Below are 72,089 nucleotides of genomic sequence, written 5' to 3' on the forward strand. Positions count from 1 at the left end.
AGACTGGTGGCTAAGACCCATAGGATATACCAAATCAGCAACAAAAGTAAACCTCTGTTTCACCACACTGGCTAACAAGAAGTCATAAAAGCAGTTTCCTTGGGCATCCCAGTCCTTGTATTACCACCGAAAACACTGGATTTAAAGGTGAGTGGTTCTTTATAACCAGTCTCATGAAATAAAAGGTTCTTCTTATCCCAAAGGTCCAGCCACACACCCAGGTCAATATATAACTTAGATCTGACCCAAAAAACCACTGATGCCAATCCTTTAGTATCTAAATATTTATTCATAAAAAGAAAGAGAGGTGAGAGTTAAAACTGGTTTAAGGAATCAGATACATATAGTAATTGCAAAGTTCTTGGTTTAGGCTTGTAGCAGTGATGGAATAAACTGCTGGCTTAAGTCAAGTCTTTGTCTGCTTCCAAATCATTGGAAGGTCCTCAGTCCATTGGTTAGGATCCTCCCATTAGTATAGTCCAGAGGCTGGAGCAGGATAGAGGCAAAATGGAGGTGTTTCCAGGGCCTTTTATATCTTCTGCCATGTGGAGGGAATCCCGTTGTTCTTACTGTGGAAAAGGACAGTAATATGATGGTGGTTGGAATCACATGGACAAGTCACATATCCATGCATTTCACCTAGTCACAGCAGGAAATTCCATTAAATGTAGATAGGGTCTCCCATGGTCCATTGTCAGTCAAATGTTCTTTTGAGGGGGCACTCAGTTTGAATAGTCCCTCCAAGATGTGCTAGCTATCTACCTTGTGGGCATTACTCCAGGAGCAAGTATTTGAAATCCAGGTATACAGCCAATACTCATAACTTCAAATGCAAAAATGGTACATGCATGCAAATAGCAGAATTATATTCAGCGAGTCATAACCTTTTCACAGACATCTCCCCTGACAACCTTTGCACAAGATTTGTTGCAAATATGTAACAGTGGTTGCAACAATGATCAAGATGGTTATATTTTAATCAGATAACGTCACAACTACATTGGGAAAAATATATTATAGTGGACTCTTCAATGTGGCAGAGAAATGGCACAATTCAATGGCTGGAAGTTATGCTAGACAAATTCAGACTGGAAATAAGTTATACACTTTGAACAGTGAGAATAATTAACCCTTGGAACAATTTATCAAGGATCATGGTGGATTGTCCAACACAGACAATTTTTAAATTGAGATTAGATTTTTTTTCTAAAAGATATTCTCTGGGAATTATTTTGGGGAAATTCTATGGACTGTTTTAAGGAGGAGGTCAGACTAGATTATCACAATGGTCCCTTCTGGCCTTGGAAATCTATGAAAGGTATAGGCTGACATACCCTTACTCACACTGGCCCTAATTAGGCTCTAATTTAAGGCACGCTTAAAAACATTAGCTAATGACTTTTAACTAGCAATTTTTCATAAAATAGTGTACACAGGGTTTAACACCTTTAAAAACATGTTAGCTGGTCAAAGTCAACCCCAAACAGGGGGGTCTAGGAAGGTCCATCAGTCAACATAGCAAAGATGAAGGAGTTAGCGGGTGGCTCACATCAAAGGCAGAGAGACAGCATGGCAGGTGGGAGATGGTGAGGATAAGGATGGGGTGGTGGAAGCACATGTTGGATTGTATTCATTTTGTCTTTGATGAAATTGTCAAGGTACTGGGAGCTCCTGGAGCATAGAAACCAGAGCGGTAGGTTTGTCATCATTGTAGAAAATACAGTGTGTTCCCCACTTCACCTGACCAATGAGGAGGGGAGGCAGGATCATGGCTATGTCTTCATACCACCCTTCCAGGCCACCTTTCACAAAGCTAGCACCCATAAGGTGCTTCTGATGCTTTCCTTAATGGTACTCTGGATAGCCTCTGTGTAAGGTCTCCAAGAAGGAAACCCACATGCATCCTTCCTTCTTTGAATTAGGGTCTGGCTAGAATCTGGCCTTGCATGACTTGTTTTGCCTCACAGAACAATATATCAAATTTGCTAACGAAGCTGACATCCTTTGTCAACTGCTTTCAGATCTATTGATGAAAAGTGCTATATAAGAGCTAGGTATCACCAGTATTACCTTTTTCACACTATTTTCCCCCTTTCTTATGGCTTCCTGAATGTTCCAGGCCTATTTTATTTGTGGCACACTTCTGTCCTAACACAGGGTTCAGATTCTCTCTCTCTCTCTCTCAATTCATCAGTTTGGTATCTGAGCACTTATTTATATAACACATTGTTGCATCTGTAACTTCTGTCTGTACCACAAAGCTTCTATATGTTTATTTTTTTTGGAAAAAGAATTGTCAATTGTCTGGGATCTGCCCAATAGTTTCAGTGTATTTGTAGTGGGAACAATCATTCCTACCTCACTCTCTTATGTTTTGTTAAAGTGAGCTAAGATTCTGACAGCAACCTTTTTCAGTTATATCCATTCCATAAGCCACAAACAAATCTATCTCACAAAAAGAGTCCTATAAAGTATCTATTAAATCACAGTATTCTGTGAACTTCCGTATCTCTGCTATGTAAGTGCTGCTGCTCTCTCCTTTCTAGGAAATCTAGGAGATGCTTATGAAATCTGAGTCTGCCATTTCCAAAGGCTTCAAACCTAAGTGGTTTTACAAAGTGTCTTCAAATTTAAATGTCTTATCAGTAGGTTTCTCTGGTTCTATTATTTCTTGGAGTAATTGTCTATTTCCGCCCACTATTAAGCTAAGCAGGGTGAGCACTTTCTTCTATTCAGGTGCTTCATTAGCAATAAACTGTAGATCTAGTCCTTCAATTTAGGTAATGCAAGTTTTTCAGCATGCATTGAAATGTTCTGTGCATTCTGTAAGAGACTTCTCTCACTGTAGTGACTTATTTACTTTGTAGGGTTTTTCTTCCTTCCTTTTATTTCACCAAATGCTAGCTATTTTTATCTGTGTAGCTAGTAAAGATTCATTGTCCTCATCACTAGAACAAATCAAAAACTTTTGAATGTTTCTTTTTCAAAGAAACTGTTGGAAAAAATGAATGTTAACAGAATAAAAATGAAAAAAAAATCTAAAACTCTCCCCCACAATTTTAATCAACTCCATTAATCTGTTTTTAGTGAAATACGCTGGAGAGTCATCAAAGATTTCTCCAACCTTCTCATTTAATATTGCATCATAGATATGCTAGTAAGACAATCTAGCATATCTATTAATTCATTAACTTTTGAAGTGGTATACATAGAGTTGGTAGAAAAATTATGGGAGAGAATGTGAAAGGTCAACCAGCAATTGCAGAGAATGAGCAAAAGAGACCACTGCAAAACCAAGACAGATTCAGTATTTTAATACCTATGTAGCTCCACTGGACAACTATTAAAGAACTGTGATGCATAACGAAAAGTTAACTGGAGAAAGTGCAGTTAGCGCACCTGGGGAGTGGGCCAGGCCCAGCTGTGGGAAGAAGCCCAGATGAGAAGGAGATTGCAAGAAGAGATGGAAAGAACCCCACGGTCCCTCTCTAGTTGCTGGAGAGTAGAGGAAAGGCCTGGAGAGAGGCAAAAGTAGAGTAAGCACAGAAATAGGCTGTGGAAAGGTGCCTGAAGGAAGGCCAAGGCAGGAAGAAGTCCAGGGATGCAGAGAGGAACCCAGAAAATAAAGGGGGCCTGTGTTGCCCTACAAGCCATTGAGAAAGGTGTTTTAGAAACTCCCTGACACAAAAGAGAGAAGGACTTTGAGTTTGGAACCAGGTCTCCAGGGAGAAAACCCTGCAAGGCATCTCTCTACACAAGAGAAGGAAAAATCTGCAAAGCCCACAAAGAAGTGAAGAGTCTGTAGAGGCTGGGTAGGGATGAAGAGTTATGTTCGAATTTAGTTTATTGGACTCTTTGTTTACCTCAGAAGTGACCTGGCTGGAGGGTGAGTCACAAAACAAGGCAGATCACTGAAGGACTGGAGCTTCTGTTGGCAGGAGGCACAAGAAGAGTTGAACTTGCTACACCAGTGACTCTCCTCTTCTATGAACATTCTGCCCAGTTTCTATCTCAACTCATAAAAGAGTTAGAAACACTAACTTTTAGACCAGTCAAACCTCAACCTAGTTGTTGGATGCTATTGTGTAGAGATGTATGCAGTGTTGTTGGAGCCCTGTCAGTTTCAGGATATTAGAGAGACAAGTGGCTGAGGTAATATCTTTTACTGGACCAATTTCTGTTGGTGAGAGAGATGAGCTTTCAAACTCTTCTTCAGGACTGGGAAACTTACCCAGAGTGTCACAGCTAAATACAAAATGAAACAGATTGTTTAGCATTAAGTCATTAACACATATTCAAGAGACCATTCAAAGTGACATGGTATGAATCAGTGGTTCTCAAACTAGGGCCGCCGCTTGTTCAGGGAAAGCCCCTTGCGGTCCGGGCTGGTTTATTTACCTGCTGCGTCTGCAGGTTCAGCTGATTGTGGCTCCCACTGGCCGCAGTTCGCTGCTCCGGGCCAATGGGGATTGCAGGAAGGGTGGCCAGCACATCCCTCGGCCTGTGCCGCTTCCCTCCAGCCCCCATTGGCCTGGAGCGGTGAACCGTGAGACGTGGCCAATGAGAGCCTATATCGGCCAAACCTGGGGACGTGGCAGGTAAATAAACTGGCCCGGCCCACCAGGGGCTTTCCCTGAACAAGCAGCGGCCCTAGTTTGAGAACCACATCAGTCACCAGTGATTTCAGACAGCTAAATGGAAACAGATTTTTTTTTTAACAATGTTGGACCTTGTCCTCTGGGGGTTCAGGTTCTGATCTAATTTACATTGTGTAAATCTAAAAGATCTCAATTGAAGTCAGTGGCATTCTTTCAGATTTACATCAGCATAACTGAATTCAGAATCTGGCATTGAGCCTAAGCAAAAGTATGGAACGGGGACAGTCTTTTTTTTTTTTTTTTTTCTGTGTTTGCTTCTAGGTCCTACAATAGTACAAATAATATATAATGATTACAAAAAAAGTTTATTATATAGAGCAAGATTAATCATATCTATTATTTTGTCAATTTATTACCTGATCCAACACCCAATAAAGCTAGGAGGAAAAGTCCTATTAATTTCTATGGCAGCTGAATCAAGCCCTGGTCCTCGACTTTACTCAAGCAAAGTTTCCAATGAAGTAAATAGGAGTTTTGCCAGAGAACTGACTGCAAGACTGAAACATTATTTACACAGAATGTCTTTAGCAGAACTGTATATACTTGTCACTTGCACCAAACTGTTTTTAAGACCTGTACAAACTGACACAATGTCAATACTTTTCCAATGTAGATTAGAAAGACAGACCAACAGCCAGGACTACATACGAGAATGCAGTACTGACTACAAAAATACAGGTGTTTCTATCAGCAAATCATTACCAAATGGTGGTATGTTCCTGTTTAGTTACAAATGCCTTGAGAATGGCAATGCTTAAAATTCTCAGAGGCTGCATTTGCTGCATTCTGAAGCATGAAATGTTTGTATCTTGGGAATATGATTTGTTTGGGTTTAATTCTCTATTTAGCCTTTTTAAAATAGGAAATGGTTCCCTTTAGTTCAATCTTAATTAGTACTGTTTGTTAGAAAGGGAATATTTATGGGTATTTGAGCATGATGATTGTATTCCATCTTTTGGCATCATATAATGGCTACATGCTTTTTTAGAAAGCTGTTAACATGCGTATTTTAGAAGATATTATAGCCTCCTACAGATCCTATCTCAACAAAATCTAGCTTAGTGACAGACTGAAAGGAAAACCAATAGCTGACACAAGATTGGATTAAGAAAGAAAAGCTCCTAGGGTTGGAAGTCCTCAGAATGAGGACTGTTCTAATAAAAATGGGAAGAACCATTTGCAAGATCTGTGCAAATCTACTAACAAAGACAAAAAGAAAAAACACTTATGCCATTCTTTTTCTTCTATTGCTATCTGAAAGTGTATTTAGCATGAAATAAAGCAAAAAAACTTTAAGCTAATTTTCTTTAAAAGCATCTTAAGATGTCTTATTTTCTGCTGAAAGAGAAGAGAACCTTGAGGTGACTTTTCCTAAATGCAATGAGTTTCTGAGGTCTAGAACATGCTATAAAAGGCTAATTCCTTTCTCAGTTCAGTTTTGTTCCCTCATTTTCCAGAAGATAAAGCAGTGTATAACGATTGTTCCTTTCTGGGTCAGGAAAAGTTAAATTTGTCTTTACACAAACTGGCTGATGATAGCAATACATGATGTGCAACAATCCGGCTCATTAATTTCTTAGGAACAATCTTTTTCATCCATAATCTTATTTATCAGTCTGTAACTACTGTATTTTAGAGTGCTGATTACTGTAATGTCTAGGTCCTGATTTATATTTATCTTAAAAGGGAGAGGAATACAACAATCAACAATGGACACTGTTTGCACCTCTGAAGGTGGTCAGATTAAAAATGCCCTGTCTCAACTCCCAGTGTACTCCCTCTGGACTTTTTTAGTTTCCAACACATGTGCTGACTTTGTCATTTCCCTGGTGTTCTCAAGGGAAATGTCCCACCCCATCCCGCCTCTTCCTGCCCCTGCCCCACCTCTTCCTGACCTGTTATGCCCCCTCCCCACAGCACATCCTGCCCTCGCTCTGCCCCCTCCTCCAGCGCTTCCTGCATACTGCTGAACAGCTGATTGTGGGAGGGTGGGGGAGGAGCTGATCGGTGGGGCCACCAGTGGGAGCTGAGCACCCGGTATTTACCCATAGAGTTGGCACCTATAGTTTCCAAGCCCTGGATAAGCAGATGGTGAAGCATAAGCTGAGCTAATTTGGTCCACAGTTATCAAGGGCTTTATCTCTTAAGTTGCAACCCTCTGGGGTATGGACCATATATTGTTATATCTGCATAGAATGCCTTGCTCAGTGAGGCCCAAATCCCTGACTGGGGTCTCTAAGAGCTTCCCCAATACAAAAAACATTACGACTGTCGTTGTTCCTTCCCCACTCTGAACTCTAGGGTACAGATGTGGGGACGTGCATGAAAGATCCCCTAAGCTTATTCTTAACAGCTTAGGTTAAAAACTTCCCCAAGGTACAAACTTTGCCTTGTCCTTGAACAGCATGCTGCCACCACCAAGCAATTTAAACAAAGAACAGGGAAAGAGACCACTTGGAGATGTCTTCCCCAAAAATATCCCCCCAAGCCCTACACCCCCTTTCCTGGGGAAGGCTTGATATAATATCCTCACCAATTGGTACAGGTGAACATAGACCCAAACCCTTGGATCTTAAGAACAATAAAAATCAATCAGGTTCTTAAAAGAAAAATTTTATTTAAAGAAAAGGTAAAAGAATCACCTCTGTAAAATCAGGATGGTAAATACTTTACAGGGTAATCAGATTCAAAACATAGAAAATCCCTTTATACAAAACCTCAAGTTACAAAAAGACACAAAAACAGGAATACACATTCCGTCCAGCACAGCGAATTTTACAAGCCATTAAACAAAAGAAAATCTAACGCATTTTCTAGCTAGATTACTTACTAACTTTACAGAAGTTAGAAGGCTTGCATCCTTGATCTGTTCCTAGCAAAGGTATCACATAGACAGACAAACCCCGCCACCCAGATTTGAAAGAATCTTGTTCCCTCATTGGTCATTTTGGGTCAGGTGCCAGCGAGGTTACCTTAGCTTCTTAACCCTTTACAGGTGAAAGGATTTTGCCTCTGGCCAGGAGGGATTGTATAGCACTGTATACAGAAAGATGGTTCCCTTCCCTTTATATTTATGACAACCACTAATATTGTAAGAGGGGGCCCTTTTAAGGTTTCAAAGAGGGGAGTGGGAGAATGATACTTCTAACTGCATTTTGGCTGGGCTGAAGGAGATCAGCAGGAGTTTTAGGGAGGGCAGAGAGGAGGAGATTGCAGCACGTGAAGTGGGAAATGACCAGAGCAGGCATGTGTGAGAAACTGGGAGTTATCCTATCTGTATTATTTTTATGAAAAATAAGGGTGACTTGGCTTCCCCATTTAGTTTTATATTGCTGTCGGCCTGAATGCACAGAATTGAATCAGAGGACTCTGCAAGGGGGTCATTAAAGAAGTGAGCAAGAAAGGACTACATATCTGCAAAGGAGTTAAAATAACAACAGCTGGCTGCTCTACCCTAAGACGTTTTACCCTTATAGAGGCTAGCCTGAAGAAAAGAGAGATTGTTTGTATGTTTTTGGTGAGCTGCCAGAGGCAGCATAGGGTGTATACGTGATAAAGCTGACAGGTTGGGAAGACTCAGAGACAGCATGCTGCAAGCAGTGCAGGATGTTTCTCTGAACTCAGAGATGGGGAACAAGCCAGGCCTGCTATAGCTAGAGAGGTTAAGCTTAGGTAATGAAATGTGTGTGGGGGACTCTTTTGTTCTATATCTTGGCCCAGTCTGCTTTGTATATTTGGGTGAAAAAAATGTTTCATAGAATCATAGGGTTAAAAGGGAATGCAAGAGTCATCTAATATAACTCCCTGCCCAGATGCAGGATTTGTTGTGTCTAAACCATCCAGCACAGATCATGTTGAAGTTATTTTTGAGTCACTTTAATCAGTTACTGTTGCAGGTTCCTGAAAGGAAACTCCTGCAGTGTCCAAACCCCAGTTGGACCTGCTGAAATAATCATGATTGTTACCCAGGGAGCTGTAACCCAGCTGCTGATCTAAGAGTGAGCATTCCTCCCCAGGAGAGAAGGCCTGAAACCTGACACCTGTAATGGTTAGGTCCTTGAGGCTCTGAGAAGGGACAGAGGTGCAGTTAGCCTGGGAACAGTGATACATGGACAAATGTTTTAGCTATCAGGGCAAAAATAAAAGGTTGCATTTTTTTTAAATTTTGTCAAGACAGGGACAAGGACAAGGACTTGGTGTTCACCTGAGTGTGTGAGCAGAAGAAAAGAACAAATACATATACTTCTGAAATATTGTAAATACATATCTTTTTAAACTCTCCTTTTGTCTGGTATTAGGGCATGGGCTCTGGGTCCTCTGTCTTGTGACTATTTCTCACCCTAATGAAGTATTGGCTATAGACCTACCCTGGGCCACATAAAGTAACTGGGCTAGCTAGAAAGAGATCACTTTCTCCATTATTGCACAACATAGTGCTCACTGATGTTGCACTTGAAGAACCTCTGCAAGTGAATGCAGCTTGCACCCCCACATCTGTGGCAAGAGTTGCACTTGAGCAATGAGTCACTCCAGGGAAGAGAGAGATGGCAGCAGCACATTTTGTTCTGTGCCAGGGGAGGGAAGCTTTAAATGCTAATTGGGGCTTTATCTGCTAAGATCCCTACACATGTAGGCTTCCCAAGACTTGTCACTAGCTAATGATGCAAAATAAAAGGTGCCTAGTTTAGAGTTAAAATAATCCTCTTTAAACAGGACTACATTAATATGATCTAGATACCTTTTAGTTCATCCCCATGGCATTTACATAGGGAGTTAAATCACAGCATTCTAGAGCGATGCTGCAGGTCACACCTCAATAATCTGAACTGCAGGGCTGTGTAAACCCTGTAAAATGCCTTTTTGTGCATTAGCTATACTTTGGAAGAATACTAAGCTAAATCACCTGAAGACACTTAGGGCTTGTCTACACTACTGCTTAAGTCAATGTAACTTACATAGCTTACAAAATCACCCCCTCTGAGCAACATAGGTTACATTGACTTAAACCGTTATCTATACCATTCTACGATGGCAGGAGACACTCTCCTGCCAACATAGCTTCCACCTCTTGTTGAGATGGAGTAATTACATCCGTGGGAGAGAGCTCTTCAGTCAACATAGCGCATCTTCCAGATGCTGCAGTAGTGAGGACAAGCCCTTAATGTGCACTAAGAGGGTCCACTCAGGAAGTTAGTATGGAGTAGCTAGTGTGCTTTAAAACTCACACCTACATTAGTACACATGTAGAGAAGCCCTTATTTCTCATAACAGTATTTATTTGCTTAGGAAATTGTTGCTAAATATGGCTCACTTGTACACCGCTATCACAACATGGGGTAGAAAAAAAGACAAGAGAAACAATTATCTCAAAACAGGCAGAGAAACATAGAGGACTTAGTGTGGTGGAACCTGTCCCTTCTTCTTTAGTGCAAAGTCTCACAATGTCTGCATGCCTTGCTGAGTCATATGATGTATCCCTGACTCTTTCAATGGGTTCATTGTACAGCTGATGTCCCTTGATGGGTCACCAAGCAGGCCAGACAGTGCTGATGCCAATCTGTCAGAGGATGTCACCCAGATGCACAACAGAAGTTTGAAATACAGATATATCCTATATCTATAACTCATAATACAAGGTGATACAAACATATAAACAAATTATAAAACTTTTGCAGATACTTCACACAGCATATCTGGTAGAACTCACTCCCATTTTACAATATTGGTATTCATAATATCCCCAGATTCCATACAGTGTCACACCACCACAGTACAGTAAATGTGAACATGAGTGGCGAGTGGAGCCCCCCTTTGGGGACACTAGCCCCCAGCTCTGCCCCTTTCACCGGTGCCCCCCTGCCCCCGTGGCCAGACCCCCGAGACCGCCCCCCCCAGCCAGAGCCCTGAGACTCCCTGCCCTCCCTCGGCTGGAGGAACCCCAAGATCCCACTTCCCCTGCAGCCAGAGGAGCCCTGGGCCAGCTGGAGCCGCACAGCAGAAAAGCTCTTGTTTCTTCTCATCTGGGAGAAGAACCTGAGCATTTGATATTCTGGGGTCCAGGGAGATTACTGATGAACCCAGGAAGCTGAATAGCCAGTACTGCCTCCTCAGCCACCCCAGAACCTGCATGGAGCATAATAATAAACACAAACTTCCCCCATCAAACCCAAGACCAGCATCTGGCTTAGCCTATCCTGACATATTATACCCGCCACCCTTGAGTGTGAAGTATAAATGTAAGGAAGGGACTGGAACTGTAGAATACTTTCACCTTTCACACCTCACTGCAGTATTATCAATCTCAAGAGATCAAAAATCACGAGTTCAACCACCAAAAAATCATGACTTGGCCCCCCAAATAAGCCTAGCCAATTATGCTTTTTAGTCTATCTTTTGGCTTTTTGACTTCCCTCTACTTCTCTGCCTGTGTGTGTGTGTGTGTGCGCGCGTGTGTGTGTTAGAGAAAGAGAGAATTTGAGGTTAAAAACTCAACCTTTAAATGCATGCAAAAATACACACCTCTCCCTGGCTCCTCAGATAGTCAATCAATTTACCCTCTCCTTATCCCTAATATAGAAAATGAATGGCAGTTCCACTATTACTGTCTTGACTCTTTTCTCCTAGTTTTATAGTTTCTTTCCTTTGATAAAAAAAGGGTTGGATGATAAGTAGTTTGAGGAACAGTGACCTAATTAATACATCATGATTCACAATCACACATGTAACATATTACTTTTTAGGGTTGGGGAATTACATATATAATATTAAAGAACTTCATATTAACTTCTGCTTTGTGACATTAGTTGAATAGGGTACAAAGGAACTGGCTTAAATGGCAGAACCTCAGAACACAGCATTAGAGCTAGAAGCAGAGGCAGCAGCAAAACGAAAGGGGGGCAGAGGTAATGGTGAGCAGCAGCAAAGGTGGCACAAATGGCAAGCAGAGACAAAGATAACAGTGACAGCAGTGATGGCAACAGAAGGGGCGGCATTGATTGACCCACTCCCCCCAGGGTGCAAATTGGACCCACTTGAACACACTATAAATGATGACTTCAGACAGCAAACTGAGTGGAGTGTAGCAAAGGGAAAGGGGTGTGGTGTGTTAAAGCAACATTTGTCTGTCATACTTTCATGCTTCAAGATGGGAAAGTGAGACAAAGGACACTGGCCTGCATACTATGGGACTTATGTTATGGCTTCCAGGCTTCTGAATCTTTGTTGCAGATTTACCAAATTAATGCGGAGCTCCCTTTCCTTTTAATAAAGAATGTTCTTTTGTTATACACAGATTCAATGCATGCAAATGGGGAAGTATTGTCTCTTACAGATGTCCAGGGGGTCGCTTTTCGTTCACTCAGAAATCTGGGTGGGGGCTCAAACCAGCTCTATTTTGTAACATTAAGAGGAATGTCTAGATATTGAGCTCAACCTTTGTTACTGCAAACATCATCTGACAGAGGGGTTTTATATATAAAGATAAGATAACAAATATAGGAGTTGTCATACTACAGCAGATCAATGGCCCATTTAGTCTTATACCTTATCTCTGACATTGGTCAATGTTGGATGCTTCAGAAGAAGGCATAAAAACTCATAATCTACCTAGCTGTGTAATATAACACCATGGAAGGAAATTGCTTGTGGATCACAGCTGGTGATCAGCTTAGGCCCTAAAGCATGAAGATTGATAGGCCTTGTAATTTTATCCTAGACGGTATAACTGCAGATGTTATTTGTTATTTGTAACCACAGTTATTTATACTTTCAGCAGCAAGGCTAGAGAATTTGAGTGAGAATCTTAAACACTTTGTCCTATACACTCTACTTAGAGCTATTATTAAAATCTTGTCCATATTTTAATCACTTCTTTGTTTTACAAATTATAAATCAAAATGGGGGCAGGGGGTAGCATAGCAACAGCATTTGTCTGAGTGAGGTATTCAACATATTTTCTGACAGATTATTTTGCCAGGGTATTGACCTGCTATACCACAAGGCATGCAAAATAATTTCTGTGCCTATCTAGCTCTTTCCTCTTCCATCAGCTTTTCAGTTTCTTAAATATTGCACTGCAAATTTAAGATCATACATTGATATGATAGGGAACAATAAATAGCAATAGCCTGAATTTTTTGCATTAGGAATACGGGTAACAAAATGATATCCCCATCTTTCTTCTGCGCGATTGTTGCAAATGCTAAAATATGCCCAGTTACTAAGGATATGTCTACATTGGAAACACTGCAGCAACACAGCTGTGCTGCTGTACTGTATACACTTAATACAGTGACAGAAGGGATTCTTCCATCGCTACAGTACATTCACTTCTCCAAGAGGCAGCAGCTAGGTCAACGGAATAATTCTTCCATTGACTTAGTGGTGTCTAAATCAAGGTTTAGGTCAAATTATTTACAATCACACAGGCTGTGACATTTTTCACAACTGTGAAGGATGTAATTAAACTGACCTAACTTTGCAGTTTACATCCAAGGTTCCTGTTGGGGTACAGCCCAGCTCAGTCACTTGCATCCCATTGTTCTTTTGCCAATTCTTGGGAGCTCCCACTACAGGGGGAGCCAGTTGCCACACTAGGAGGGTCTCTGGGCCTTTTCACTCACTCGCTAGCATACCTCCCCCTTTTGGGGGTAAGGGAAGAGGGGACCTTGACTCTTAGCCACCACTACCACCAAGTACATTGGTGGGCAGCCCCCCTAGGCTAGTGCTCCAGCATTTACACCATGGGGTTAAATATGACAATCCCATCTAGTAAGGAGATATCCACAAGATGCTCACTGTTACTTTTTTGGATTTGCAGTCTAAATCAGCAAATTCCTGCACTAGGTACCTGGCACAAGGAGGTGCAAACATCAGGTTGGTTGCCTCCACCCCACCCTTCATGAGCTATCTAGAAGTTAAGCAAGCCTGATACCAAGATAATCCAGGAACAAATCGACACCTATATCAGAGAGGTGTACTCTGTCCTCCTGATAAAATCAGCCCAGAGTGTAGCTGAACAACAGAGCCACCTCAGGACTACAGACCTGCCAATACTTGCCATTTGGCCTTTCTCCAGGTCCTATCCACCTTTTTTGTGGGTTTATTGCAGTCTGTGAAAGGCTGCAGGCTAGTATCTCCAACCATACCATCTCCCCACTGGGAAAAATGTCCATCAGCAGTCCAATATCCCACTTGGCCTTTCATATCCGTTGGACCTGGTGTCATGTTTCTTGGTTGTTCACCCAGAGGTGGATAACAATGATGTCTAGAGTGTTCCATGGGGCACTAGCCCATGCAAAACAGGCATGAGCTAGTCCCAGCACATGCCCTGTCTGCTGTGCCAAGAAAAAAGTTACATCCAGCCAGAGGCCAACTGCAAACACCTTCTTGAATTACATGCTCTTGTAAGCCTACTGTACAAAGAACAGAAGTACTTGTGGCACCTTAGAGACTAACAACTTTATTACAGCATAAGCTTTCATGGGCTACAGCCCATTTCATCGGATGCATAGAATGGTACACAAAGTTGTGCCAACAAATCCATATCCCCAGCCATAGGCTTGCTCCAATACATTCTATATGATAGACATGGACAAGGAAGCACACATGGTTAAAACCTGTGGTGCTTATGGCCCACCACCTGCATCTGCCTCTCTTCAAACAGCCACACGTAGGACTTATAGGCCTTGCATCACCCAAGCCCTAAAGCCTAGACTTCTGATTTTCCCCCCACACTCCGCCCCCGAGCCCAACTGTGTAGCTACTGTTATGGTCCGTATACAGAACAAATGGGAGCCATACTTTCATGGTGGAAAGCCCAAGAATGGTAGCCTCATCGTATACACTCCCACAAACTAGCATTTGATTTGCAGGAACAGGGGATCCTCCCAGGGAGGCCCGCAGTGCCCATACAGGACACAAGTCTCTCTCACCAGAGCAGCAACAATTTCACCCACCTCAATTTGTTCATTTTTTGATCTGTGGTCCTTCACCTGTAGAGAGTCACCTTTCAATTGCATGTCCTGTTGTTCGAAAGCCTGCCCTGAAAAGTCTTCCTTGGCTAAAGGAAATAACTCACTGACCCAGAAGGCCCCCCAAAAGCCAATGGAAATGATGCCTTGAAGAGTACAGTCTCACACCCGAATGTTAGACATGAGGAAGAACCTCAACTAATTGTCTAGGGGCCTGCAAGGTCACTGTATTCCTGACGTTGCTCCATGTTCCAGCAGCCTAGGTCCAATCCTCTGACATCTGGCAGATCATGGATCCCTGATAGAGACCAGATGACCCCCATATCTGCAATAAAAGGCCACCCCAGATAACTTGTTAGCTATAGCAAGACCGTGAATCACCAAATTTGGAGTTCTAGTATAGGTCAGACCCTACGTAGACCTTCAGCCTCCCTGAAACTTCTCAAACATTGTTGTGTGAGTGCTCCACTGGCCGTAGATACTCTTTTTAAGCAACCAAGATGTCATAGCACTGCCAGCATCTGTTCTGGCACTTCCTTGGCTTCTGGTGCTAATGCTCTGAATCTGTTGACCTTCAACTGAGAGAACATCAACTATATTAAGCCCATACACATGTTGGCAGTAAAATAAATATTGCATGCACATTTCTATTTGGAAGTGTTAATTGTTAAACATCTCTAGATAAAAGAGAGTGCTCTGAGAGCCTTATTTGCATTAAGAATTCTATGCAGGTGGAATCACTCCTTCCCCTCCTTGTGAAGAGCTGCTGTGCCCTGTGCTAGGAAGGGACATCTCTCTTCCACATGGCAGGGGGAGAGACATGAGTTAGAATAAGCCCTGATGTCCTGCTCTTAACTCAACTCTTGATGGAATTATTTAAGTGCATTCCAGTTCCTGTCAGGGTGGGCAGAGGAGACAGAAAAACCTCTGTTCATAGCACAATGTGCACTTATCACAGAGTGTGGACCATGTGGGGCAAGTAGGATTCCATCTCAGAGGTATCTCTGCTCATCTCAGCACCTGATCTGCTCTCTGCATGCCCGCTTTAGGGCACACAAGGAGAGATATGGAAGAAATTCCAAAGATGAGCCATTTCTTCTTTTCAGGAATCTGGTAATGAATGTTCAGTTCATCCAATGAGAGACTGGTGCATTTACACTGTAGCCAGTCTGTGGGTCCATGAAAGACCCAGCTGACTGTAAAAATTCTTCACTGGCATTGGCTGGTGTGCTTGAGCAGGACTGATATGAAGGACAGAGGTGTACCCACTGAAAGACATTTGAAGGATAGTCTGATAATCCAGACAATGGCTAGAGAGAGGGGTTAAACTCCCACCTACACCAATGCCTTTCCGCCCCAGTCAGGACATGGATCTCAGGGGAGCTGCCTTCGGATTCTCCCATTTAACAGACCAGACTGCAACCCTGCAAAGCTGAAGACTGCATTAAGTTTGGGGACATGGTTCAGTCTCATGAGGTCTGAGAGACAGAGGTACATCAGGGGTTGCCACATTTATCCATATCCCCAGCATTGCAGAGATTCTAAGCGAGGGTTCATTCGCGGGGAATATTTCTGTTGAGACATTACATAGCCAAAATAAACTAGCAGCCAGATCAGTTCTGCACAGTCTCACGTACAAACCCCTTCCTGCATCTCCTACCACTGTTTGCCCAACTTATGGTGTGACAGACCCAGATCAGTGGGGTACAGGAGGCTGGTCGAAGGCAAATATACTGGCCACTGGATAAACAGTTTTCTGTTCCCTGAGTGACCAGAGCAGGGGCTGCCCTAAAGCAATCAGGAACTTGCTAGAACCATTAAGACAGACAAGCTAATCATAGAATATCAGGGTTGGAAGGGACCTCAGGAGGTCACCTAGTCCAACCCCCTGCTCAAAGCAGGACCAATCCCCAATTTTTGCCCCAGATCCCTAAATGGCCCCTTCAAGGACTGAACTCACAACCCTGGGTTTAGCAGGCCAATGCTCAAACCACTGAGCTATCCCTCCCAACAAGACACCTGGAACCAATTACGAACTTTTTAGAATCAATTATGGCAGGCAGGCTAATCTGGATACCTGGTTTAAAAAGGACTTCCCAGTGGTTAGTAGGGGAGTGCACAAGGAGAAGGGAGTGAGAAGGTGTGCTGCTGGAGGACTGAAGAGTTCAAGTGTGATCAGGCTTCAGGAGGAAGATCCTGCAGTAAGGATAAAGAAGGTGCTCGGGGAAGGCCATGGGGAAGTAGCCCAGGGAGTTGTAGCTGTCATGCAGCTGATACAGGGAACATTGTAGACAGCTGCTATCCACAGGGCCTGTTGGATAACTTATTCCTTCACTCTCCCACTTCCCTGGTCCTTCTCACATCAACAGAGAGCAACAATACCCAAAGTCTGAAGGTACAAACAATTCAATGTTTATTGGGGTGAACTTCCAGCAAGTTAAATCTAAGTTCCTTTTTCCTTATTTTCAAATCCCATCTTACTTCCTGTTTGCCCCTCATTTATATAGTAATATTCTTAGCTATACCTTAACCAATCATTCTACTAAAATTTACCTAACCAATCCTAACATACTGTAACATGATTAGCTAACCAATTATATCCCACTGCCTTAATTAGTTTACACCCTCCAAAATTAATTATACAGCAGACAGAAACAATCACAGAACCAGACAGAGACCATGCAAATAAACAACAGCAGAGGGGGAACTATGATGACAAAAAAATACAGAAGTGAGGATTTCACAACTACATCTATAAAGACATGAGTGTTTCCCATCTGTGTCTATTGATAAGTGAGTTCTTACCAGACAGAAAACTATCAAACTAAATTTCCTTTTACATCTTCTAGGCTCTTCCCTTTCTCTGGAGGTGATAGATCAGATCACCTTCCTAACAGCCCCAGATTGCCTTGTTTGGAATGTGAGGATGTGACCGTTTGCTTCCGAGTTTATGGCTGCCCCTCCTACTCAGCCAAAGGCATTGGCCTAAGGACAGGGCCTCAGACTGTCACAGTGAGAGAAGGCCCTTACACAGATTCTTTCTTTTATACCTGTATAACTAGCTAAATGATAAACATATACCTACATTCTTAAAGTATGGTCCTTTATAGGCAGGCCTGAATATCTATATCCTAACAAGGCCCTGGGCTGGAACCTGGTATAGAGGGTGGGCCTGGGTTCCCCTCATCTCCCCAACTCCTGATTGGACACAGGAGGAGTTGACCTGGTCTGTGAAAAACACCAGAAGGGAAGGACTAAATTTGAAAGGGATCTGATCTGTCCCCGACCCACTAGGTGGGACACAGAGACTGCGGGGATTGATCTCTGTTTCCTCCATGCTGGCCAGTGATGAGGTTAGCAGAGTGGACAGCAGGTTTGAGCCACTAAGAAAAGTGGCCAAACTGAAGGCTGCCATGAATCTCTGAGGCAAGCAAATCCGCCAATAAGCGTAGGACCCACCAAGGCAGAAGGGGAACTTTGTCACAATGGATAGCACAGGTTTTTACTGTTGTTGCCCTGGATTTGAGGGGTGTGTGTAACTCAGAATATCATTAAGCTAACTGCAATCATATTATTTGCACTCAGCCACTATTTATTTATTAATTAAATAGAACACCACATAGTTAAGGGTTATTTTGAAGACAGGTTTTCAGAAGCAAGATCAAAACTAGCTACAGTTTCTGCTAATCAGAATGGGAGGAGGGGAAAGACAAGTCAACAACTGAGACTGAAAGAAGATAAGTGGATGGAAGACCTTGAAACTGAGCACCTCTGTTATTAGACATTTATTGAAAGTTAGGAAAAATGATGATTTTGTAGGGGTCATTATGACCTATGTGTTTTGCAGAAGTTAGTTATAAAAGATTAGATAATATAGAGTAATTTGGAGCAGTCCTCTAAATCCATTTGAAAGACATTTTTCCTGACACCTTTTCTCCCTGGCAGTAGAAACTGGCCACTGCGAACTGGCTCTTAATTACTCGATATAATTCCTGATGTTTGGTAAATATTTGGGATGTTCTAAAACTATTCCTTATGTTTGTGTGTGCCTAAATCTAAAACTGCAGTGTTAGACAAGAACACTCTTATTTGCATTTAATCCTTGATCAAACAGAATTGCTGTTTTCCTATTGATTTATTCCTGACACTGCCTGGAGTGAAATAGTTAAGTTAACCCTGTTGGGGGTTCTAAAAAACCCAGTTAACACAAGCACCTTTCTCTAATTTTCTATTCACTCCCCCATTGTTTTGGCTTCCCTTGGGAGGTGCAGGGCTCAGCAAGGTGTGGAAGTACTAATTTGCCTTCCATTTTCAGTATTGTAATATGCAATATAAGCTACCTCCCCCATCTTGTACTGTAAATTAAAAGGCTGAATTCTATAGGTGCTGACTTTGATTTTCCCCAGGGGGAGCTTCAACCCCAAGGCCCCACTCTGCCCCATCTCCTGAGGCCCCACCCTCCCTCCACCTCTTCCTGCCCCTGCTCCACCCTCTCCCTGAGGACCCTGCTCGCCACTGGCTGCTCTCCACTCTCCCCCAAGTCCCATCCCCCAGCTGCCAAACAGCTGATTGGTGCCCCCCCCCCCGGATCAGCTGATAGGGCAGGGCCCTGCAGAATACTTGATTGGTGGGGCCCCACTGAACAGCTGTGGCTGGTTGATGCTGAGTACCCACTATTTTTTTTCCATGGGTGCTCAAGCCCCAGAGCACCCATGGAGTCTGCACCTATGGTGCATTCTCATGGACAAAGACTCCAAGGAGAGGAGCAGAGATAAAGAGGAGACATGTCCATTACTGTTTTGGGTGTGGGTGGTCTAAAAAGTTTTTATAATCTCTACCCTATAAAAGTGTGGTAGGGACAGTGAGATTTATGGGCACTGACAGCTAAATTCACCAGAAGTCAGTGGAAAGTTATGAACACAGAATACTTAGCAATGGAACTAGGACTCTTTGGGATGGGACAGAAATGATACAGTCTCTGCAGTCTAAGGTTGTAACTATATTAAATGAATTTGCCCTAAGGCAACTATATAAACATGCAAACCCCTAACCCCCGGCACACTGAGCCCCACAGAGGAGGGGAGACATCCCTTACCTAGGCCCATGACTGGCCCCTGAGCATCTCTGCATGTGGCACAACAAAGGAGAATAACTTTCTGGTAAAGATAGTCAGTCATAGTCACATTGGCTTGCACAGCTGCTGGCCTACCTGCAGCAGGAGAAAGAGCCCAGGGAGGCTTCCCAGCTGCAGCCCCATCTGTGTGGGCAGAGGATAGGGTTTCCAATACTCCAGGATGGTCCTGCAGTCTCCAGGAATTAAAGGCTAATCTTTATTTAAAGATTATGTCCTATCATGAAACCTTCAGGAATATGTCCAACCAAAATTGACAAAATTAGCAGAGGAGGATGGTGGGTTGACTGCTGGAAACCAGCAAACAGGAAATGGCTCTGAGCACATGGCTCTTATCATGGCTCCAAACCTTGTGCTGAATCCTATGAGACCTTATGGCTACAAATTACAGGCCAAATCTTGCAAGACCTAAGCGTACTGTGACAGTCTATTCCTCAGGGGAGCACCATGTAAACCCCATATTCTTCATTTATATATAATTATGATATTTCATATGTGAGGTATAAGGGGAAAGGTTATGATCTGCTTAAAGCTATGGTTCTATCTAAATATGTCTGGTTTCAGAGTAACAGCCGTGTTAGTCTGTATTCGCAAAAAGAAAAGGAGTACTTGTGGCACCTTAGAGACTAACCAATTTATTTGAGCATGAGCTTTCATGAACTACAGCTCACTTGCATCCGATGAAGTGAGCTGTAGCTCACGAAAGCTCATGCTCAAATAAATTGGTTAGTCTCTAAGGTGCCACAAGTACTCCTTTTCTTTTTGCTAAATATGTATATCATTAGTGCATATGAAGTTATGAGATCGTTGTATAGTTTTCATTAAAATATGCTGTTAGTTGGGGAATCACCCAAATATTAGATCCCCAGAAACAAGAACAAGGGTGGATGTTGAACAATAATTAACAGCCATTGTCCAGCAAGGGAGTTACATTTCCATGGCTCACTTGCACAAGGCCACACCAGGGGAATTGCTCAGCCTTGCCTAGTGACTCAGCAATGCCCACCAGACATTCTCCAAGCACATGGAATAAGGGTATATAACACAGGGGCTCCATCTTGGCCTTTTCTCCTCCCCCGACCTACACTGCAAGCAACAAGAACACTCAGAAGACTGACGACTCCAACAGAGGACACTGGCTCAGGTTTCAAGGGTGAAACCTGTGTATTATGAACTGTAATATCCAGTGGGGTGAGAAAACTGCTTGATCTAAATACTGCCTAGAGTCTTACGGTTTTAAGATTTAGATTGTGTGTTTGTTTGATAACTACTCTGACTTTTTGCCTATCACTTATAATCACTTAAAATCTATCTTTCGTAATCAAGAGGGCTTATTCCTTCACCCACTTACTTCCCTGGTCCTTCTCACATGAACAGAGAGCAACAATACCCAAAGTCCAAAGGTGCAAACAATTCGATGTTTATTGGGGTGAACTTCCAGCAAGCATGATTCCAGTTTCCTTCCTTAGTATCCTCCTTCCCAGCTCTGACACCACAGAGCCTTACACCTGTGACCCTGTTCCCATTCCTACCCTTAGCCAAACATGATTCCAACTTCCTTACCCCCATTCCCTGTTCCCATCTCCCCCTTTAGAAAAACATGATTCCAATTTTCTTACCCCCATTCCCTGTTCCCATCTCACACACCCACATGCCCACCCCCACCCACACCCAGTCACTTCCTCATTGACTACAGATTATATAGTAAAGCTTGAGTTCTGCTTAGCTATACCTTAACCAATCATTTTCCTGAAATTTCACTAACCAATCCTAACATATTGTAACATGATTATGTAACCAATTATATCCCACCACCTTAATTAGTTTACACCCAGCAAAATTAATTATACAGCAGACAGGAACAATCACAGAACCAGACAGAGATTATACAGACAAACAATAGCAAAGTGGGAACTATAATGACAAGACAATACAGAAGTGAGGATTTCACATCCCAGCTATTGATAAGTGAGTTCTTGCCAGACAGGATGCTATCAAACTAAGTTTCCCTTTACATTTTCTAGGCACTTCCCTTTCTCTGGAGGTGATAGGAACTATCAGGACAGGATTGTATTCCTAACAGCCGAATAGCACCTTATTTCAGTGTGACTAGTTTGGAATGTGAGGATGTGGTTGTTTGCTTCCCAGCTTATGGCTGCCTCTGCTGCTTAGCCAAAGGCCTTAGCCTAAGAACAGGGCCTCAATCTGTCACAGTAAGAGAAGGCCCTTACACCGGCAGACAGTGATTTCTTTCTTTTATACCTCTAGAACTAGCCAAGCGATAAGAATACACCTAAATTCTTAAAGTACAGGCCTTTGCAGACAGGCCTGAATATCTATATCCTAACATTCTTTACCGGTGAATTTACCTGTAGTGCTTATAAAATGTGCTCAAGTCAAAAAACACTGGTTCATATCCACTTTCCATTGATGAAGTGGTGAAGCAATTAATAAACTCACATTGCCCAGGAAAGGGTCTTGAGCAGTGTAATATGGTATATTCCTAGGGTGCAAGACTGGGAGCTGGGGGGATTGGGCTGGTGCCTTTCTCTGCATGATTCATGAGTGGCTCTGGGAGCATTCATGCAATCTAGCTGGGTATTGCCCCCCTCATACTGTTATGCTGAGTGGTAACAGCACCTGGAGGGGTTTGCTGCTTGTCATCAGTAAGGCATTGTGAGAGACAACCCAGAACAGTGAGTAAAGGGGGCACACCAGTCCCACAGTCCCAGGTTGCACCTCAGGAATCCTGTCACACCTACCCAGAAGTCCTGTGGGGGCTGGAAATCTCATGGGACCCAGTCCATCCTGTACTTTTGCCATCTCTCATTGTGGGAGCCACCAAAACATACCTCTCGTTAGGCTCAGGGCCCTCTTACATCTGGTTTTCTTCAGTTTTCAATCACAACCCTAAGTTGTTTAGCAAAATGTATTTGTTTATGTTTTTCCAGAGTCAATATTTCATATTGATATGTAACCCTTCTGCAAGGTGGAGTCAGCAGCAACAAGGGCTGGGTGCAGTATCTAGGGGTTCTTTTTCAACAATACAACACAAAACTGGTTCAAGTGACCTGGGACAATTACACACCACCTGCTGGGTGCCTCTAAGAGACAATACCTCCTCTCTCACAAGCACAGAGTCTGAGTGTAACAAAAACTTTTAATAAAAGGAGTGAATTAATTTAGCATTAATTTGGGAAAACACTGCAACTAGGATTCATAAACACAAACCATGAGCAAAAGACCCACCTGCAAGTAATTTGGGCAGTGTCCTTTTTCTCTCAGGATCTTAAGTCCAGCAACCCAAAAGTCCCTTTAACGTGCCTGTCCCTTCTCTGTACCCAACTCACAGTTGCTGTCCTCAGCCAGTGCAGCCCCAGAGTTCAGAGGTTCATCTTCAGAGTTCACCTCTCACCCTGTGTGGAAGGCTGGACGGCGGGGTAAGGAGGCACCTTAGATGCTGCACTACTCAGGTAGTTGATCGTTGCTCCAACGGCCGATTGCCACGACTCTGCGGAGCTCTGCTCTGGCCCTCTCCACGAGCTTCTCTGCTGGCCATACCTCTCCACCAGCCATCCTGCTGGCCACACCTCTCCTCCAGCATCTCTGCTAGCTGCTTGCCATGCCTCTCCACCAGCCACCCTGGTAGCCACTTGCCAAGATGTCTTCAGCCCCTCCCCCACACACTTAACACAGCTGTCAGTGATTTCAGCTGTTTGTGGGGCAGCCTTTTGCAATAGAAACACTGTCCCAAAGTAGGTCTAATACTTAGACCTAGGCATCAGTGATTTCAGCTCTGCAGCAGGTAACAAGACTCTCAATTTGGTCAAATGAGCTCATTTATTATACCATGAAGAGAGGAAGGGTTAAACAGTGTCTAGGACCTACAACACCAGGTACAAGTCCCTGTCTCCACCCTCTCTACACACATTGAGCTTTGGAACCCATGTCCCCTGCCTAACAAGTGTGGTTCAGTTGAGGGTGAGTCCCTCCACTGGGGTATGCCAGGTACAGTTGTGCTGCCCTCGGTTCACACAACAAGGATAAAAACACTTTATTACTCTTGCCCCAATAACAAGGAGACTGGGGATCCAACACCAGCCACAAGTGATCATTTGGGAAAACAATCCCATCATGCTGAGCACCTAGGCAGGGTGGGTGTATCCATGAAAACAAGATCAGCTTCTGAGGTCTTTTTCCACAGCTCATCCAGACTCTATTTACATCATTTGCGACTATCTGCTCATTTTATTAGTTTCACCTGGATTCTGGAGTAGTGTCAGTGATTGTTTCATATCAGTTCTCTGAAAATAAGGTCAGAGCAGAGCTGGCAAGGAATTTTTCCATGAAACATTTTTTTTCTTCATCAAATGCTGATTTGTCAAAAACAAAGCTATTGACAGGAATGGGCCCGTTTTGACAATTTTTCTATTTTGAATTGTAAAGAGTTTCAAAATTGTCAGCTTCCCATTTCAACATTTTCTCAATGATGAGTTCAATTTTTTGGTTCAGAACAACTTTTTTTTTCCAAAATTTAGGTTAATTTATGTTTTTTGGGTAAATAAAAATGGTCAAAACTAAAAAGAAACACTTTGATATTATCCAAATGAACGGTTTGATTTTATATGTATATAGAAGGATGGGGAAGTTATTTTCTGAGCAGCTCTAGTCAGGAGTCTGGTGGTCAAAATTGCATGTCAATTACCCACATTTTTGGACAAGAGCTGACCAGTCAATACCAGTATGGAAAGGAAATGTATACAAAACTCCACTTTGAGTCCTTACCCATTTGATTGCACATATTCAGTGAATACCCTGATTTTATATGCTGTTCCTGGTTATCTACAGAGAGCAAAAGGGACATTAGATCATGATGAAATGTGTTTTCACAGAATACTAACCACTTTGAGTACTACTGACCTTGAAAGAAATCAACTGAAAGTTCATCGTTTTCTCATATAAAGGGCAAAGCTGTTGCTAAGATTATCTATTTATGGCAGGACACCATTTGTATACTCCCTGCAGCCATGCAGGAACCTATTCATTATTTTTTAATCATAAACTTAATGGATAAAGTAAATAAGAGTAAGAGGGAAGCTCAGGAATTCTAGGTGATGTTGACATGATATGGTGAAGTGCCGTAGCATCATCTTTCAGGAGGAGATATGGCAGGAGAAACAGAACAGGGATAAAGAATAAATGTATCTGAAAGGATTCCATGCCTTCAAGCAGGCCCATAGCCAGCCAAAGAAAAGCATTAGGCTGAAATCCTGGCCCCACTGAAGTCAATGGCAAAACTCCTATTGACTTCCATGGGACCTGGTTTATACCTTGTGTGCACACGTCTGTATCTACATAGAGTGTGGAGTTGTTTAGGGGAACATATCTTGTGCTCATAACCATCTTTTCCATTATGGAGAGTCAGGATGGTAGAAGAAACTGGCAAAGCCATTCTGTTTTTCTTGATAATTACATATATTTGAATGTACTTTAACCTGAGATTAAAAATCATGTTTTAATTAAATGAAATAACTTAAATATAGAGTAGACCCCAGTGTGAATCATATCCATGTTCCCTCGACTCATGGATGCCTCACAATTTCCATGTGCTTTTTGTAGTTGTTGACTCTGCTGCTTTGGGTACCCAGTTGCCATTTAGAAGGTTATGGCAGGGATTTATTTCCTGAAACTTATGAGAACACAAATTCAGAAATCTCTTTTGCTGAGATTTACTTGTCCTAGTAGATAGCCTGCAGTGCTTTGTTGTTTTTTTTTTCATAAATTTACTTTTAAAGACCCTGCAATCTTTCTACTCTATCAAAATAATTATTTCAATTTTGCTTTCAATCTCACAATCCAACTCTCACATTCTTTGCTATCAAATGTTTCATTTAGTGTAGAGTTTGCATTTATTACTACTGTTCCTTTAAAACAAAAAAGGCAGGCTGTCATTTCCTCAAGCGGAAGGATAAGATTACTGATCAGTACATAGCCCGTAAAATATCCCACCAGTTTCTGATTTGTCCCCTGGCCCAGCATTTCTTCTTTAACAATCTGGATAATTGTGTATGTGCAAGGAGACTGGCTCATAGGTGGTCAGGCCTAGTGGTCAGAGTCCAAATTCCAAAGCCTAAGATCAAGACAAAGTCAGAGCCAGGGGTCAGAGCTGAAGGTCAAAACCAAAGTCAGAGTCTGAATGCCAGAGCCACAGATCAAGACAGAGTGGGAGCCAGGAATCAGAGTCTAGTGTCAGAGCTGAGTAATCTGGAGCCAGAGATGGGGTTGCCAATTTTGCATTGGACATATTCCTGGAGGGTTGGACATATTTCTGGAGTTTCATCACATGATATAATCTTTAATTAAAGATTAATCTTAATTTCTGGAGAATCCAGGACAATCCTGGCGGGTTGGAAACCCTAGATCAGATTAGACAAGAGCAGAGATGGTTCCAAGGCAGGAGCAGGGCTGGAATGAGGCAGAAGCAGGGATAGAATGAGGCTGGACACAGGGCAGGAACAGGACTTGGAGTGATGCAGGCATAAGGATGCTGATAACACAGAGACATGTGCATTGAACAACCACTGATACTCTGCAGTTGCTAGGCTTAATAGCAAGCCACCTGTCAGCCTTATCCAATCAGTTGATTCTTCTGTGTCCCAGCTGTATTCCTTGGCTGTCTGATGACTGGGCAGGCACAACTGCAGGCCCTCATTCCAACAATATGAGAAGAAACTGGCATATACCCATAACTTTCCATTATTTCAAATAGGTGGAAGCGAGGAATGTAGGATAATAAGTGCCTTCCATAGGTTGGAAGGTATAGCACTTACACTCTTAAATGAGGACTGAATTATCTTGGCACTGTTTGGCAAATGTCTACTATGAGAGTGAAATTATATGTCAAAGAGCTTTTGCTACCTCTGGTTACGTTTATAAGAAAACCAAAGACTAAGACTGACTATGAACATTTAAAAACTAGGTTTCAGAGTAACAGCCGTGTTAGTTTGTATTCGCAAAAAGAAAAGGAGTACTTGTGGCACCTTAGAGACTAACCAATTTATTTGAGCATAAGCTTTCGTAAGCTACAGCTCACTTCATCGGATGCATACTGTGGAAAGTGTAGAATATCTTTTTATACACACAAAGCATGAAAAAATACCTCCCCCACCCCACTCTCCTGCTGGTAATAGCTTATCTAAAGTGATCACTCTCCTTACAATGTGTATGATAATCAAGGTGGGCCTTTTCCAGCACAAATCCAGGGTTTAACAAGAACATCTGAGGAGGCGGAGGGAGGGTGTTAGGAAAAAACAAGGGGAAATATGTCACCTTGCATAATGACTTAGCCACTCCCAGTCTCTATTCAAGCCTAAGTTAATTGTATCCAATTTGCAAATGAATTCCAATTTCTCTCCAGCAAGAAACTGTTGAATTGGAATTCATTAGAAAAGAGACTGCCACCCATTCCCTTTTCTTTGGGCTGTTTAAAGAAAGTGCAAGTAGGAGACTCAAGAAATCTTACTCATTCTGTGCCTGAGGCTCAGACGGCTTCTCTACCAATTTTGCCCATTGGAATGTGTATTGCGCATATTGCAGAACAGTATACTTAATCATATTATGGAAACAAATGAATTAATAAACAATGTAAAACAAAAGTCTGACTTGGCATTAGAAATGTTCACAGCCTACCATCATCCAGACATTTCACAGCTAGACATTAAAACCAAAACCTCTTACTCAGTGTGAGTGGCAATTAGTGGAGCAATATATTTGTTTTTTATTTATTACTAAATGACTTGTGCAATGTAAACTTTCTTTTAAAAAGACAAAAAGAAAGCAAAAAAAAGTACTATACAGTGTTATGCAGGGTTTCAGAATCAAAAGCAGTAGTAACTTTACTTTTTCTCTCCAGGCGGTATCAGGAATAAATCAATGGGTACACAGCTTCTCCATCTGATATATGATTGATACAAATCAGGGTGTTTTTACCTAAAACTACTTTTTATTACTCTCAAGTGCACACACACACACATCTATATTATTGGAATAGGGTCAGAGCATTTCAAGACATAATTAGCATAGTCTGAAATATTTTCAAATAAGTGACAGCAGATCGTCGATGGTCAATTGCCTTCCCACTAGGGAGTTTGGGGTGTCAGCTCCTTGCCCAAAGAAAAGCTTTTTCGGACTGCTCCAAAGTGTATCCTTTTGCCTAATCTTTTATAGCTACCTTAAACAAAGCACATAACTCATAGTGACTCCTAGTGGGTCACCAATACTCCTAATATCAGCACACTACTCGTTATCTCTTATTATTCTAGTATATCTACTCATTATCTCTTATTATTCTAGTATTTCTAGTCATAACAACAATAAAACTTGTATATCAGGGCATTTAACCAAGGTTGATTTGTCCAAACATTCCTTCCATTCCCATGGAACATTAAATCCCTGTCTAATCCTCCCATTCTGATTAGCAAACTGCAAACAGGCAGTTGCATGGCCTTGCCTCTGAGGGCCTAAGATTATTCCTAGCTATGTGGTATTTGGTTTTTAGTCAGCCGTGGACAGTATTGCAGTACTGTCAAGTCCTGAGGTTACATGCTGGAAAGGTAAATTCGGAGGTTACACAAGCACACGCTGCTTTGAAGAATGTTTGTGTTTTCAAACTGTGAGGTCTTTGGAGGTGAGACTGTCATTTATTATGTGTTTGTACATTGCCCAGTACTATGGGGACCAAAATGGTTGAATAATAATAAAAGACACATGGAAATAAAGTGGAGTCCATCTCCTTGAATGACATATTGCATTTCTTCCAAAACTAGCTCTAAACCTGAACAGAAAAGATTTTGGCTCTGCAAACACTTATACACTTGCTTAACTTTGATTTTAATGGAACTATTCATACAGGTAATGGAAGTAGTTACATGCATAAAACTGACCCTGTGCAGAAGTACCCTGCAAGGGCCTGCACAGGTTGTGACTTCTGTCTGACAAGTAAGCTCCATCACTTGGTAATCCTACCCTATATGTAAGTATGTAGGGAGGAAGTGAAAAAGGTGTGTAGTTGGAGAAGTCTTGGATTTGCCCTCTAGTCACTAGCAAGAGTAGTAGTTTGGCAAACAGGAGTAGGGGGCAATAAGCTGGTTCATGAAAAGAGATTAAATTACTTATTCCACCCACAAAGCAAGGTAGAAGCAGAGGAGGAATTGTGACTCTAAATCACAAATAATTTCCTGGTCTGCTCTGCAGAGAAGAGCTATGCACTGCTCCTTACTCAGGGTAGATCATAAAGTCAAGCCTATGGGGGAATAGCTCTGACTTTTTCATTCATTAATATGTTTCATTCATTATAGTGTTCCAGCACTATAACTAAATAGACTTCAATGGAGTTATTCCTGAGTTAAACGAATGAAGTGATAATGAGAGCAGAACCAGGCCCAATAGCTCCAGAGCTGAAGTAACAACCCCAATTATAAATTAGTTCATATATGTTTTCTAACACTTTTAGGTCTCTGATGTACCTCTGTAGTCTCATTATAGTGACCAGTGTGACCTTTCCAGTTTTAAAAATTCAAATTATTGCTGCTCTGCTATGGCAGTTTTTCTGCATTTAAAAACAAAAACTTCTTTGCCAGAAGTTGTACTGCTACTGTGCACACATGCACACACACACACATAAAGAAACATATTTAGATTGTTTCTTAAGAGTGTTTGCATACATGCTTCTTTATTTTCAGTTTAAAATTTATTGCACCATGCAAGTGGTGTGCAAAACTCCTTCAAGAAGCATTAGCAGACATCAAATGTTTTAATGAGCAATTGGAAAACCTTTACAGGTTATTTACCAGGAAAATAGAAAAGAAATGTTGTTTAATTAGTGCATCAAGCCTTCCTAAATTGGTTGAATGAATACTATGAGAACATTTTCTCTTCAAAGTTAAAAAACTTCATTTGGTCACAAAATAACTTACAGGCTTGATCATTTAAAGGAGAAAGGCTTTTGGTGAGCTGATGATGTAACAACAATAAACAAAGGATTTAATCACTAAACAGAGTTCTGAGATTTTGTTCTTGGGCCAGTTGCCCTGTTGATTGGCTTTATTATTATGGAGTCTAAAGTGTCACTGAAAAAGCTCAAATACTCTTCAGATATGTTTTATGGCACACAGAATCTCAGAAATCTCCCAAAATATTACACAGAATCATGCTGCCCATCTATATCTGTATTATAACAGGAGCTGTAATGAGGGCCAGTGTTTAAGGTTACATAATAGCTTCCATTCTAATCCATTATTCTCAGTTACAAATAATCTGAAACTTTGACCATCTGTGCTAAAATTTTCTAAACTTGGTCTCTGACAAAAATATGTTCTTTTCTGTTTTAGACAATAATAATCCATGTTGTGAGTCTGAGGAGATTTAAAAAAAACCTCTTTGTTCACTATAAAAAAATCTTGTGGCTGTTTGTGACTAGCTCTAGTGTAAAATGTTTGTGACTAGCTCTAGTGCAGTCAGTATAGTGAAATTTGGCAGTGTAAGGGAGTTCATTAGGGAGATGTGTATTTGAATGTTCTGGTGGAAACTGATTTTGATTTGACTTAATTATGAATATGGGATTCCGAAAATGAGCAGTATTTTTTAAATGATAGCTGTGGATGTTACAAGTTTAAGCAAACATTGACAGCACTACTTTCTGCATGGCTAGCTTACCTACATTTGGAAAATTGTGCAAGGTGTGCAGTGAATGAGAAAAGGGCTTATCTGGATTTTAGTGAAACGAAGTGTTAAATTGTAGTCTCTCGGATATCCCTTGCATTTGGGAGTATTTACTAAATTATACCAAATTGTCCAACAACCTGTTTTATTGTTATGCCCAACATGAAACTGAATTACATGCATTCAAATAAATCAATATGGGTCATATACAGCACCTCTGGAAGAGTGCATTCTGCAGTCTCCTAAATTAATGTGTTGTTGCACCAGTTGACCTAAATGGTCAGTCAGATTTCAAGGTCCTGGGAATGTTCCTGTTGGAAGTAGAAATTGATGGAATCTGATATTTTTCTATGATTCATTTTTGTTTATTTGCAAAGAATGTACAAAGTCTATGCCTCTGCATACAGACAGAACCAAGAATAAAAGGAAAAGTTTCTAAGCTGGTAGCTGCAAGTCTCTGGAGAAGACGGATCCAAAAGTTTGCTCTTTAGCTTTTTCCAGAGTCAAACTGTCCTCAGAGGCTTTCTTGCTTTTTTCCCCTTTGCCCTTCTCTGTTCTTGTCCATGTCCTCAGTTTTTGTGTGTTCTCTCACACATCCACATTCACCTATCCAAAATAATACCCAACCCCAAAGCTCCTTGATGGGTTCACACACACACGTTTTTTCTTAAGTGATGTTCATGTTTACAGTTATGTTAATCAAAGAGTGAGTTCACGCATACCAACTTCAATGGGATTTTAATCCAACCTATAACAATGTTTCACCCAGCTCATAATAGTATTTTAGTTTTAACTTGCTCCCTTCCTTCCAGGGACATGCTCTCACACAATTCAGCTGCAGTCACTCACTGAATTCCATTTTGATGTACTGTGCAGTCTTATTAGGTTTCACATGCACCAGCTGAAATGCAACCTTTTTGGCAACCACAATTGCCTGCAAATACTTTGCCTTCCTCCTTATTCGCTGCACATTTTTTGGAATATAAATGTCAAAATTATCATTCAGTAAAAAGATATGTACCACTGATATGGCAGCATTGCCACTGCAGTGAGATTTGTATTCAGAAAATAAAGGGTAGTTCTTCAGGTGTTATGTAGATTACCTATCTAAAGTCATCATTCCTCAGCACCTTTATTGAGATGTCATGGACAGATCAACTTATAAGTAGGCACACTTGCTTAAATTAACATGAATGTATATGACTGAGACACCAACTTACATTTGTACACTGAAGTCCATAGGTGCTGACTTTTGGTTTTGCCAGAGGGTGCCCTATTCTGGCTCCACCCCCTCCCCTGAGGTACTGCCCCTCTTTCTCCTAAGCCCCACCCCCATTCCACCTCTTTCTGCCCGCACTTCACCGCCTCCCCCTAGGTCCCTTCCCCTGAGCTGAGAAGCTGCCTGCTCGCCCACCTCTCCCCTGCCCCAGCCCCAGTCCCAGCCCCATGCTGCCAGCCAATCTTGGAGAGCTATACTTTGTCTTGTTTGTATCTTCATGAGGGCCAAAATACAAAGTGTGATCCTACAACATGTTATTAATGGACATTTGTATTTTTTATTGGTATATAATTTAATTACTTAGTATGGTATGAAATATTCTGAACAGTACTAAATAAATACTAAAAAGCAGTGTTTTAAAGAAGCTCAAAGATCATGCACTGTGACAGTTTGGGGAACATGTCTGTGTCCAAATATGAATTCCTCTGTTTTATAGCATTTACTTGTAACCTTCAGCGTGGATTTAACTTCCATTTTTGTCGCAGAAAACAGGCTATGTCTGGAAACTGAGTCATGGCCATCAACAAGTCATCAAAATTGATTAGCTCTACCCTTAAGTTAGAGGCAGATATCTTTACTTCTAACAACATCATTGCCAGCAATCCCATACAGGGTTGCAGAATGGAAATCCCAGCAGAAGGACAGGACCAGGGCCAATCAGACAGGGGCAGGGGAGACGAGGTCCATTTGGCCTGGGCCTCAAGCTCAAAGGGAGCCTCAAATTTAGACAGTTGTTAATTTTTTGGCATTTGATAAATTTTGCAACTTGTTTTTAAGCGCAACACTATCGGACCAAAATGTGACACACTTTCTCAGCTTAGAGCTGAAAATTTAAGCAAATAAGAGATGTGATTTGGTAAAGGAGATTTAGTCTTTTTTTTTTTGTTAACCGATATAGATTTTGTCATATTAAAAAATTAAAAAAAAGTTCATAAATATTAATAAAAATATATCAGTTCTGATGGCACAAGATTAGACCGTGATGAACATGTCCTCTCAGATCAGCTGATTATATAAACAAACCACTACTAGTGGCTGGTGCTGGTGCATGTTGAAAAGTACAGAATTGTTACATTTTAGTGTTTTTATAGTTTTATATCCAGTGGACTAAGGAATTATTTATGTGTGAGAATTCCTCATTATTATCTTCATATGGTAGCTAAAAGAGGTGACTGGTTAGTTGGTTGGTTGGGCCCTAACTTGGTAGCTTGTGTGACAGGTTCAGTCACAGAGACCTGTTGGGACTGTCACCTGATGTGCTGAAAGTATCTCTGAGCCCGTTTTCCCTGTCAGCGTGGGACTCCAGAACACTTGTTGAGCCAGACACGCTAGTCTGCTGCAACACAGACCCATGTCTGGTCCATACCCCCCAAAACTGCAGACTTTAACCAAAAACTGATCAGCAAGTCACCTATTTCCAGCACCCAGACACCCAATTCTCAATGGGATCCAAACCCCAAATAAATCTGTTTTACTCTGTATAAAGCTTATACAGGGTAAACTAATAAATTGTCTGCCCTCTATAACACTGTTAGAGAGATATGCACAGCTGTTTGCTCCCCCAGGTATTACACTAACTCTCGGTTAATAAAATCGAATAAAAGGAATAAATAAAAGGAAACTATTTTTAAAATGTTTTAGAGAGGGGTATTTTTTTTAATTACATGGAGCTTAAAGAAGCATCTTTCTCATAGTCACTACACTTCTTTAATGCCAATTGCAGTAACAACTGTATTCAAATTCTTGGCTGTACTGTAATGTTCATTTGTATTATGAAGGCATTTTATAATATTCAACTGAATGCAAATAGCTATAATGATTTTGTTGTTTGTTGCTTTACATACATTTTAATGTGCTTTTTAAACTTTATTCCATACTTGCTTACTAATATGTGGTATATCTATAAACAGAAAGTCCACTCTTAAGTTTAGGGTAAAGTGTAAATGTAAGGAAAATACATTTTATAATCTAATAATGTTATGCTTCAAGAAGAATTTATACAGCAAATGCATAATCTGGAAAATTAATTTTGCCCAAAGGCTCTTTTAAAGCAGTTACAATTTCCTTCTATTTTATTGCTTGAACAGCTGGAAATGAGTTGGTTATTAGAAGAGCATGACCCCACTGGCTATTCTTTGTGCCATTCTTTCATTTTGCTGAATTAGGATCTCTTAACTAATAATCAATTAGACATTAGGTAATATAAAGGCATAGCTATAGTACGCACAAGTGCTGAGTAAGGGAAGAAATGTTGCTGATAATTAGTACACAACTCTTTCTCAAGAAATATAAAGTCAAAACATTCACTCAAAACATTAAGTTACATACTTTATCAGATTTTAAAGGGATAAAATGGGATTTATTATTTGAAAAGTAAAATTCAACTCCAGATTAATAGCACATTAAAAATGTGTGTGTAATTAGAATGATAGGTTGCTTTTGTTGTTTTTTGATGTTTGTTTGTTTTGTTTCCGCAAAATGAGAAAATGCATAAAACAGTGGACACTGGAGCTGTCTGGAAACTGGAATTTCTATTTCATGGAAAATTCCACAATTTTACAAATTGTTTTCATTCAGAATAACATCAAATTTTAAATATTCCTGCAAAACAAATTTTCAATTTTGTTTTGTTTAGGGTCAATCAGGATGTTTCATTTGGGGGGAAAAACTGAGCCATTTTGTTTTGCTGTACCTTTTTTTAATAATATGAAATAAACATTTTGAAAGTAATTTTGAAACAAAAAATCAAAATGCGCTATTTAAAACTGTCAAACAGAATTGTTAACATTAACAGAATGCTTCCTTTTGATTTTTCATTTCAAAATGAAATTTTGTTGAAATCAACACTTTCCTGCAGAAAGTTTGGATTTCAGTAAAACGGCATTGTCCAATGGAAAAACATTTTGTTAGAAAAATATTGACTGTCTGTAGCAGAGAAAAAGGGCTTGGCTACACTTACATTTTATAGTGCTCTAACTTGCTGGCTCAGGGGCGTGAAAAATCACCCTTCTGAGCGCAGCAAGTGAGAGCGGTTTAAACGCTAGTGTGGACAGACTCCCAGCATTGGGAGGCTCCCATGACAGTGCTTTGAAGTTTCCAGTATAGCCATGCCCTAAGAAAGTAAAGAATCCATCTGTAACCTTTCCACCTTGTGTTGTTGGAGGCAAGAAAGGAATGATTCACTATCTAGGGGTTCCTCTTTACATTGTAAAACAAAATATCTTGAGCCCACCCAAAAGATGGGAAATTTAAATACCTCTCATGGGAACCTTTAACAGGCAACATTTTCCCTTCATGGATACTGAGTTTACATATAACTCATGGATATTGAGTTAACATATAACATAAGAAAAGTGTTATTAAGGGAAAAGGAGACACGGCACCAATTTGGGAAAACACTGCAGCAATAACACAACAGCCTTAAAAAAATAAGTAAAACACCCACCCACACAGTATCTTTTGGCAGTATCCTGCACCTCATTTTCCCCACCTGCTGGGGTGAGCATCCAATCAATAAGTGTGTCTTTAACATGAAAGCCCCTTTTCTCTGCTGCACCTCACTCACAGGTTGTTGCGACAGAGTAGCAAAATGCCAAAGTTTTGGGATGCAATCAGTCACATTCACCTCCAGCCCCACATCTTCCGTGAGGATGCCTTGCTGCCTCTCCGCCGCCATCTCTCTCTCTCTCTCTCTCTTTTTTTTTTGGCTGCTGCTACCACTCTTCCTCATCTAATGACCTTCACCAAGGGAAGGTCATGCCTGACTAATCTAATCGCCTTTTATGATGAGATTACTGGTTCTGTGGATGAAGGGAAAGCAGTGGATGTATTGTTTCTTGACTTTAGCAAAGCTTTTGACACGGTCTCCCATAGTATTCTTGTCAGCAAGTTAAGGAAGTATGGGCTGGATGAATGCACTATAAGGTGGGTAGAAAGATGGCTAAATTGTCGGGCTCAACGGGTAGTGATCAATGGCTCCATGTCTAGTTGGCAGCCGGTATCAAGTGGAGTGCCCCAAGGGTCGGTCCTGGGGCCGGTTTTATTCAATATCTTCATAAATGATCTGGAGGATGGTGTGGATTGCACTCTCAGCAAATTTGCGGATGATACTAAACTGGGAGGAGTGGTAGATACGCTGGAGGGGAGGGATAGGATACAGAAGGACCTAGACCAATTGGAAGATTGGGCCAAAAGGAATCTGATGAGGTTCAATAAGGATAAGTGCAGGGTACTGCACTTAGGACGGAAGAACCCAATGCACAGCTACAGACTAGGGACCGAATGGCTAGGCAGCAGTTCTGCGGAAAAGGACCTAGGGATGATAGTGGACGAGAAGCTGGATATGAGTCAACAGTGTGCCCTTGTTGCCAAGAAGGCCAATGGCATTTTGGGATGTATAAGTAGGGGCATAGCGAGCAGATCGAGGGACGTGATCGTTCCCCTCTATTCGACATTGGTGAGGCCTCATCTGGAGTACTGTGTGCAGTTTTGGGCCCCACACTTCAAGAAGGATGTGGATAAATTGGAGAGAGTCCAGCGAAGGGCAACAAAAATGATTAGGGGACTGGAACACATGAGTTATGAGGAGAGGCTGAGGGAGCTGGGATTGTTTAGCCTGCAGAAGAGAAGAATGAGGGGGGATTTGATAGCTGCTTTCAACTACCTGAAAGGGGGTTCCAAAGAGGATGGCTCTAGACTGTTCTCAATGGTAGCAGATGACAGAACGAGGAGTAATGGTCTCAAGTTGCAGTGGGGGAGGTTTAGATTGGATATTAGGAAAAACTTTTTCACTAAGAGGGTGGTGAAACACTGGAATGCGTTACCTAGGGAGGTGGTAGAATCTCCTTCCTTAGAGGTTTTTAAGGTCAGGCTTGACAAAGCCCTGGCTGGGATGATTTAACTGGGAATTGGTCCTGCTTTGAGCAGGGGGTTGGACTAGATGACCTTCTGGGGTCCCTTCCAACCCTGATATTCTATGATTCTATGATTCTATGATTCTAATCCAGTCACAAGAAACCACAACCACCTAGCCCAGCTATGAGTGATTACAGCTCTTAGGTTTCTGTGTCTGGAGTGCCTTGTTGTTGCTGAATCTCCTGTATTGTCTCTTACTGCCATGCTGTTATCAGTCACAATGCCAAGCCTGGGTCCTGGGGCTCTGATGTCTAGCCCAGTGGTTTCAGGTCTATTGGTTGCTGGGTAAGAGGAGAAGGGTGCTCAGTTGAGTCTATTCACATCTGCTATTACACTCTGAGGCCCCAGCAACGAATGGTATGGAAGAGGATTCAAATGGCATTTAGGATCCTTAATCAGATTCCTCACCATTTCACCTCACAATTCAGTGATTCAAGACTGAGGTCTTGGTTTGGGGGACCCCTCGCTCAGGGCACGTTCAATACAGTTCTTATGCCCTTTAGTCATACAATAAGGATAATAACAATTGATTACTACTACATCATAATTTTAACCAAAATGGCCAAAAATGTTAATACCAGCATGGGAAGTGTCACTTACACAAATGAGGTCTGCTCATTTTGTGTCTTCCTCTGATTCACTAATAAATGGAGCAGAAAGCTCCTTCTTTCTACAGCCCTAGCTACAAGCTTAAACATCCATATTTTTATCCAGATAAAAGGCATGTGCCTGATTCTGATCTCACTCACACTAGGGTTAATCAGGACTAATTAGACTCAAATCCATGGAGTTACTAGTGGGCAAACCAGTATAAGTAAAAATCAGAGTCTGGTCTTAAATTAATATTAGCAGAGAAATGTTTAAACTTGGACTGCTGCAGGGAACTTGAGCACTCAGTTTTGGACGCTTTGGAAATGGGAGAAAAGTTCAAAGGTGAGCATGAGTGGTGCTGGAATTTTGAACTGTGTTTTATATTGTAACTCAACAAGCTTCTTCTGAGTGTATGCACAACGTGCCTCAGTTGGCACGAGACCAGGATTAATCACCAAATTTGGTCTGCTGGTTGAATCATTAGCTTCCCTGGCCTAGCCCGAGTACTGATAGGGAGTGTGATGCGAACACTGATCTACCCCCCTCGCCCCTCCCAGCATGCTGAATGATGACACACACCACTTTCTCTTGAGTGATGGACTCTACTGCATGAATCTTTGGCTATGGCCAAGGAGCACAGAGCAGAGTTTGTGGGGTGTGTGTGTGTGTAAATATGGATGTAGGATTGTAGGACCCTATCTTTTAGGCATCTAAGATTGTGAATTGTGGCACTGGTGAGCAGAGAAGTGAGAAGGTCCCCTGCAGGCACTCCTGGACTCTGAAAAAGACTTTAGAAGAAGATGTTTGTTGTCCATGTGCTGCTTGGAGGATGGTGGAGATATGGCTTTCTTCCACTGCCATGCCCATGGGTCATATGACGGACCTCTGAGCTGCCTCATCCTCCTAGCAATAGTCCGATTTCAACAAGTTCACCAAAGAGGCAATAGAGAATAGACACCACTAAACATTTCTTTTAGTAGACTCTTCACATTTTTTCTGTAGGTGAACACGTGGTGACTGAATCTTTATTGGCTATATGGCAACAGAATATATTAAATAAATATAGATGTATTATTGATATTAAATAGACACAGATTATGCTGTCAGTATTCCACCCTCTGACTGGGACAATTTTTGAAATGCTGGATTACTTCTAAAAGAAAAATCACAGAAACCAAGGGGAAAAAAACCTGGAAAATTAAAGGTGCAATAGGTTCTGGTGAGCACAGTAACAAATGCACTTTTCTATTGATTATACAAAAATTTGGGGCTTTGGGATCTAGGATGCTGCTCCATGTACTGCTCATACCATTAAATGTCTGAATATCATCAGTAACATAGCACCAACATTTAACTGAGCTCCAAATTCCTTTATTTGAGAAAAGCACAATCATTGGACCCTTTGGCCTTTGCGCCAGGTCTAGCCTGTCAAGTGTAAACTTCTCATTCTTCCTTTTGCCTTTCTAGGGCATATATAAAGTCTTTGGAGTTGCATGGGTTGCAAGTCAGTACAGCCTTCCAACCCCTGGGCTAGACCTACTCTGACATGTATAAACTTACATAAAGTAACTGTATCTTAGATTTTAAAACAGGGTACAAATTAACCTCTTTGAACCATTTTCTACTTAGTGCACACACACATTTCCTAAAAGGAACATTTCTGCAGGTAATCCAAGGTAAGGGGAATGTAAATTTGCTACTCACTTTCAGAAGATCCATTGTATAAATATGTGATGTGACTGATTTCTTGCATCTTCAGGGATCCCAGGTAAGGGCTAGCCAAAAGCTTACTTGGTACTGTAGTGTAAATGGAAATGAGAAGAAATAGATCTGTTAATATAGATTTCAGCCCTCTTAAAGGTATTGTCTGCTTCTAGGCAAGATCATTTTGCTAATTATCTGTGTTCCTTTGTTGTCAGTAGTCTCATTGTGAACTCTATGTGGATCTTCTCCAGTCCCCAAACTCAATATCTGTTATCACAATGCCTAATATCCCTGTGCAGGAAAGCACAGTCTTAAGGATAAGTGGAGAGGGAGGGAAATCAGGAACCCCCTGTTCTATTCCTGCCATGCCACAGTTTCCATGGGGGGTGTCATAAATATAAAGGGAAGGGTAAACCCCTTTGAAATCCCTCCTGGCCAGGGGAAAGCTCCTCTCACCTGTAAAGGGTTAAGAAGCTAAAGGTAACCTCGCTGGCACCTGACCAAAATGACCAATGAGGAGACAAGATACTTTCAAAAGCTGGGAGGAGGGAGAGAAACAAAGGGTCTGTGTCTGTCTGTATGCTGGTTTCTGCCAGGGATAGACCAGGAATGGAGCCTTAGAACTTTTAGTAAGTAATCTAGCTAGGTATGTGTTAGATTATGATTTCTTTAAATGGCTGAGAAAAGAATTGTGCTGAATAGAATAACTATTTCTGTCTGTGTATCTTTTTTGTAACTTAAGGTTTTGCCTACAGGGGTTCTCTATGTTTTTGAGTCTAATTACCCTGTAAGATATCTACCATCCTGATTTTACAGGGGGGATTTCTTTATTTCTATTTACTTCTATTTTTTATTAAAAGTCTTCTTGTAAAAAACTGAATGCTTTTTCATTGTTCTCAGATCCAAGGGTTTGGGTCTGTGGTCACCTATGCAAATTGGTGAGGCTTTTTACCAAACCTTGTCCAGGAAGTGGGGTGCAAGGTTTTGGGAAGTATTTTGGGGGGAAGGACGTGTCCAAACAGCTCTTCCCCAGTAACCAGTATTAGTTTGGTGGTGGTAGCGGCCAGTCCAAGGATAACGGGTGTAATATTTTGTACCTTGGGGAAGTTTTGACCTAAGCTGGTAAAGATAAGCTTAGGAGGTTTTTCATGCAGGTCCCCACATCTGTACCCTAGAGTTCAGAGTGGGGGAGGAACCTTGACAGGGGGCTTTAGGAAAGTCACCCAGTTTCCCAATTTGTAAAACGAGAGTGCTAATATTTACTTCATAGGAAGATTTTTTCTATACTTCCCCTCCCCAATGTTTTGTTTCAGTCCCTGACAAAACTAGCAGCTTGAGTTACTTGCTACACTCCAGTACAAAAATGTAGTTAGATGAGAATAAGATCCCAGTGTTTTCCAATCTGCTGTTTAGCATGCTTGTAAAAGTATCAAGTATCCCTCTCATTGGCATGATTAATGCTCCCTCATCATCTCAGTACTGTGGGATGCTTTGAGGCTGTTGATGATATAGAGTGAGCACAACAGAAAAAATGACAGCAAGTTTGTGAGTTGGAGGGGTTTGTTCACTCATATATGCCAGAGGCATGAAGTGTAGCTCCAATTTAATTGTTCCTGTGATGCACAGAATATAATCATTTTATTGTAATTTTCTCAATTGGCAATTATTGTATTATTGCACAATAATAAAATAAAAATCTTCAACAGACAATGATAAATATAGCATTACACATATAAGTAAAACACCTACACATAAATATAATATGGCTATGGGTTGTTCAATTTGTAATCTGTATTTCTCTAGATGCCCTTAAGCCACTAGAGCCAAATGGAACCTTCCCTGCAGATAGCATCTGGGCAGTGTTCCTAAATGGCATGTTGTCACACATGACATGCTCTCCTGTGACTTGAGTCTCCCTCTGGCTCAGCAGCAGTTATCACTCCTATTGCTGTTGACATAATAATCATTTAGCCAAGCACTGTGTTATTTCTTCACTGCAACCCATTTTTAGTTATTACTTTACTGAGATTCTATGCAGATTGTCTCTTTAATCATAATAAAAATATCTTCTTATGTGAAAATATTTATTTTCAGATGTCTTTGCTAGCAATGCCAGGACTGAGTACTTTCAGGAAAGGCTGATGATAGAATAAGTTCCCTACATTTTTTTTTTATTTATAGGGACATAACTTGCATCATATCAGTGTTTGTCATTAACTGAAATAGTGCTTCCCCAGCACTGAGGTGGGTCACAGCTGAGATTGCCAAAAGCAGGACAGACTGTCAGAAAAAGGGCAGACACATAAACCCGTGATATATATTCTATAATTAGATTTAACCAAACCTGCAACAACTGTGTACTCCTGTATTGCTAACACTAGCTTAATATGGAGCCACAAAAAGTCTCCCTCAGGTACTCCAGCCGCTATTACCACCCAGACAAACTGGACTTCTGTGTTAAATAATAATTAGAACCAGAAATCACATTTACTAGGTTCTTCCAGTTCCAAAGAACCAGCCACTCACCCAGGTCAGAATATACTTCAGATCTTACCCAAAAATCACATTGAAGCCAATCCTTAGTAAACTAACTATAGATTTATTAATAAAAAGAGAAGGGGAGAATTATTAAAAGGTTAAGGTGAATGATATACATTACAGCTGATTTCAGAGTCTGTAGATCAGGGTAATAACAGTGATGTTAAATCTGGTAGCTTTCAGTAAGCCTCTCTGGGCCAACCAAAACACTGGGGTCCTCAGTCCACTGTCCAAAGCTCCCCTGGTTAGAAATCACAGTCCACAGATGGGGGTCAGGAATGAGGAAGCAAGATAATGTCACCATCTCCAATTTATAGCTTCAGTCCGCGAGCCTGGAAAAGTACTGGCTGAAATATGGAGCCATGCATTACATATTCTTCGTGCCTTGCTGAGTCATGAATCCATTGTCCACATCCTCTCTGAGGCATCCTCAAGAGGGGCCCACTAGAAGAGATGATTCTCCTTAATGGCCCATCAACACATGGCTGATTAGTCTTGATGTAAATCTGTCTTGTGTGTGTTATTCAAGAACCCCACATGTTTAGTAAGAAGCATATAGTAAAAATTCATACATTCATACCCACATTCATACCTTCATACACACATTTCATTGAGATAGCATTGTTCCGTAGATTACAAGTTTTCTAATGATACCTTACAAGGCATACTTTGTACATGATTTATTGCAATTGTGTAACAGTGTGACAATATTAGTGTAGGTGGTCACCTTCCCTTTTATACAGTATCACACTGTACACTCATCTCATTCTCTAAAATCTGCAAACCCACATCATAGCAGGATATCAGGATTATCAGGGTTATTAACACCTAATGTTGTAATGTGGTACTGCTATCGGTCATTTACCAGCTTGTACATGTTTGGTCTCTTCTCCATCCTGATATATTTGAAGTCTGTGAGAATATAAGTTTCCTAAGGGAAACTTTTGTTGGCAGCTCTTGGAGATAGCTGGGAAACACTCTAAAATTATTATAGTTCTGAATTTAACATGAATGGAATTTAAAAACAGGGCAGTGACATATTTGCATAGTATACATAAGAGCAAAGAGAGCCTGTGCATCAAACAAGAGTAAGACATTATTACAAAGGGACAGAGTCTGATCTGACCATCTTTAATTTTAATGAAATCTGCTAACTCTAAAACCTGCCTGAAATTATATTTAACGCACAATGAAACTGGTCAACAATGTGGCTCTTTTAATGGCTATCATAAAGATGGACAAATGCTGACATTAATTTTTCCTCAGTGCACGATTAGAATCATTCAATTACTAACATGCAATGAGACTGTATCAGAGAATGCTGACTGTATGTGAGTAGGAGAGGAAAATGAGACAAAAATCTGTCAACAGTAGTGGGGTGAAATAAATGATGCTACTTTATGATTTAGAAAGATGTAATCTGATTAAAACTGTACTTGAGTTTACCAGCTCTGACTGGTCACAAATGAAAGAAAAAAGGTTTGGATCTCAGGTGAGTAATTAAATGGCTCTTCTTCATTCCAAAAATGTGCTATAGCTGTTAAAAAAAAAATCCATGCAAGTAGCACATCCAATTGCCCCGAAAGGCAAAGAGAGAGACATTTTGAACCTGACATAGTAAAATAAGTCCCCCTAGGTTAACATGAAAATTAGAATAAATGAAAAGGTCATTGTAAAAACTGCAGAAACCCTACAGAGGAGTGGAAAAAAGAGATAGTGACAAATACTTCATTTAGCTGCAATTGTGATTTAAGTACTGGGTATATGCTGCAATTCCTTAGCAGAAATTATTTGGACAGTTCAGTAGCTGACTATTTCAACCATAGTACACAATCAATTTATCTTGTCTAGGTCCTCTGCTACTTAGCAAGATATAAAGTTGAAATGTGAAGGGGAACACACATTCTTTATGATTTTTGTCCACTGTTATTGTGTCAATGGACATCCTAATTCTGGTATAATTAGTTTCATTCACCAAATTTAATACTGTGTGCCAGTGTGTGTGTATACCAGATTACTCTTGAAATGTGTTTATACCTGAAAATATAGGACTGTAATTATGAGTCTACCTAACTCTAGTTTATCTACCTGAAGATTCTAGTTACAAACCCCTAATAAAATCCTATTTGGGTAACAGGTAAAAAAATAATAATGCAATACCGTAATTGAATTTTAAAACTGTCTGCACAATTTTATGACTAATAATGATACATGTAGTTATACTGAATATGCTAAAGTAGAAGTAAACAAATGTCCTGTTTCAGGTTGTTAGCTGATCACCACAGGGATCAACAGCGTATGCCTGGCCCTTCCACTATATGCACAAAACAGCTCAATTTTCAAAGTGTCTTATGGGAAGCTGTCACCTTCTGTACGTAAGAGTGACATGCTTGATGGAGAGTTAGTCTTAACTGGTACTGTAGGGAAAATTCTATGTTTGTAACAATTCTGGTTAACATAATTATAAGGGTCTGACTTAACCTTAAAAAAAGCAAGGAAGTAGGCCAATCTGTTTCTACAGTGTTCCATTGCACTTAAGAATACTGGGTGACTTTATACCAGGGCAGCATATGTGCTACAATAGCAGGTTATAATGCAGTAAATTAGGTCCCAATTTCACAAACACTGAACCTGCTTACCTTTAAGCACATGAGTAATTTCATTGACTAATGTGAAAAGAGAAGGAGTACTTGTGGCACCTTAAAGACAAACAAATTTATTTGAGCATAAGCTTTCGAGAGCTACAGCTTACTCCATCGGATGCATTGGATGCTGTAGCTCACAAAAGCTTACGCTCAAATAAATTTGTTTGTCTCTAAGGTGCCACAAGTACTCCTTTTCTTTTTGTGGATACAGACTAACGGCTGCTATGCTGAAAATTGACTAAGGTGTAAGTGTTTGCAGCGTTAAAGCCTGAGGCCCTGATTCATTACTGTGATTATTATTTGTAATACCAAAGCACCTAGGAGCCCCAGTCACGGACCAGGACCCCAAAGTATAAACACAGAATAAAAAGACAGTCTCTGTATCTATCTGTTGTCTCTTGTCTTATATTTATGTTGTAAGCTCTTTGGGGTAAACAGATGGGAGAGCACAAGGAAACAATGAGACAATACTCAGCATGGCAGGCAGTGGTCTGAGCCCACCAGCACTCTAACCATTGTAGAAGGGTTTCCATGGACGTCAGTGGGCTTGGGATGCGTCTTTTTGTCAGAAAACACTGATTTATCAAAACTAAAACTTTTCATTAAAACCTACCAGTTTTGAAGGTTTCTCAAGCACCACATGAAATCCCTGTGGACAGAGACCCACATCCCTCTGCAAGTAGAGAACTTCTTAGCATATGTGCAACATGCCGCAAGTGGTACATGACCAGGATTCATCATCGAATTTGGTCCACTGGTTGTATCATTAGCTTCCACTGGTCGGGCCGGATACTGATGGAGAGTGTGACATGAATGCTGATCCATGCCCCCCCAGTAGGGCACTCACCTGGGATGTAGAAGCAGGGAGTCTGAAACAGGCAGAGGAGGGACTTACAGCTCAGTAAGGGCCTCAGTCACTGGGCTATCCTAAGTTCTGTTGCTTATGTGTCTGGGGTTTTACTGTGAAAATTTTTAAAAGGTCTCAGCTTTGATGTGGAACAAAACCAAATTTAAAAACCTTAACATATGTTTTGTGAAAATAATACTTGTTTCGGGTCAGACCTAGCTATGAAATATGGAAAAATATCATTTTTTGTAAATTATAAAAAGGTAACTCATTTGAATATAACTGTGAATAAAGCAGCCATATTTTTTAAGATATATTTAGTGAGTATAAAGTTTCAGTCTGAAGCATTATGTGATTTGAAATAAGCAAATTATAAATGCCTATAAAGATAAAAGGTAACAATTGTAAAATAACAGACAGTCCTTTATCCATAGCAGCATTACTTGACATTTCTAAATAAACTATCTTCAAACAATCTTTTCTTTTTTAGAATGACACTATTGATGAAAAATTGTCTTAGCTCTGAAAATAATGCACCCAGGTCACTGTTTATTTACTCCAGCTATCTCCTCTATTCCAACAACAAGCACCTAACATGAAAGTATATATTGTCTTCTTTTGTTTCCACTTGTTTTATCCTACACTGGGGAATTTTTCTCTAAAATGAATACTTCCTCTTTTATATTACTTTATTTATAATGTGGTCAGTATACACTAACCAACAACTCAATGCTGTTCAGGGGAAGTATTGTACACCTTTGGTGTGTAATGGTGTGCAAATTGTCTTCATTAGACCAGAAAGTGTAATATCCTACAAAAATATGCTTCTTGGAGGGAACTTATTATAACTATGGTTATTAAATAGAAATGATCACACCATAATTACACATTTCAGCCAATATTTTCCAAAGTGTCCACTAAATTTGGGTGCTTCCATTTTTGGATGCCTAACTCCAGAAACTTGTAAATGCCTCAAGTTGTGCCTTGAAAGATCAGTGGACTTTTTAGGAAATGTGGACGTTATGATTACTGACAAACTCTCCCTTTGCAGCAGAGTTTCAATGGTATTTTATTGTTAGCATTCATTACAGCATTCATTTATATTGACTGTGTTCCACTTACACTCACTGATCATAATGTATTTTAACTTATTAAATATGTTGCAAAAACAATATCCAAGAAAACTAAGAAATTGTGATATTTACTTTGACTACTGAACAAACATTAAAGTAATTTTGAACTTCATATACAAATATTTCAGTACCAGATTTGAGCCTGATTTTGTCCCCATTGAAGTCTGTGGCAAACTTTCCATTGGGGTTAAGATGAGGTCCATTTTCTTTTTTAAAAATGACAATTGAAATATGTCTACATATTAGATTATTCTTAAAGGACTCAAACAACTAATGAAACATGTTGTGAGTCATATTCATTCGTAGGGCAAAGTGCAGTCCTCATTCAGAACTTTCTCTAATATTTATATATTACACTTTTCACCCATTGGTCTCAAAATGCTTTAAAAAGGCAGGCACAAATTATTATCCTCATTTTAATTGCTGGGGAAACTGAGGCACAGAGAGACCTAAGAAATCTGTGAAAGGTAACACAGGAAGTCAGTGGCAGAGCTAGCAGCAGAATCAAAGTCTCTTGATTCCTACTCCAGTGCCCAGTCTACTGGTTCCTGCTGCCTGTCATATTTTACATGCAAAATAGTACCAAATAACATTTCTGTTATGAAAACTCCTGCAGCCAGTCAGGGAGTGTGGTCAATCTGCCAGTTTCTGTCAGGTTTCCAGGAGACTGCCTCAGCTGCAGGCTGTCCTCTGACACTTTGCAACCTTAACAACAGCCTTTTAACATTTTTTGTTGTTTGTTTGTGTGTGATTAATATATAGGGGTCCTGTCTTGCAATCCCTTATTCACACAAATATCCTTCACTCATGTAAGTTGCTCCACAGACTTCAGTGGAATATGTTGTATGACTAATGTCTGTCAGGATCAGTCTAGGCTGAACTGAGCACTTTGAAAGTGCAAAAATGAATTAGGCATTCAATTGTCTTTGAAAGTCACTGGAAATTGAGTACCTAACTCTCTTAGTCCTCTTTGAAGAGCAACCCAGACTACTTAAACAGCTCAGTTCTGTAGCCTTTTCTCAGGCAAGTAATTCCACTGAAGTCAATGTACTTAATCCAGTGAGGAGTAATGAGTGACATAGGTCAACATTATAGAAATTAGCCCTAAGTGAACTATTAAATTACTCTTGGTGTTTAAAATCTACAAAGAACTGTAGAAACATTAATGAATTCATCCTCACAACACCCAAGTGAAAAAATTACAGTAGAATGATATTATTAAAAAAGCCCGGAACACCTCAGTTCCCAAAGAAGCTGATGGCAATGGAAGGTTCTCAGAGTCTTGCAGGATTAGGTGAAAAGCTCTTCTCATGTGTATTGGATACTAGTTTTTTATATGTCATCTTGTGAGAGAATATAGTCCTTTGGTAGTAGCTATGTAAAATATTCTCAGGTCAGCTTTCAGCAAAGGGAAAATAAAAACAGGCATAACTCTCAACAGTAACAGACCTTATGCATCTACTGTAATTTATCAACACAAGATTTGTAATGTAGTCCATTTTCAAAAAAAAGTTATCAATAAAAGAGTATACTTGTTATACTTCTGTTAAAATAGTTTACAATACACCATGTTCCCTTCAGAATGATTCCTCCCTGAAAAGCTGTACCAAAAAAAGCACTAAATTTTACTACATTTTTCCAGGAATTATTAATACAACCTCTTTCTGCCCAGAGAAATTTGAAACAAAGAAATATGATAGCTTGGGATAAGCATCAACCTTTATATGAAAAAAAAATCTCTGTAATATATAAAAAAGGTACATCCACAATAATATTTCTTTAACATTTGCCCAATAAGACATGATGATACAGTCCAGTAAGAGACTCTGTAAGCCCTTTCAAAACACTAAAGAGGTAACCATTCCTGGTTATAAGGTAATTTAAGTTATGCACTTCCCATATATCTCTAGGAATACTCTGTATGAATTACTATTAGGGTAAATCTGGAGATTTATAAAGAAGCAGTGCAATTGAATTAATGACAGCATGAGGGCAACACAAGATCATGGATATATAGTCAGCTCATCACATGAACTGCTATCTGAAAGCAGCTTGTAAACTTATGTTCATATATTCATATAAAACAGCTTTTAGTGTTCATCTCTCTATTACATAATGGCTGCCATAGAGACCATTAGAACACCTATTCTGGAAAAAGAAAACTATTGCTGATACATTGCTCATACAGTAATGTATTTGCACTCTAATTTATTAACACATAAATGGAAGCCTGCACACAGCTTTATTCATTGCAACCACCCCAATTCTTTGTAGCATATTTAGGATCATTTTGTGTGTATGCCAGTTACTTCAAACTACAAGTTTCTTTTCAAAAGGACTTTAATTCCTTAAGTAGTGTACATTTACCATTACCCAAAAGCTCTTAGTTAAAGCATTGTTCTCATCAAATATCAATAACCGACCCACTGGCAACTTGAACATAATGTATAGCTCTGTCATGAAAAAGGAATAGAAATGCAATTGGTTTGCTTTGCTTTGAAAACAGTTGGCTTCAGTTTCTTTCCAAAAAATATCCCAACACTTCCTGCACATTTTGAGGTTATGAATGGGGAAAGACTGATGATAAAGAAGTAGCAAGGTTAAAAGGTTTAAACTTTTAACTCCCAACTCCCATTATCTTGTCACCTGACTGGACCTGATATGGTGACACAGGGGCACCATCTTCCTTGAGAACAACCTAGCTTCAACCCTACTGTAACAATGTTAGATGGTGCCCTCATGTTTACCTCAAAAGTTAAAAGGTTGTGGCAACCCTCTTGTGAAGGTCAAGCTATTGCTTCATTGCCACTGACAGTAATGGGAGATGGCTGTCATTTTGGATAAGGGCAAAATGTCACAAGACTGAAGACAAAAAAAATCAGAAATTAATGAGAACCCTTTAAAAAAGTTGTGAGACTCATGATAAAATAGTGGCAGTTGGCCACTCTTCTGCTCCCTCACATATTATACAATCATAGGGTTAAAAGGGGATGCAAGCGTCATCTAGTCTAACCCCCTGTCATGATTCGGGATTTGTTCTAGCTAAACTATCCAAGACAGAGTGCTATCCAGCCTCCTTTTGAAAACTTCCAGTGAAGGAACTTCCACAACCTTCATAGGCAGTCTATTCCATTGTCCTACAGTTCTAAGAGTTAGGAAGTTTTTCCTGAGATTTAATCTAATTCTGCTATGCTGTAGTTTGAATCCATTGTCTCTTGTCCTGCCTTCTGTAGCAAGAGAGAACAACTTTCTCCATCTTTTTTATGGCAGCCTTTCAAGAATTTGAAAACTGCTATCATGTCCCCCATTAACTTCTTATTTTCCAAACTAAACATACCCAGTTTCTTCAGCCTTTGACCATCTTTGTTGCTTGCCTCTGGATCCTTTCCAGTTTCTCTACATCCTTTCTGTGCATTGGTGATCAAAATTGGACACAGTATTCCAGCTGAAGCCTAGCCAGCGCTGAGTAGAGCAGTACTATCACTTACCATGACTTGCATGCTATGCCTCTCTTAATGCAACCCAAAATTGCATTTGCTTTTTTTGAAATAGGATCACATTGTTGACTCATGCTGAGGTTGTGATCCATCACAAACCCCAGCTCCTTCTTAGCAGCGCTGCTGCCAAGCCAGTTATTCTCCATTCTGAATTTGTTTTTTCTTCCCTAAGCATAGCACCTACCATTTGTCTTTGTTGAGTTTCATTTTGTTGTCTATAGCCCAGTTCTCCAATTTATCAAAATCCCTCTGAATCTTAGCTCTATCCTCCAAAGTGTCTGCAACCCTCTCTAACTTTGTGTCATCGTCAAATTTGACCAATATGCTTTCTATACCTACATCCAGGTCATTAATAAAGATGTGAAATAACACGGAACCCAAAACTGATCCCTGTGGAGCTCCACTTGAGACTTCCTTCCAATTTGATATCATTCCATTAATAGTTACTCTTTGTTTGTTATTGTTTAACCAATTATGAATCTACTTAATGGTAGTTCTGCCAACCCAGCATTTCTCCAGCTTACTTATCAGAATGTCATGTGCGACTGTGTCAAAAAACAGGTATATTATGTCTACCACACTCCTCCTATCCACCAAAGCAGCTGTCAAAGAAAAGCCTTATATCCCCATCACATACTATCAGTTTCTTTTTCCCTTATACGCTACCCACATCTCCAAACAAGCTGACATTGTTTCATTTTTTACCCCAACTTTAATTAATGGCATTGCTGTGGTCTGATCCTTAGGTCACTTGCTCCCAGTCTGTTCAACCCTTCAGATCTGCAATAGACAACAGGACTCCGTGAAAAATCTTTGGCCCGCTTCCTGTACGCTTCACAAATAAAGACAAATGCAGGGTATGTCTAAATTGCATCTAGGACCATACTTCCCAACATGGGCAGACATGCACTAACTGTGCTTGAGCTAGCAAGCTAGAAATAGGAGGGTGGCCACAGCAGCATAGCAGAGCCTCCCAAGTACAAGCTACCCCACCCCCTGGATCCATACTGAGGTGGCTAGCCCATGCCATTGCTCTTGGTGCTGCAGACACACTGCTATTTTAGCATGCTAGCTGGAGATGAGCTAGGGCATGTCTATTTACCCTTGGGAGGAAGCATGTTCCCAGCTGAATTGGAGACATACCCACTAGGTGCTTTAGCACTATTAGGGGCATCCCTAAAAATATAGGACTTCACTAGGAGTTAGGGTGAACAGCATCGATCAGTAAGTCCTCAGGAACTCATGAGTTTGATACCTATACATAGGAGTCACTTGGCCCACCACTGAAGTGGAGCTTCCTCTGGGAAGAAACATAGAAGCTATTTAATAAAGCACTCCAAGCTATGCCCTTCTCAGAGATCTGAGGATCACCTAATTTTTCCTTATCTCCATACTCTGGATTTCACATTATAGCTATCATCTTTTGCAGCAAGGACTATATATCTAGATAACTTTTATAGACCCCATTACCCATAGTACCTGTGTGCTTCAGAATCTTTGAAGTATTTATCTTCACAACACCCCTATAAAGTAGGGAAGTACCGTTCTTCTCATTTTTACAGATAAGGAATGGAGGCACAGACAGATTAAGTGATTTGCATTTCAAAACACAAGAAATATATAGTGGAGCAGGGAATGGAACCCAGGTCTCTGAAATCACAGGTTAGTTCCCTAACCGTTGGCCCTGCTTTCCTCTAACTACTCTGCATTAAACAGTCTGCTAATTAAGTGATGTTGTAAAAGAATATTCTGTTCCTGAGTGATACAAGACACTCTCCTTCCTACTATGGGTTGAATAGCTACTTCTTTATTGCTTCTAGCCTCAAAGGAACCAGGGAGAATAGAAGGGAGTTGGGAAATAAATATGTGGTTCTATTTTTATAACACAGAATCAGCTTTCACATAAGACTTAGTAGAATTTTCTAATGACATATATTTTGCAGATACTCACAAAATCAAGAGAAAGACTTTTTCTACCTGACACTATCAGCATAGTTAAGAAACCCAACACATTCATGAAAATGTAGCAGCATGATTCTAGCACAGAACACAGCCAGGAAGATTGCATTTCAAACATTTATCCCCACTGAGACTGCAAAATTAGACAGTGCACCATTTAGCTGGAACACTTTGCTCTGTTATTGTGGAGCACCGGCAGGGATAGTAGATTGCACAACGACCCAGGAAAAGAACTGTTTCTTCTATGGGGGACACATGCATGCAGATACATTCAATATTTTGTGACTTTGTCTAGCCTGTCAGTAGCTTTCATATAATTGAACTAAAATAGAGATTTGTATTTTGTATCTTATGGATATATTAATATATTTTTGACTTATATTTAATTTAAAACTCAAAAGAAGAAGCTATCACTACTTCAGGACCCCCAAGATATACTTTCCTTGAACAATGATAAGTCCTGAAAAAGGGTTAATAGATACTGTAGATATATGATCAACTGCCATCATGAGTGAAACAGGGAATTTTCCTTTCTTTAAGGAAAGCACATTTTTTACACTTTGCTTCTCTCCACCTCATCGATTATTCATTTTCAAATCTCTTTTGAAAACATGTATTTTCTTTGTTGTCTATAACATTTAATTACTCTCTCTTCTTTTGCTGTTATGGTTTTATTTTTATTTTAGTTTTTATTTTTAACTTTGGACTGTGAGTCAAAGCTAAGGTCCTGATATTACCTTGTTACAGATGAATCCATAGCCATAAACAGCCGGTGTACTGAAAGGGAAATAACCCCAGACCTTGAAGTGACTGTGGAATGCGTAAATGGGTGCTTGAATATCGGATAAGAGAGAGGAAAGTAGAACGACTGAGTGAAAATGGAGTGAATGAAGGGAGACAGAAAGATATTAGATATAAGATCTTTGGGGCATTTTAAGCACTAGATCATCTAATCCTTCTCAGAACAGGCATACACAACATGATACTTGAAATATTGCAGTCATCAACCTTGTTTACATGGACACTTTCACCATTGCTACATTACCTGTGCTCTAGAGGATAAGAGAGACTTGAATAGCAATTTATGTATATTCCATTAGCATCTAGACACCTTCACCAAGATTGAAGCCCTATCATGCTTCATTGCAGAAACACTTAGTAAAAGACAGTACTTGCTCTAAAGAGCTGAAAATCTAAATAGAGATGATACATAAAGGGTGAATTAGAGGTAGAGATTCTTGCCCAAAGTCACACAACAGGTTAGGGGCATAGTCAGGAACAGAACTCAGATCGCCTGACTCACTTTCAATTAAACCAAACTGCTCTCTTATTTTTAATATAATATTTTAATATAATAAATATGAGGTAGCTGTATTTGAAAAAGGTAGTGATGATATCTCATGTTTTACATGAAAAAATAATTCATGTTAAGTTGCATATGAACACTGTCATGTGAACTGAAAATGATGGGGAGATCATAAGTAAAAGGAAGTAAAAAATGACAAAGTCATTAAATTGATAGGGTATGTTTAGGGAGTACCAAACATGAGGTTTAGTCCAGGTGAGGTCTACCCGTTTCATATTTTCATTAGTCCTTGGCAGGCTGAAGTAAACAACACATTAACGAATGCACAGATAATATTAATTAGGAACAGTTTGAACACCAGTAAGGACAGAAAAGAAAGTAGAAAAGGGACAAGAGACATTAGAAATGTGTGCAGGGAATAAAAAAATTATATTCAGCTTTGGAAAATGAAAGCTAGTATGCACTGTGGAGCAAAGTGCAGTATGAAATACAGATATGTAATGTGATTGACACTTCTGGAAAGGATTAATATCCATAGGTTGTAGGGGTGAAATTGTACAGCAAATTAGACATGGCAATGACAGACGTGACAGATTACCACTGCCTATCATGTTGATCAATATTGTTTCATTATTTATTTGTTCTCCATCATCTGTCTATATCAATTTGTTGCTTCTTAAACTTAGTTTGTAAGCTCCCTGTGGCAGGGACTGTCTTTTTGTTCTGTGTTTGTACAATGTACAATGCCTAGCACAAGGGGTCCATGACTAGGCATTATAGTAATGCAAATAATAAATAATAACTGTGGGATGTGATATAGAACATAGGAACATACCAGATCTGTGGTCTACATAATCTAGTATACTATCTCTGGCAGTGGCTTGTTCAAGATGCTTTAAACTAAGGTGCAAGGAAACCTGTAATGGACAGATATGTAAACAGCGTGCTGATAGGGGAAGTTTATTCTAACCCAGGGACTTCACAATTGTGTTCTGATCTGAAGCAGATGGTTTATATCACCTATACATTTTTATGGTATGTAATAGCAGTCAAAAAAATCCAATGACATTTTGGGCGGAATTTATAAAGTCTCTATATTTGATTTTGATCTGACTTAGATTGTTTTTAAACCTGTGCTACTCTACTGAGCCTGTCCTGAATTTACTGGGGTGTGAGTGAGATCAGAATCACGTCCTTCATGACATGAGACAGAGATGGAATAGTTCCTCTCTTTTTGCTTCATTTTGACTGAAAATGGAATATTTTGTTCATTTCCTGGGCTCCGCATGACCAGAAAGTTATTGATAGAGGAAAGGAAGTTTAGAGAAGAACAAGAGAAATTATTAGGGGTCTTAAAAGACCCCTAATAAAGACCTGATATACAATGAAAAATTAAAAAAGGTCTAAATCTGAATGGCTTTGCTAAGGTAGGACATAGTTTGGCTTAATTTATTTATAGTAATTTCTATACAACGCATCACTGTAGTATCTGAGCGCCAAAGAGGGAGAATTATTTAACATAATAAAAGGGATAATTGGAGTAATGGGATGAAATCAAGAAAGAAAAAATGCATATCAGGGACAACTTTATGTCATTTAGCTCTATTAGGTTGTGGAAAAATTACCTAAAGGAAGTACAGGAGACCCTAGTGCTTTGTAATTTTTTTAATATAGGATGGATTAAAACATGAATAAATGTACAACACTGAATAATCTTGCATTTGCTGGGTGATGGATTAGAGCCATAAAAGGATTTTTCAATCTGCAGATTCTGTGGGTCAGGCTCTGCTACTCTTACTCAAATAGGACATTTTATGCAGCAACATAGTACTCAACTGGAATGTGAATGACAGAATTAAGCCATAATAAAGAGTGGGACTTGTTACTTAGAAAAAGGAACAGGACAGACACTGCAATACAGAGCAGTGAACTCTTTTTCCCCAAGGATAATCACACACACACACACATATCTCAAAATATCTTTCATGTGGTAAAAGGAATAATGAAGAGTGGTATCTGGTGGATCCAGACCTTTGCTACTATTGAACTTTGGCAGTTTTTTGTGAAAATGTTGGCTGTTAAGTATCCTAGGAGTAGTTGTTAAAGAAGCTTTTTCATGCTATGGAATGCTTGAACTGGATTTTTCAGAAGTGTACTCCTTAAGGACTATTACAGATAATTTATGGTGTGTAGCAATTTTTCTCAAGACAGAGCTGGAGTTAAAAGCAGGAAGCTTTTTTAAGTTCAGGAGGATATTTCAAATCCAATCACCAAATGCTATTTCTCTGGTTAATTGGAAGAGAATGGGTCAGCTTTGGAAGCACCAGGAATTCTGAGGAATCTTTAAATACCTTTTAAGCTACAAAAGCCAAAATATTTTATACTGGTAATAAATAAAATGAAAAAAAAATCTATGCTGTAAGTGAGTCATCTTTCTCCAAATGATACACAGATGTGGAAGCCTAAACAGGTTGACAGTATTTCTTACATACATGTGCAATATAATAATTTTCGCCTTTTTATATTCATGGTGTCAATGTGAGGGCTTTGGCTTCTTTGATCATGGGATGTTGTTCTGGGGAGACAGACTGCTGATAATCATAAAATCATACAAATGTAGGACTCAAAGAGACCTTGAGAGGTCTTCAAGTTCAGCCCCCTGAGCTGAGGAAGGACCAAGTAAACCTAGACCATTCCTGACAGGTGTTTGTCCAACTTGTTAAAAACCTGCAATGATGGGGATGCCACAACCTCCCATGGAAACCTACTCCAGAGCTTAACTACCCTTATAGTTAGAATGTTTTTATTAGTATCTAACCTAAATCTCCCTTAAGCACCTTACTTATTGTCCTACCTTCACTGGACATAAAGAACAATTGATCACTGTCTTCTTGATAACAACCCTTAACATATTTGAAGGCTATCATCAGGTCCCTACTCAGTCTTCTTTTCTGAAGCATAAACGTGTCCAATTTTTGTATTTTTTTCCAAATAGATCAGGTTTTCTAAATCAGTGGTTCTCAAAATTTTGTACTAGTGACCCCTTTCACATAGCAAGCCTCTGAGTGTAACCCCCCCATATAAATTAAAACCACTTTAAAATATATTTAACACTGTTATAAATGCTGGAGGCATAGCGGGGTTTGCGGTGGAGGCTGACAGCTTGCGACCCCCCCATGTAATAGCATTGTGACCCCCTGAGGGGTCCTGGCCCCCAGTTTGAGAACCCCTGTTCTAAACCTTTTATCATTTTTGTTGCTCTCGTCTGGACTTCCTCCAGTTTATCCACATCTTTCTTAAAGAGTGGTGCACAGAACTGGACACAGTACTCCAGCTGACATCTCACCAGTGCAGAGTACAGTGGGACCTCCTGTGTCTTATATATGACACTTCTATTAATACACCCCCAAATGATATTAGACTTTGTTTGCATCTTCATCATGTTGTTGACTCATATTCAATTTGAGATCCACTGTAACGCCCAGATCCTTTTCAGCAGTACTACCGCCTAGCCACTTATTCCCCATTTTGTAGTTGTGCATTTTATTTTTCCTTCCTAAGTGTAATACTTTGCACTTGGCTAAGTGGTAATACCACAGAAAAGTCTTAAGAAAAGAAGACTGAAAGGAGACCTGATAACAGTCTTCAGATATGTTAAGGGCTGTTGTAAAGAAAACTGTGATCCACTGAAGAAGCAATTGGTTTAATCTGTGGCAAGAAAGATTTAGGTTAGATATTGGGTAAAAACTTTCTAATGAAAAGGGTAGTTCACCTGTCAGGGATAATGTAGTTTGACTTGGTCCTGCCTCAGTTGACTGGGCTGAATTTGACAACCTTTTTATGATTCTATAAATTGATCAAAGTTCTAAAATAGTCTTTCATCATTAAATTATGTACAATGGCTACAAAAAAAATCTGTTATCTTAGTGGAGCAAATGGCTGTTTTAAGGACTATATATGTGAACACATACATAGAAGATATAACTTAGATTCTTTACTATTACTTTATTATATATTACACCAATACTTAAAGTATTTAATGGTGTGGGCATAAATAATAATGAGAGTTCTTTTTATTAACTGATATAAAAGACATTCTCGTTGCAGTCCTTTTTTCAAACATACTACTCTTAATAGGGAGTCACTTCAACAGTTGATGGAAATGACTGACAGATGGCATTGTTTCATTCTTTTATAAACACAGTTGGAATGAAGCTTGAAGGTGAAAAGGAGTTTTTGTTTGTAAAAGAATGAGGAGTGTGAAAAGGAGTCTGCACAGCCTCTAACCATTCGGAAGAGTGTTAACTCAAGCTCCACAAGTTTTGTCCTTTTCTTAAAAACGTGACTGTTTACAGACAAGAAAATAAATAGATTACCAACACTGCCACATTTCAAATGAGAATGACAGTACATTGTGCATGTCAAGAAAGGTCAGTTCAAGATTCCATAAAGACTTGCTGTAATTAACGGAGCAAGAGGCTCATACTACACAATTTTAAAAAAGTTCATTTTGGGAAAAAAAATCCCACAATATCTCAAAACATAAAGCCATAAAATAACATCTAGTTAAGTATATTAAAGTATAATTTTGAAGCTGAGCACAGCTGAAGCAATGAGACTGTTTATCAGTGTTTCAGTAATAAATATTTAGCACAATTGGCTGCCGTTGATGTACATGTGGATGTGGATGCCCTTGGAGGTTAATAGGACCTAAAAGTTTCCAGAAAACTCCAAGGGAGAATGCTGTTCTGCTGGCAGACCATTCTACTGATGGGACTGTTGAAGTTCAGAATATTTTTTCCCATAACCATTAATTCAGTAATCCTCAAATGGGCTTTCAATCTACCATGCTGTTATGAGCCCCAAGAATTTACCATATGACCTGTGATGGATGAAGTGAGAAGAGTGTCAGGATTTTGTAGAATATTGTTGGCCAAAGAAGTCTTGTCTGAGTCTGACTAAATTCAGCAAATAGTATTTTAAGTTGTATTTCTTATTACGGTACAGAAGATGAAGAAATATTTCTTTGCCTCCACCCTAGACTCAGCGTGGTCTTGCACACTGAACTGGTATAGGTGGAGAACCAGGTTACTGAAAGCTACCTCATCTCACCTACAGAGTGGAGATTTTCCTTAAAGTGAATATTTTGTGTCATTTTGTGGATAAAATTCCAGAGATCCAGATTGTGCTGTGTGCTTATTTGACGCCAGAGAAATATCTTGAGCAGACAACTGCTAAATCTTCTCCACTTTGGTTTTAGCTGGTGTCATTCCATGAGATTATGGAGGAGCTCTAAGCTGGTTGTAGCCTGTGTGTTGGACCCATGTCCCTCCCAATCGCTGAAAACCAGCAGAAAAGTATTGAGCACATTATTGGTTGAGTCCTGAGAGTTCAGGTGCCTGATTGCATTATGGAAGTTGTTGCAAAGGATCTGCTCCAGAAACCTTGAAAATCTTGCTAACTACTGATCTGTGTCCAAGTTTCCCTTTTTGGGGAGGTGGGGTGGGGTGGGGAATAGAAAGGATTATGGCCATATAGTTTCTGGAATCCTCAGATTTCCTTGACATTAGTTAGAAAGGTTTCAGGCTTGCATAATCCCATGCAAAACAACAGATAGGGACAGAATGTCAAGCACATCCAGTGTCCCATGAAGATACAGTTATGTGGGGACACTCCTTGTGTCACTAATTCCCCCATTGTCCTATTATTAAAACTGTGTGTTTCATTTATGAAATTGAAAAGTAGGCAGTGGTCAGTGTATGTTCCACACATGTCCCCTCTCACCCACTTCCTGGGGTCCAGGCTCTTCCCAGCCAGTAGGTATTAAGCCAGGGTGGAAGAGAGGAGCTGTGTGGGTGGATAGATGGAAGAGAGGGAATTCAGGTGCCTCATGTGATTATTATTTGGAATTCCTAGCAAAAAAAAAAAAAAAAACAGATGAAATTCCTTATGCAGCATTCCCAAGTGGGGATAATGCATTTAAAAACATAAGAACATGAGAACAGCTGTACTGGGTCAGACCAAAGGTCCATCTATCCCAGCATCTTGTCTTCAGACAGTGGCCAATGTCAGGTGCCCCAGAGGGAATGAACAGAACAGTTAATCATCAAGTGATCCATTCCTTGCCACCCATTCCCAGCTTCTGGCAAACAGAAGCTATAGACACCATCACTGCTCATCCTGGTTAATAGCCATTGATGGACCTATCCTCCATGAATTGATATAGTTATTTTTTTAACCCTGTTATAGTCTTGGCCTTCACAACATCCTCTGGCAAGGAGTTCCACGGGTTGACCATGCGTTGTGTGAAAAAAATACTTCCTCTTGTTTGTTTTAACCCTACTGCATATTAACAGCTAACAGCTAATTTAGATCCTATCATTTTATATGTATAGTTGGGATTATATTTTCCAATGTACATTACTTTGCATTTATCAACATTGAATTTCATCTGCCATTTTGTTGCCCAGTCACCTAGTTTTGAGAGATCCTTTTTTAGCTCTTCTGCCTGGGATTTAACTATCTTGAGCAGCATTGTATCATCTGCAAATTTTACCACCGCACTGTTTACCTCTTTTGCCAGATCATTTATGAATATGTTGAATAGGACTGGGCCCCATACAGACCCCTGGGGAACACTACTATTTACCTCTCTCCATTCTGAAAACTGTCCATTTATTCCTATACTTTGTTTTACGTTTAAACTTAAGTCTGAATCTCCTGAGTTTCTAGTGCTTGTTTTTTGTTTTCTTTTTAATTTGGTTGTTTGTTTTTATCTAAAGTTTTTAATTAATTATTAATTATTATTATTATTTATTATTTATTTTGTGTTACCATAGTACCTAACAGCTCCAATCAAGAACTTGGACCACTTTGTTCTAGGTTCTGTACAAACAAAGAACAAAAAGGCAGCCCCTGCCCCCAAATTTCTTACACCTCTAAAGCCCCCCACCCCACTGCAGTATCTGAGTGTCTGGCTGTCTCCTCACAACATTCCTGTGAGGTAAGGAGGTCCGTGATTTACAGTTTGGTAACTGAATCACAGAGAGACTAAGGGACAGATTTTAAAGGTGTTTAGGTGCCTAAAGATGCAGATAATGATCTAGTGGATTTTTCAGAAAGTTTGGACACCTAAATGCCTTTAAAAATCTGGCCCAACATAACTAGTCCAAGATCACAGAGGAAGACTGTTTCAGAGGAGAGAATTTAACCTGGATTTTCCAAGGCCTAGGCTAGTATCCTAACTACTACACTATCCTTCCAGCCAATCTCTGCTTTCGTTAACTCCATCCCTCTACCTTATATTCAGATAATGACAAGGTCCCTGTAATGTTTTTTTACACTAAATTACTCATGTACTCTCAACCTTAACTTCCTCGAAATGCAAGTTTGTCATGGAATTTTATTTTTTTAAATGTCATAGATGGACACTAAACTCAAAGAGAATGTTAGTATACAATATTAGTTACAATTTGAAGATATGCAGTGTCAACCTTAAATTGTTTTCTAAATTTTAGCTTTTTAGGCCAGATCCACCAGGATGCTCTTGATGCCTGACACTGCTCTAGAGAAGTGTTTCTCAACTTTTCCAGACTACTCTACCTCTGAAGCCCAAGCCACGGCACCCAGGCTGAAGCATGTAACTTAGCTTTGTGCGGCCTCCTGTTGCATGGGGCCCCGGGCAATTGCCCTGGTTCCCACCTCTTAACACTGGCCATGCACCTGTGACTCCCTTTAGTCTATCCTGCAACCCCCCCTGGGAATCACGACTTCCTAGTTGAGAAACACTGATCTAGATGAGTTGACATACACCCTGGAAGACCTGTGCATACCCCCAAGGGTACGTGTACCCCTGGTTGGGAACCACTGTTCTAGAGCATTGCAAAGCAGCCGGAGTATGTTGACCATTCAAATTGGGTTAACAGCAGTTTTGCATTGCCAAAGTGGAACAAAGCAATTGAATGTATGCCCTAGTTTCCTCCTACCTCTTGCAATCCAAATTACTGTATACACAGCTCCCCCAAGTTTCCTTCTACCTCATGATCCCTACATTTCCCTGCTCACATGCATCCCAGTTTTCCTCTCCTGCTTGCCCTCCAAAATCCCTTTCACACAAATCCCCAAGTTTGCTTCCTTTATACACACTTCAGTTTTCCCCTCTCTGCCTCCCCACAATTAAATGGATCTGGTGCGATGGGTAGATTTGGAAAAGACATATTTAGAATTAAGGGTAAACTTTTGCCATTTTAAAAAACTGAATTTCTCTCTCAGCAGAGACTGAAGAATAAAAAAACTTCCCAGGAGAATTGCCCTATTTTGAAATAAACACTGCCTCCCACTCTTTCCAGTGGGAGTAAAGCCAAGAATGAAGAAGCCATCAGGGAAGATGTTCTTTTAAGTTGTTACATTCTTCAGATGTATCCTATGTACAAGATTTTAGTGAGATTTAAAGTTTGAATAGTCTGCATTATTCCATTATTAAGTTCATTTGGGACAAAAATCGTAATAGAAAAGGTCTGTCACTGTGTGTTAAAGCGTATGCTGTATTTTTCATACATAACAAAGAGGTTGAATCTCTGCTTTCAACCCAACTCAGCCTGGAGCCACAACTGGTACATCCATAATATCCATTTATTTTGTCTTCTCATTTACACATATATATATAATACATTAGAAATATTTTTTTCTTTTTTTCTTTGTAAAAATGCTGTACAAATGCAATATTTCCTCCCTTTTGTTCATACTTAATCTTTTAGCATAATGTAGATGTTTCAGCTCTTTATATTTGTCTCACAGGTCTGTGTTGATATTAAACAGTTGGTGTGGTTCTCTATAAATTTAATGCTATCTCAGCAAAGGAGCATGGACCAGAAGTCTATCTTGAGGTCCCTTGCAGTCTAATAATTCTATAATTTACAGTTTCTTAACTCCCTCAATGTCAGTGGAATCTGGCCTGATTTTTACACTGATGTTAGGTCATTCAGAATCAGGGCCTGTATATTTTCCACATAAGATTATATCTTATTTTGAAAGGAAATTAAATAGAAATGTGATGGTATTAAAACCTTTTATTTCATAATTAAGGTAGGTATTTAAAATAAAATGAAATATCAGCAACAATAGTGTTTTATTAATTTGTGACACTGAATTAGACCTCTTCATGCTAAGAATTCCTCTACATACTCATACTAAATCATGTTTGCACATTTAGCCCAGATTTTGGTAAGGAAAGCAGAAAGTCTTTAATACAAAATAATTGGTTTCAAACTGCTGCCAGTGTCACTTTGATAGCACAATTTGTTATTGCCTCAGTTTTAAAGGAATAAAATAAAACAATCTTGTAATGGCAAATATCTAAGATCTTCTGTAAGCAGATATTTAAATAATGAATCTTACTGCATCTCCAGCAACAAAAATGAATCCTTTGATTGTTGCAAAGATAGTGTTAGTGGAACCCTCTGATTTTTCACTGAAATATGTCTCACAATGGTAATATCAGAATCAAAATACAATTGCAAAGAAAGTTTACAGCTGAAATGTTCACAACCCATATCTAATAGTCTGTCTTGGGAATAATTACTAGTAATGGGTATCCAGGGGAAATAATTGTCTGCTGCTGTGAATTAGGAGTGCCACAGGTGGTGTTAATCACTTGGAATGTATTGGAGTAGAACAGCAGCCAGAGCAGAAGCCTGCTTAAGTTTGATTTGTGTGACTATTGTTTCTGGACGCTTCAGACATAAATTGACTTCATGGTAGTGATAATGTGCATTCAAGTTGTTATAATGAAAAATAGAAATCTAACTTTAGCTCTTCAATGCACAAGAGGAGTTGCGGGGGAGGAACTTGTTCTGTAATGCATTTTATAGTCAACAGAAACCAAACAGAAGGTCAATAGCATGTTTATAGGTTGTGTGCGTTGATTGGTGTATTTCGGAAAAAAAAATCACCTATTAGATATTCTAGAACTTTGAATCTGTAAATATTTCTATGTGTAACATTTCAGCTGTAAACTTTCTTTGCAATTGTATATATATATATATATATATATATATATATATATATATATATCCAGAGTAGCAATTAAGCTTTCCCCAAATACCATTCTGAGTTATCACATTAATACCATGAATTTGACAGCACATCAGCAGCAGTTTACATCAATATGATGCATGCCTCAGAAACTGAGATGTCTAGAATTTACTTTAAAATAAAATTAAAAAATTAAACATAGTGATACTTGGATTTCATTGTAACAAATTTAAACCCACAGAAATAAACTCAGGAGAGCAAACTAGCTTGTGAATGGGATCAAATCCTTTTGAAGATGTAGATTAATTCAAATCTTCCCTAAATTGAATTATTCTACTCTTTGCAAGAGTATGTACATTCTAGACAGACTCAAACTCTAAACCAGCTAGCTACTCTTTAAAGAAAAAAAAATGTTAAAACACCTTAGCGTTCTTTTCTAGCAGATAGGAAACCAAAGTCTGATTTAGGAGCCTTCTGTCTGTTATTACTTCTGATATCTTCCAAAGTAATTTTGCAAGCCCTCTGTGCATAGAACTCCCATTTACTTCATTGTGAATTTTCCATGGGGATGCTTGGAAGGATAAGACTGAGAAACTCTGTGGTAAATTAGTTCAAAACTCCAGTAGAGAGATTTGTAGCTTTAAAAGAAAGATAAAGAGGGCTAAAGGTCAAAAATCAAGTCTCAAGTGAAGTAAGATTTAAGGGGTTTTTGTATTTGCCATCTTGTGACTTGCTAAAATATATCTTCAAATTATAGGCTACACAATCCAACCCAAAGGAGTTTTTATATTTATTATTACTATTATTTACTAAATGCTTTGCACTGAATTAATTAAAGCGGCACAGGAAACCTGTGAAGAGGGAAGGTATTACAATTTCCATTTTACAGATAAGTTAGTTGAAGAAGCACAGATTTTAAAGGTCTTGGCCAAGGTCAGACAGCCATCTGATGGACAGCAGGGAAAAGAACCCATGTCTCCTGATTTTGCAGTCCTGCGCATTAGCCATTAGAATCTGGGCCATCCCTTATTAAACTTCTTTCTGATTTCTAGATGTAGGATAACCAGGTAGAACAAAAAATGAAGAAAAATGCAAAACTGTTCTGACAGGAGAAAGAAAACTATGGAAGTAGTGAGCAATAGCACAGGGCCTATAGCAGAGAAAACTGAGAAGACCTTTGTCTGAGGGGTGTGAGGGTATATCTACCTGGCAGCTGAGAGGTGTAAATCCCAGTTTAGGTAGACATATGTGTGTTAGTTCTGCTCGATCTAGTGTCTAAAATAACAGTGTGGGCAGGGCAACAAAGATGTGGCGCAGGCCAGCCACCTAAGTACATACATAGGGGGTTGGGTGGGATTGTACTCTGGGGGCTAGCTCAAGTCGTCACCTATGCAGCCATACCCATACTGCTGTTTTTAGAGTTAGTGTGTGTACATCTATCCGATCTGGGAATCATACATCCTAGCTGCTGTGTAAGTGTTCCCTGAGTGGCTGGGAAGCAAGCACTGGATCCTAAAATAGCATCAGTCCTCATCCTTATCGGTGGACAAACTCAATATTATAAATGAGTTTTCTCTGAGGATGGACACATTATAAAGGAGCATATCAGATCTATTTTTATATTGTCTCCAATGTGATTGGATCCATGCACAAGATGGAAAAAAAAAAATCAAGTTTCTGAGGATGCAGAAAGTCAAAACTGAAGAGAAACTCTGTATCATCTACATTACTGAGGTAATGGAATGATTGAAGCACTATAGAATTCTTTGTGTAATGGCTCTCAATACTCGCACAACTGGAATGTAAAACAAATTAATAAAGGCCTCACAAAAACACCATAATACGCCTATACATTTTCAGATAATGTTCCAGTTGTGGCTAGAAACAATCATAGAATCATAGAATATCAGGGTTGGAAGGGACCTCAGGAGGTCATCTAGTTCAACCCCCTGCTCAAAGCAGGACCGATCCCTGACTAAATCATCCCAGCCAGGGCTTTGTCAAGCCTAACCTTAAAAACTTCTAGGGAAGGAGATTCCACCACCTCCCTAGGTAACGCATTCCAGTGTTTCACCACCCTCGTCGTGAAAAAGTTTTTCCTAATATCCAACCTAAATCTCCCCCACTGCACCTTGAGACCATTACTCCTTGTTCTGTCAAGAAAATCAGTACTAAGATTCTCACTTTTATAATGTCCAAGATTTCTTGATACATCTACAAAAATAGAATGAAAAGCATTCATGATGGTAAATAATCAACAGGCATACAGGTGTGGTGGGTACAGTGCTATTGCTGACAACCACATCTCAACAAGACAAAAACTTAGCAGTGTCACATGAAATCTTACTGTGGAATGATGCCTTCATTGCTCAGCGGTGTCTGTCTATATCATGATCCTCTGTGTAAGGGTGAAAAGAGCTCAGAGAAGCTTGCTTTTAAGTATCTTCATTTGTCTTCTTTTCTTTTCTAAGTTGTGATAAGGATATAGCCTGGAAGAAAGCAAATGTGCTGTCTTGTAAATCTAGCATCCCTTCTTCAAAGCCACCAGGCAACATTTTTGAAAGAGCCGAAGTGACTTAGGGGCCTATGACTATTTTCAAAAGTTGTAGGCACTTAGCTTGAGATTCTTAGAGATACTTAGACACATTAGGCACTTAGGATTTTAGGTGCTTAAATCCACCATTTAGAAGCCACTGAAACTTTCAAAGCTGATGCTCTGCTGCCACTTAACCGCATAGATGCCTAAATTTCTACCTGGTAACATTTGCAAAACAGCCTTCATGTTGACACTGTCCCACAGCTAATGAGCTGCTTGAAGCCCTAGCTGAAACCAAAGACCTGGAGGCCCCAAATTGGGATTCTTAAACTAGACAGGGCAACTCCTATCTCACCAGAAGGGCCCAATCCTCTAGGTATCCTCAAAGCAGGCTTAAAAACTGATAATTGCAAGATCGCACAGCAGGAAAGCTTAACTCAAGGGTTCATGGCTGAGGATCCTGATAGAGGGAGGCCTATCTCTGGCCTGTCACTTAGGCACGCTAGGTCAGCCACTTCAATGCCTGAGCTCCTTTCCTGCTCCTCTCCTCAGCATTTCACTCTTGGCTAGCTTAGATGTCTCCCTGATAAGATGGCTAGTGTCTGAAGATCCCTTCCTTAGGTGTCTACGGATACATTTACACATATGGTGACATGCAGAGTACAGACACTGTAGGCCAGCTAGCATGGATAAATATCAGTGTGGACACTGAAACATGGGTTGAGCAAATAGAGTGCCCTGCACACGTGAATCCCCTGTGTATATACCCTATATGGCTCTCTGCTTGCCCAAGCATTCCCTCCCATGTTTACCTTGCTATTTTTAGCAGTGCAGTTTATTGCTACTCCCCTCTTGCCAAAGCCTCTCCCCGCTGCAGTGAACATCTCCAGTAGTGGGAAAAGGCTGCAGTAAGCAGAGGCAGAGGGAAAAGGTTCCGTCAGCTTTCTGCTGCTTACCTCATGCTAGAGCCTTTCCCTGCTGCCTTGCTGCTGCTGGAGCCTTTCACTGCAGCATGTAGCTACCCACTTTAGTGACAAGTAGGGACTCAGACTGCCTTTCACTATGTTGTATACCTACGCTTGTAGTGCCTATACTTTACACACTGCCATATGTGTGGACATGCATAACTCTCCTCATGAATTGCATGGGGAGCTGGGTGACTAGGTTGAGGCTGAAAATTCCACTAGGAAGGTGAGAGATACTGTTGTTTTATTTGTTTCTTTTTGGAGATGTCATGTAGACTCTGAGGGAATGCAAGGTGGTTCATGAGTCCTTTAGCATGTGGAAGGTCTGGTTAGTCTTTGAGCTGAACAATTTGGCTCCTTCGAAAGGCAAGTCCTCCATCAATATTTGGGCTTCTCTGGGGAATCTCATTCCCTGAAGCCATGATGTCCTACACATTACAACTATTTCCACTGATCTGGCATTGACAGCCATACCCGACACATCAAGAAATGCTTGGAGACTTGTCCTGGCTACATGCTGGTTCTCATTAGCTAATTGTGTAAAGTCCTCAGGAGTGTTGTTGGGCAGGTTGTCCACAAAGGCAAGCAGTCTTTCATGCATGTGGAAGTCAAATCTGTCTAACTTGGCCTGGTAATTGGCCACATGGAACTGTAGGCTCATTAAGGAGTAGGCTTCCCAGCCAAATACATATAGTCTTTTTGGCTCTTTCCTTTGATGTAGACCTGAAGTGTTTTCCGTTTTCATTTACAGCAATCACAAAGGAGGATGGGAAATGATGTGTGTAAAAGAATTCTGCACCCTTAGGAAGCACATGATATTTTTTGTCTCTCTTGTGGCATGCAGATTGTCCTGATGCAGGCATCTACCACAAAGTTTTGACCAACACCAGATAGCTTTGTTAATAGGCAAGACTATCTTCCCTACTGAGGAGGCTTGAAGTACGTTCAAGTAGTTCCATGACATTTATGCAACCCCTAAGTTTGTTAGAAAACAGTGTTACAAGTCCATGCCCATGTACCAACACATACATTATGGCCATCAGGTGTGTGGGAACTGGGTTTTCTTAGGGCAGTATAGCAATCTCTGCTACAGTGACAGTGCCTTGCCCTGATTGGCTTGGTTCAAGTGCCAAGAGAGTTAGTGCCAGAGTCTTTCCTGAGTTTCCAGATTTCAGTGCCAGGTGCTTTGGTGCTATATCCTTGGAAATGGCCAGGGGCTGACCTTCAGCAAGAACTATTCTGGGCCACGAAGCCTCAGACAATGTTCAGTGCAGTAGAGATCTTTTCCTTTTACAGGAAGCTCTGGCAGATGATCTACCCCAGGACTGGGACTGGGAGAAAGCCAACAGGTGCGGAGAAGCAAGTAGTTCGGACAGAGATATCCCTTAGGGGAGGATTTATTAATGGAGATTCTCTATGTCCTCATAAGGAGGAGAGGATGGATGATGATAAAATAGAGGTAGGATCTGATGAGAAGCAGTCAAATGAAAAAAAAGTCCCATTCAGTTACATCATGTAACGGCAGACAGCTAAACATTGACAAGTTTTTAAAGTACTTATATACCAATGCTAGAAGTCTAAATAATAAGGTGGTTGAACTAGAGCGCCTCCTATTAAATGAGGATATTGACATAATACGTATCACAGAAACTTGGTGGAATGAGCATAATCAATAGGACACAGTAATACCATGGTATAAAATATATCAGGAGGACAGAACAGGTCGTGCTGGTGTGGGAGTGGCACTATATGTGAAAGAAATTGTAGAATCAAATGAAGTAATAATCTTAAATGAACCAAACAGTACCATAAAATCTCTAGGGATAGTAATTCCATGCTCTAATAAGAAGAATATAGCAGCAGGGATATATTACTGACCACCTGACCAGGATGGTGATAGTGACTGTGAAATGCTCAGAGAGATTAGAGAGGTTATTAAAATAAAAAATACTCAGTAATAATGGGGGATTTCAACTATCCCCATATTGACTGAGTACATGTAACCTCAGGGCAGGATGCAGGGATAATGTTTCTTGACAACTTCAATGACTGCTTCTTGGAGCAGCTAGTCCTGGAACCCACAAGAGGAGAGGAAATTCTTGATTTAGTCCTAAGTGGAGCACAGGATCTGGTCCAAGAGGTGAATATAGCTGGAGCGCTTGGCAATAGTGATCATAGTATAATTAAATTTAACATCCCTGTGGTGGGAAAAACACCACAGCAGCCAAACACTGTAGCATTTAATTTCAGAAAGGGGGACAACACAAAAATGAGGAAGTTAGTGAAACAGAAATTAAAAGGTACAACGCAAAAAGTGAAATCCCTGCAAACTGCATGGAAACTTTTTAAAGATACCATAATAGAGGCTCAACTTAAATGTATACCCCAAATTTTCAAAAATCCAAGAGTTCATGCAAAAGTGCATGTGTAACTGTGTGCCTATTTTGTACATGTAATTATGGCAACTGTGCATGGGTTTCTATGCACAAATGGCCAATAAGGTGTCTGACTATTTGTGTAGTTAAATCTCCAACTTGTGCATGCCATTGTATTAATGATGCAGACAAAATAAGCACAAACTTGTCCAGGTGGCCAAGATATTAAGATGGGTGTGATTAAACAATATCAAAAGCCAAGGAAGATAAGGATGGATAGAGCCGGGGCCCTGAGATTTGGCTAGGAAAAGTTATTAGAGATCTTGATGGATTGAGTGAAGAAACCGTTATTGGAGGGGATCCAGATGGTGTTGGAGGAGAGTAACTGGAAGCAACAATTGTAAACTTGACATTCACTATGGCTAAGGTATGAAGGAGGTGAAGGGAGGTGAGGGTATTGGAGAAGCAAGTGGCATCAAGGGACCTTTTCTGAGAATCAGGTTAGGGGACTAAAGCACAAATATATTTAGAAGGGAAGAAGCCAAAGGACAGGCAGATGGAATGCCTAATGAGTGTTAGGAGAAGCTGGGAGAGAATAGGGGTCACTGAGGCAAGTGGAGGGTTCAGAACAGAAGAGTGGGGAGGAAACTTAATAGAAGATCCAGTGGAGAGGGATTTTGAAGGAGAAGGGGGACAATCATGAATTGTGGGGGAAATCATAGCACATCTTATTGATTTTCTCTGAAAACAATACATTTCCAATATTTAGGTTGTCTGGGTAACATCTTGATTGTCAGGGTAACACTACATTCTCATCATGCAGTCATATCCCATATAGATTGTATTGCTAATTCTTTTTCTAACATAGCTCAAGTCACTACCATGACACTAAATTTTCCATATAATACTTAGAAAGAAATGTCCTTCAGTTCAATACTATAGTCAGTTGTATGTTTCCACTGATGATATACCGAGGTAATGCATATTAGCATTTTTCCATTGTAAATTCAATCAAATGCAACAAGTCGTGGTAGATTAGCATATCAATCCATTTATATTGACTTTGGTGGTGATCTGGTCTACTGCTTCCATTATGATTAAAATGCAACAGGTGATGGAAGCAAATGCATCTCTCTACAGTTGAGTGTGTGTCCCTCTGACTCCAGTTAGTTTGGTAAGAGGGGAAAGGTATGTATTTATAATAAAGAGACCAGTTTTGAAACTTTGCCATACAATTTATAAATCTCTTGTAATGGGGTGTTGTATCATTTTGTCTTGAATCCACAAAGTATAACTACAGAGCAGAGATATTGTCTGAAAGTTACTTTATTTTCCATATTTTATTACAGCCCAGCATATCACACCACTTTTAAAAAAGTTTAAATAATTTATTCTACCAGATTATCTTTCCATTATTAATCTTGCAGTTATATAGTACTCAAAATGTGCTAGATTCCTCACCAAAGGAGTCAGAGTCCCTATCTTGAGAAATTTAAAATACAAAACAAAATAGACAAATAATGAGGAATGGAAGGGCACAAAGCATGTGACTAAATGAGCAGTGATGTTCAGCATATATCTAGTAGATCCATAGTTTTTGTTTGATCAGTCTATCTCCCCATCACTTATGTCTGAACTGTTGTGTTGTCTGAAACAAGGTTAGACCCCAAGGACAAGTCAGATGACAACTGGTGCATTTTCAGATCAAAGGAAGCTTTGGATAAGTGACGTTGGGGTAACTGTGGTTGTACCATAAATGTCAAAAACATAAAAGACTGTGAAATGCTATTAAATAAGAAGACCACGATGAAAGAGCGATAGCACCAATTTTCCTCACTCTTTATCCGTGTGCTTAGTTTTTACTTCTCTGCATAACTGTTCTTTCCCAAGCTACTTGGTGAAATTAGCTATTAAAATGTAAGACATGATTATTAATAAACAAAAGGCAGGCCCAGGTTTGATTTAGGCGTGTCCCAACACACCTTTTGATTGATGGCAGTGCCACATTTTTTCTTTAGCACTTTTGTGTCGGTGGTAAACTACTTGCAGTGTGGGGCCTTTCATTTTAATTATTCATGCAGTGGCTACACAGAGCTAACATTCTTAGGACTGATAGCAACTGAAAAACAAAATAATGCCACAGAGGCTACACCCTAACTAAACAAGGTATTGTAGCAACTAAAAATGTATGCACTCACCTATCAAAACTTGTCAACCTGACCATTAAAGTATTTAGTTGTTTGTCATTGAAAACAGAAAATATTCCCTAGCCTATCTCTAACACAAACCAACATAAAGCACAATTAAGAAACACCTTTATCATTTGTTGTTTCTAAATAACTTTATAGTCAAGGGGGGGGTGTGGGGTTGTGAGAGAGAGAGGGAATATCCACTGGTATAAAAAATCAGAACACAAGATCCCCAGCTCGCAGAAATAATTGTATCTCTAATTGACTTCAACAGAGCTGCATGAGTTGATATGAGCTCAGGATCTGGCTCTGCATCTTTAAGCATTCAGTAAAATTCATATCTCATTTGTTATTGTTTGAAAAGGAAAACTAACAGTGCATTTTTGTGTGCACATATTTTACAGCAAAAAATAACACAATTTCTCTGCCAAAATGGTTGGTTAATTTCTGATTTAAGAATGATTAATATTTTCTGGCTCGGTCTTTTCCTGTGACTATGTATATAGGTATGTATGTCAAACATTAGGAGTCCAGGATAGGTACTTTTCTGTGCATTTATAAATCTAAATAAATCAAATAGTTTGAGGAAGATCCTTTAGCAACTTACTACAAAACATGAATGGTCCTCTTGACCGCCAGTAAAATGCAGTTAGCATTATAAGTGACTGACATTTGAGGAAACAAAAACTATCCCTACATCTCCTATATTTACCCTAGAAGCAGTTAAAGCTGAGAAGAGCCAAGAGAAGCATGAGTCATTTGTGTGGCTTGAGGTGGGGAGTATAGGAGAGTCATCGAGCAAGGGTTTGGGCAAACAGAAATCCAAAGTTCTATGAGGTTGTTCTCTGTGTAGCCCAACCCCCAGAACTTTTGCAGGCCACTCACCTTCCCAGATTCAGAAGGGGTAATGCAGCAGAGAGGCTTGTGACTGTCCTTCCCTTGTATGCCTTTTAAAGGGGAAAAAGGAGGATTTAATAATTAATTGTGGGAATCAAGGATGAAAGATGCTATGAAAATTAAATTATTGCTCATAGCTTTGTTCTGAAACTCAAAAATACCTGTCTGTGAAAACAAAAAGAAGAAGTCATGAGACAATTGGT

The sequence above is a fragment of the Lepidochelys kempii genome, chromosome 1 (genome assembly GCF_965140265.1).
Source record: "Lepidochelys kempii isolate rLepKem1 chromosome 1, rLepKem1.hap2, whole genome shotgun sequence".
NCBI lineage: Eukaryota > Metazoa > Chordata > Testudines > Cheloniidae > Lepidochelys > Lepidochelys kempii.